General features: G+C 42.1%; 1 protein-coding gene across 1 annotated transcript; it reads left to right on the forward strand.

Annotated features, from left to right (window-relative positions):
- The first annotated feature begins 21261 nt into the window (after nt 1-21261).
- TNFSF11 (TNF superfamily member 11) lies at nt 21262-45277 on the forward strand. The gene is given in 6 exon segments (XM_008492458.2): nt 21262-21486; nt 29319-29486; nt 35946-35991; nt 36073-36171; nt 44857-44934; nt 44937-45277. Coding segments are annotated over 6 exon segments (957 nt in total).
- Nucleotides 45278-72089: the final 26812 nt, after the last annotated feature.

Genomic DNA, 72089 nt, shown 5'->3' on the forward strand with positions numbered 1-72089 from the left:
TATGTATCTTTCACAACCTCTAGATGAAGGGTTCTTATCAAATCTAGTTTTCATATTGGATGGTTTGGTGTAATGCAGTGCAGGAGCTGTCAAAAGTAGCCCAGGCTCCATGCATGACTAGCCTGCCCTCAGCTGTCCCACCTGTCCCAGTGTCCCATGATATGGATGAGCCCATAGAAAGCCTCCCTGCCCTAGATTGTTTTATGATTTGACATCTGACCTATGCTGATGGACTAAGGTTAGTATGGAAGATCATAAAATCTTAGAAGATAGATCATAGAAGAACAGTAAGGTCAGATTATAGAATCACGGAATGGTTTGGGTTGTAAGAGACCTTAAAAATCATCTAGTTCAAACTCCTACATGGGTGGCAACACCTTCCACTAGACCAGGTTGCTGAAAGCGCCATCCAACCTGAGCTTGGAAGTCCATGGTTGTTACCACCTTATCTGAACTGCCATACAGATTGAGGAAGAAAAAGTTCAAATTCTTTGTGTTGTTCTCTGAAGCTGTTTAAGCAGGGGCTTAATTTCAGTCAGTTTGAACAGACACAGAATTTAAGATCATTATTGTACTTCATCTGTGCTTGGCCTGAAATTAGGGATGGATGTGAAGTGACAGACTCCCTAGCTATTCCCTGGTTTGGGGGAGAAAATAAGTCCCTGTTGAAGCATATTTGCTTGCTTGGTGTTGTACTACAACTGTGTCTAAGCCACTGGAGAAGAGGTTTTAGTTTGTCTGTAAACTCCATGGCTTTTGTGGTTTTGTTACAACGACTTCATGCCCTGAATTTAAATAAATTGCGAAATAAGGGTCTGATCCAGAGCCCACCCAAAAGACTGGTGATCTTCCCAGTGTAGTGATCAGGCAGTATGAAGGGAATGCAGAAACCTACATCTGACCAAAACAATATGAAACCAAAGTTTCTGCATGCCCTGTGCCAATCAAACAAATGCTGAGCCTGGCAGTTTTTGCAGCCAATATGCTCCATCCATCATCTGTATGCTCAATACAGATGCAGTAGAGATACAGGTAGATGCAGTTAGTTCAAAGGTTTCCTTTCAGTCCCAAAGCAGAGGATGTTCTACAGTGAAATCATGACATTTGTTTTCTGCTAAGCAAAGTATCATCTGGCTCTGCTTGAGATAAAGCTCTGTCTGCTGGAAGGAAAATCTCAGTCACTCTGTGGCTCTGTCACCCTTGCTCTGGGTGGGAGCTGTTTTGATGGGTAACATCTGTTATTTTCATTGAAATCCGAAAGACCTGTATACATTGTTTTGGTGTTTTTTGGTCTTCCTTGGTATAGGATGTGAGGGAGGGAAAAAAAACCGAAATTGACCTTTCAGCTGACTGAAATGCAGTGTAAAAAGGCTCAAAGCAGTGAATATCCTTACAATTATGCATAGTAAGGCATTCTTACTCAGTTTTTCTCATGTAAAGAAAACCAAGAAAAACAGAGCTATTATGACTTTACCCACCTACAGACAAAGCCTGAGAAGATCCTATTTCTCAGACTTTTGTCAAATTTTCAGTCTATCTAGTGGGAATTTTTTCCCCTCCCTTAAAAAATAAATACGTTAAGTAGTCTCAAAGGGCAACAGCTTTTCATCTGAGAAAACAAATGTCATCACTGTCTCTTGTTCTTCAGTCTTTCTTCCTTTCCCAGCTCCATCTTGTATCCCTACCCCTCTGGCCACAGGGATACATATCCTCCTTTGCTATAAATCCCTCTTTTCCTGGGATTTTACAACATATGTGGACAATATATACCGAGACAAGAATTACACTTTAGGAAAATTGGTGCAACTATAACCTATCTTCCTATTTGATTTTAAATAAAATGTAGTAGGATACAAAAAAAAAGAATGTGAAGCTCACAGGCATTTAAATAAAGAATCAAGCCAATGGTAATGAAAAAAAAATTAAACTTTTCATTGCAGCCTCCCCAGTCTGCCTACGAATTCACATTTGACCCTGAACTGCTCAAGTAAAGGAAAAGGAATTAAAAAATTGAAGTGCATTTCAAAAGTGATGTTGAAAATGATGAAAGTTCATATTACCAAAGCAAATGGAAACTGTACAGCAGGTAGTTAGTATACTCAGCCCCTGGCATGGGAGCTGGATCTGGCTTTGAGACTCTGCTATTAGAACCAGAAACCATCTTAAAGTTCTGTACACATAAGCAATCCCATCTTTTGGATCATTACCTCTTGCTTTTTGATGACACAGGGCAGGGCTGTATCATAAGTCTTGTACTGGGGTTTTAGGCTTGTTGCTGGCTCCTTGTAATCCAAATCCCCACCTGTGGAGAAAAAGCAAGCTGGTAGGGGCTGGTATTGATTGATGCCATCCTCTTTCAAGGGGACATTCCCAGCTATTTACAATTCACATTTTGTTGCTCTTGTGCATATGGAGATGTTGGTGTATGGCAGAAAAAGTCAGACCTGTTGGCTGGTTCACTTGGGTCTCTGGGCACCAGTGGCTCCTCCAGCCATTTGATCAGGTTGCCATTTACACAGGCAGCTGCTGGGGACAAGAGCATCACAGTGTGAAGGTTCCTGCTGTAAGTAGCTGTTGCAAAAATGGGGCAGCGGGTGGCTGCTCCACTGCTGTAGCCACACAAACACTAAATCAGGAATTGCTAATGCTCCCCACCCTCTGCAGAGCCACACAGCAAAATCTTCATCAGGTTGGGAGCCTCAGGAGCTTCACCACAGACCTCAGAGTGATAGATGGAACAGGACCTCTAGGAGTTCGCAGCCACGAGATATTTAGGGATCTCCCATCTCACTATAAAATGAGCTGGGTGCATGGCTGGTTCCCAGAGGACTTGACTGTTCTGGAACTAAAAAAATGTGTTGAGGGACATTCCTGCCCACTTCCATGGGGCCACACAATATATTTACATTGTGGGAGCCAGTCTTAAATTGTTTGAGTCTTTAGAGAGAGAACCTGGCCAGTCCTGCACAACATTCTACCTTTTGATGCCTTCCCCAAAACATTCATATCTCCAAATAAGGCTTGCCAGAAAATAAATAGTAAAAAATACTCTAAAGATGAAAATTCCATGTGATTCTGATATATACATGTTGCATGTTTCCTTATTTCCTTAGCAATCTTTTTTATGCTCTTAGTAGACTTCTTTGTCTCTTTCCTAGGTTTGCAAAAAAGGAAACTGAAAGGATAAGTCCCAGAGCTCAGCAGAATTGTGCAATGTGAATTTGAGGGACTGGAACATTTCGATCCAGGACATGGGCTTCTGCCATTTGAACTAAGGGAGAAACTGAGTTTGTGGGTAGTTTATCATAATTGCAGGGAAAATCCCTTTAAAGCCAAATACTGAAACATCTGTAGTGCAAAAAAAAAATTTTCTTGTTTGCCAGATAATATCTCACTGTGTCCAAAATAAATGCTTTTAACTATTTTTTTAAAGCTACTTTTAGGTTGAAATATCCAATCTTAACAATTTCAACCTGGAGAATGAAAGGTCTACTGACTGTTAAGAAGCTAAAGCAGAATGTTATAACAGTAAGTGCTGAGCAAGACTGGAGGTAGGTAGAACCTCCTTCTAGATAAAAAAGGAACCCAAATACACTTGCAAACTCAGGATCAGGTCACAAGGATGTGTGTCACATTCAGTGAGACTGTTAATTTTATCCTCTTTTGATTTTTCTCCAGTCTGCTCTCTTGAATACTTTATTATTAATTACAATGTGCCTAAAACTGGACTCTAAAGCTGGTGCTGGCAAGGCTGGATCAGATTTAAATCTCTTGGTTTAGCTGCCTTACTTCAGTTTTGCAGTTACAATAGTTTATGATCTAGAATCATGAAATAGTTTAGGGCCCTTAAAGATCATCTGGTTCCAACCCCCACGGATGGGCAGGGACATCTTCCACTAGACCAGGATGCTCAAAGAGCAAGTTGGAGAGAAGGAGATTTGATCCAGGCTGCTTGTTACCTAAGAAAGCCAAACCAGGAATCCAAGTTCAAGAAAGAGAGTGAAGGTGTTACTGATGCACAGGTTCCTACTGCAGTTACCTCACTTGGCATTGACTTCATATTGAGAGCCCAAAAAATTGCAGCTGAGCCTTCTTTGCCTCTGCTTGCAGGGTCTACTGCAGGCTACGCTGATTTCTCCTTGCTGCCTCATAGACCTACAAGCACGAGCTGTGATTCAGAAGAAAAGCTACATATGAGTGTTTCTGGTCATTATCTGTCTTCCTGCTGCCCCTTCTTTGCCCTCTGCCTTGTTCTGGCAAAATGGGAGCTTTCCTCTGCAGAATTCCTCCCTCCTGTCAAACAGACTCCTGCAGCTGTACTGAGACACCCTGGGCTGGAGGCTCATCAGCTCTGTGCAAATGTACCCTGTAAGCAGCTTACCTGTTAGTGTGGGAACAGACTAAGCTGCCTCTGCCACATTGCTTTCACTTTTACTGGGCAAGGTTAAGGATGAGAGTAAGGTTAGGGTAGTAAAAAGTGAGGCAATTGGTTACAGAACAGGAAATGGAGTTACAAAGGCAAACAGTAAAACACGATGCCAATGACTTTATCTTGAGTGGTTCCTCCAGGTTGCAACATTTGGAGTTTAGTTACCACTCAGGGGTTGGGAAAATAATTTTTCCTCATATTTAAGCCATATTTCTTCATATTGAGAGATGGATGTTAGATGCTAGTGGAAAAACTTAGGTTCATGCCTATTATAAATGACATTAGTTTTAACATGTAAAAGTAAAGATTTTTAAAAGCAGCCATTTGGTGTCTAACCCTACATATGCCATTGACTTTGTTGGGTTTGGGCTTTTTTTTTTTTTTTTTTTTTTTCTTTTTCCTTATTTTTTTTTTCTTAATTAGAACTGGAGCTGTCACTGTACCAGTATTATCCTCAAGACTTAAAAAAGGGGTGAGTACAACACTGTAAATTAACTAAATATAGGAGATTACAAATATCAGAAAGCAAATCCTGCAAAAAAGGTATTATCCTTTTTATCTTTTAAACTTGACTGGCTTGAAGAGTTCTAAAATGTCTGCTGGAAACAACCAGTTACCTGCATCCTGGTGATTAAAAACACATCAGAGAATATGAATTACTCATTCTTTTTTTTTGTTAGCATATTAACTGTGCCTTTTAGAGCTACTTTCAGGTTAATTTTAGGCTTAATCCGCCTCCTTCCCAGCTTCCCCCCCCCCCCCCCCCCATTAAAACAACAGTGACAGTCAGCAGACCATATAGTGCAACACTGAAAAATCATGCCAGAACCTTCAATTTTAACAGGGGCTTAGAGTGAACAACATTCAGCCTTTGGGAAACTCTTACCAGCATAGAGAGCTACACTTGTTTTGTGATAACCAACTCCCCAGGTATTGAGGTCTAATACTGAAAATGGTGTATTGCAAGCAAGCAAAAAGAGCAAATGGAAACTGCACAAACCAATTTGCTGCTTTCACTTACGCTTCGGAGCTCTGAATGTCATCTTGGGTGGAAAATGTCTCAGCAGTTTTCTCTAGCCATCTGAAACCATCCTAATATATTGAAAAATGGCAGTGACATTTCCCCAAGATATTTTTATGTGCACTACTTGGTCATTCCTAAGTGAGAAAAGAAAAAAGGGCTCTGATTATAAACAACTGTGTCCTCAATAGAACTGCTCTTTCACCCCCTCCCTCAATATATAGCTGTTTGGGTTTTTTTCCTTGGAGAACCCTAATTTCCATAAAAATGCTGTGATTTTTACTCAGAAATATAAATCTGAAGTAATATAACCTCTCCCCTTATTTCTCTCCTCTCCTCTCCTCTCCTCTCCTCTCTCTCCTCCTCTCCTCTCCTCTCCTCTCCTCTCCTCTCCTCTCCTCTCCTCTCCTCTCCTCTCCTCTCCCTCTCCTCTCCTCTCCTCTCCTCTCCTCTCCTCTCCTCTCCTCTCCTCTCCTCTCCTCTCCTCTCCTCTCCTCTCCTCTCCTCTCCTCTCCTCTCCTCTCCTCTCCTCTCCTCTCCTCTCCTCTCCTCTCCTCTCCTCTCCTCTCCTCTCTCCTCTCCTCTCCTCCTCCTCTCCTCTCCTCTCCTCTCCTCTCCTCTCCTCTCCTCTCCTCTCCTCTCCTCTCCTCTCCTCTCCTCTCCTCTCCTCTCCTCTCCTCTCCTCTCCTCTCCTCTCTCCTCTCCTCTCTCCTCTCCTCTCCTCTCCTCTCCTCTCCTCTCCTCTCCTCTCCTCTCCTCTCCTCTCCTCTCCTCTCCTCTCCTCTCCTCTCCTCTCCTCTCCTCTCCTCTCCTCTCCTCTCCTCTCCTCTCCTCTCCTCTCCTCTCCTCTCCTCTCCTCTCCTCTCCTCTCCTCTCCTCTCCTCTCCTCTCCTCTCCTCTCCTCTCCTCTCCTCTCCTCTCCTCTCCTCTCCTCTCCTCTCCTCTCCTTTTTCTTATAAAATATAGACAAAACAGCAGCTGCAGTTATAATCCATTCAATTGACATTTTCTGGTCAGTCTGAGCAGAGCCTCTAAGTACAAGCTCTTCAATACCAGCAAAGGCATTTGGACTGGCAGGTAAAGAGTCTAATGACTTTTAAATGGCTTTTTCCTCTCTCTCCACATGATGGTAAATGAACTTCAGACAAGCTACTATACTTCAGGTGACTTATAAACTTCAGGTGAATATAAAAGCAGAAATAAATCCAAACCATCCCTGGAGTAGCAATTTCAGCATATGTCAGATTTTATAATATCTTAAGGGTGTTACCCCGCAAAAGTGTGAAGTAGTTTTCAAACTAGGGACAGTCTGACTAAGGAAAGCTCCATTTTAGGTTTTGGCTTCTCCTGGAGCAATGCTGGATATACTGGGAGATGCTGTTCATGCTGTCATAGTTAAACAGGCAACAGGTGGTGGCACAGTATTTTTCAAGCTATAAAGATCCATACATACTCCCTAAAATCGAGGTGGATTTTGAATAAAACATGCCACGGAGAAGCTGGAGGCATATATGTACTTCTAGTAGACATCAGATGCTAACTGGCATCAGGGCAAAATCCTTTTTTTCAGAAGAAAAAAATTATTTAGGATGAGACCTCATCCTGCTCTGTAAGAATTATTGTCATTACTTCTCAGATGGGAAAGGCCAATACATTTTTTTCTGAATTAAACCAGAGCCCTTGTGCCTTTTTCTGCACATATATTCAAAGAAAATAAAGAAAAAAAATTCTACTGTCTAAACCAGTCTTAAATTATTATCTTCCAAGTGATATTTTATTTTGGGCTGGGACCAAGTAGGAGTTGCTACTATTTGTGCATTTCTTAGATAAAATCAGAGATAGGCCTGGACTTTTGGTGAACAAGCCAGAGGATTTATTACATAGTCAAAAAAGCCCGTGGTCTAAAACCAGCATTGCTGCTCATAGAAATACAATTTTTTATGTGTGTTTATGAGTTTCACTCTCTAAAGTGCTGAAAAACAGCTTTAGGAAGAGTGGGATGAGGACAAAGGTGCTGTGTATCATCTTAGCAGGTGAATTAATGTCTTGATTCTCTATTAATATTTGTATAATACCCTTGATGCATTGTGTTGTTTGCTATTTGGGTGTTTTGGGGATTTTTCCTTCAGGGATGTGTATGATGAACAGTGTTTATTAAGATCATCACCTTCAGAAACAAGATTGGGAGCATGAGGTGGATTTCATCCTGCCTAGCATGTTTCAAAGAGAATCACTAAAGTGATTTTAAGCAAACACTGGAAACATAATTCCTGGAAGTAATTCCCAACTGTCATGTTGAATCATAAGGAGACTTAGATCTGCTAAGTTTTCCATGTCTCTGCTTAATCCTCGGTAAAGTGAGTAGAGTAAAACATATCTCAGAAGGATGTAGTGAGTTACCAAAATAATATTGTGAAAGATTTCCTCCTCTTCGGAAGAGGTGAGCTGTCTAGTTCAAGGTATTAGTGTTCTGCTGTGATGAAGCAATTCTCTCTCTGAAATAAAACCAGAAAAAATCCTGTAACTTGGTGCTTCATTATAAAACCAGGCAAAATCCTGTAACTTGGTGCTTCATTACTGATGACTGACAGCTCACTTTGGATTCATAATTGTTGTCAAAACCCACATCCATTTCTTCATGGGAAGTGTTTGCATTTGTGTAGTTATGATGTAAGAAGAAAATGTTTAGACCACATCTTTAATTTCTGTGAAGAGCAATAAGGGAAGAGCCTGCGATAACGCTCCTGTTTCAAATAGAAAAAAATAATATAATCTGCTTTCCTACATATAAACATTTCCCAGGTCGTGTTAGAAATACATCCTCGTTTCATATGTAACCTATTTGTTATTTTCTGGTTTTGCTCCAAGACGTTTTGCCATGATCCTGCCAGGACTGTATGTTGTCTGACCACTTCCCCATTGCAATTAAGGATTGAAACCACTTGCTTACGCACAACGGAGACCATCATACCTAACCCCAAAGGAGCCCAGAAACTCCTAGCACACTGCATTTCCCAGACCAACCAGGAGGCCCAGGGCACAGAAGGACAGTATGCTATTTGCAACAAGGGCTGGCACACTGACAATCCACAGGAGTGGAGCCCTGCAAAATAAAGAATTAAAAAAACCCCCAAAAAACGATGGGAAGGGATGGATGGGACTTAGTGCACCTCACAACAGAGAGCTACTGCCTGATGTATCGTAACAAAATGAGAGAAACTAGCTCAAAATCAGTCACTAAGAACATGCTACCAAAGACTGGAGGAGCAATGTTTAACCAGAAGCTTTTCTTCGAATCATCCAGAATATATTTGGCAGTTACTGTGCAAAATCACAGGCTTGAACTGAACATAAAACTTGCACAAGAAACACAGCCTTTCCCAGGAATTTCACTTTGTCCCTCCTCCCCCTTCCCTGCTTTTCCTCCCTTCTTTCTCCAGTGCCAAAGCCAAAGAGGAGGAGGAGAGATGATGCCTTGGGGTGCTGGAGGTGGGGTGTAAGAGAGAAGGAGGCAGTCTCTGAATTTAAATTACAATATTTCGTTGGCTTTGGTGTGTTTTAATCAGAGCTGTTGTACTCCACAAACTTAAAACTGACCAGCATACAATAAAGTAAGATTCAGAACCACACAAATGGGAAGATTAAAGTGATTGCTGAGTCCAGACTACAATTTTCACATGTATGTTCCTGCCTGGGCATGTGTTTGAGGGCTGGGGATAGTACTAATCAATCATGTTTATCAACCCACTGAATTAATCCTTATTTTCTCATAAGGAAAAATTGTCATACAGAGCTATGGTGATGTTTGTGGGAATCTGGTAATCTGTGCTAGAAATAATCTTGGTAGCCATTTGCTCCATCTCTTCCTCAAGGCTGACATTTAAGGACTTTAAAATGAAAATCAGTCTGAATAGCCAGATAATACTAAAAAACTGAGCAGGATCAAATTGTACTGGGTATCTAAGTCCACGTGGCAACATTTTTTAAATGCTCTTACACAGTTACAGCATGAGGACATGATGTTTTCTTAGGATGAGGAAACACTGGGAGAGAAAGAAGCCTCTCGAATGACAGACTGGCACAGAAATGCACTCGTATGCAAAAGCCCTTAGGTGTGGGGAGTACTCTGTCTAAATGCATATACAGTTTGAAAATTGTTCTATCAGAAAGAGTGGATTCAATAGTTATGAGGAAAGAAATGACTAGGTTACCTTTTTTCCCCTTTAATTTTTCATATTAGTCTGAAGCGAGCTGCAGTTTGAAAATAAGAAGCTGCTCGGATTTATTGTGTTCTGGAGCCATTAATTACAGCGTGTCCCATTTCTGTTTATTTATCTTAGTTCTTCTTGGTGTTGAAAGACTGACCCTCATGGACATAAAAAGATTATCTAGCTTCATCTGTCTCACCATCCTCTGTGGCTCAACTCCTTGTGGTAGGGCATTTCCCCAGACTACATGACACAGCCAGATGTAGCAATTGGATACTGGGCTATGAAACAGAACTAATTTCAGATGTCAGCCTTCACACTTCATAAAACAGGGAGCATATTAGAGTGTACATTACATTCTAGAGCAGATAATACCTAACATCTGTGCAGATGCATCGAAGATTTGAATAATCTGGCAAACTCCATTTGGAAAAGATTCTCTAAATTTCCTCTGTCCCTGCCCTGAGACTGTGGTAAGTAGCACAGAGACCAGCTGTCCAGCCTTGTTTTTCTAAGCCATTGACTAAACAGTGAGTTCGTGTTCAAGATAACTGTGGGGAACCAGTTCATGAACTTGCTGAACTCTGCTGTCCATAAGTGTGGTGATGGGATTGAAAACCTGTCATTTAATTAATGGTGAGTCTTTTACCTAGAAATGAACCTTGGACCAAGTTTTTTTGTTTGGTTTTGTTTTTCACTAAAAGATGTCTGGAAAGCAAAAATGAAGGAAAAGTGCTAAGCTGGCTAAGCTGTTGATTTTTTTGCCAGGGAAAGACACTGCTTTGTAAAAGAGGGTGATAAAAACATCACCTGCACATGCAGTCCATGTTGGCCTCAATGTCAGAGCATTTGCATGGAGCAGAATTCTCTCTGTGCTCCTTTCCAGATTCACTTCCCAATCTGCAGAATGATTAACCTGGAGGTCTTTGCACCAGTTGTGTCTATTTTACTGTAAGAGTCTGAAACATCCCCTTTTCTTTGTGGGATTCAGTTCTGTGCCAATTACTGGCAGAATAGGGGTTGGTCTCTGAGGGAAGAAAGCTGCATAAAGCTTAAAGTTGTAACCTTGTATTGCAATTTCAGCCTCACAACCTCTCTATTCCTGTTGGTAACGATGCCCAGTTGTTGAGCCTTTGACCAATACAAACTCTTTCCTATTATACTTTTTAAAATTGCAGGAAACACAGCCTTATTGTATAGATCCACATACTCTGCTCCTCTAAGATAGGAACCACGTAATTCCACTGTGCTTCAGGCTATGTGCACCTTGCACGAGCACAGCAGCACCTTTCCCTTAGTTCTAGAAAGTCCTTGACATCCAGAGACAGAAGTCAACAAAGAAGAAGGGCTGGAAAAGACCTTCTGAGATACATCCCTGCCATTGTAAGACTGACAAAATACTTTAAAAATACTTAATTACAGAATCCCTTTAACAGATAAAGTCTATCTAACAAGGTTTCTAGAGAAGTTCCCAGCCCCCTCTAATTGATAGATTTTTCTAGAACGTCCTGGGTGGATAAAAGAAGAGCAATGAAACCAGTGAAGGGTCTAGAGTACAAATCTTACAAGGAGTAGCTGAGGGAAATGGGAATGTAAGGAGCCTGATGGTGTTTAATCACTCTCTACAGCTATTTGTATACTGAGAATAATTTCTTCACTCAGAGCATTGGCAAGCAATGGGACAGACCACCCAGGGAAGTGGTGGAGTCACCATCTCTGGAGGTATTTAAAAGATGTGTGGATGTGGTTCTCAAGGACATGGCTTAGTGGTGAACTTGGTAGTATTAATGACTGGATTCCATGATCTCAGGGGTCTTTTCCCACCAAAATGATACTATGATTCTATGAAAGCCACTTTTCTGCTTTCCTGCTTAAATATATTATTTACCAGTACAGCTTAAATAAGCTCTTTTTCATCCAGTATATTTGTGGCTAGCAATTATACCCCTTCAGCCTTGACTTTGAAAGGTCTCCACTCTTCTGATATTCTAGTAGCTTTTCTTTGTTTTGCTTCCAGTTTGAAGTAGTCTTTCTTGAATGTGGGTACCAGACTGGGACAGACTGTGAGATCTCACTGGGGCCTTCATCCTCCCCACCCTGTGGAAACAGAACTGGAACAAGAGCATTGCATTTGGAATCTCACCCAGCTTCCTCAGCTTGGTGATGGTCACCTTTGGGTAAATAAAGCAAATGCAAACATTTCAAACTATAATTAGATGGAACGATGTTTTCAATTAGCAGAGTGTTATTCTCACACTTTGCCTTTGTATCCTTTATATGAGACATCAACTTTGATGATGCTTCATTTTATGGTATGTGACCAGGATTCAGATCTTAAATCTTCAGATCTAAACCTGTGGCAGAATAAACATCAGTGTTCCCTGTTTCATTTCATTCTTTTATTGTGTTTCTGTGTGAAGAAGCAGAATAGTTGTAATCATCTGCAAGTAGTTATTTGTGAGGGAAACTATCCTGTTTCTTGAGGAAAAGATCCTATTTCCCAAGCCAAATAATGCTGAGGGAGTTGGTTTCTTTTTCATTGTACCCAAAGCCACTGCTGATTCTGTGAACTCTTGGTACACTTGTAGAGGTTATACAAGTTTTAGCACCACTGACCTAGCAGTAATTGATTATTACAAATAAAAGACAACAGGCACAAGTGTCTTTCTTTGCTATTGACCATGCTCCAATGTTAGGTGGCCTCATTCTGTCAACCCTGCTTCTGCTTTGTAACACTGCAATGCTGTAACCCTGGGCAGCTTTTACCACAGTCTTAATTCAGACTATGACATAGTTCCAACTATGAAGTGGCACTTGCTGCAGGCTCAAATAAGGTGATAAAGGAGGAAAAAATAGTGGATATATGTTCTGATGGGTTACTACAGCTACTGTGTGTGCTTTGATCATCCACAGTGCATGGTAGCTACCACACTGAGCACTGTGACCTCAAACTTCATGTGAACCAGGCCAAACATTGGCCAACGCTGTCCTGAATCCCAGGTCTGTAGTCACTGTTCTCCACACAGGTACTTGGAATGAAACTCTGAGCAGCTAATTCCCTTGTGTAGTGGGGGAAAAGCAGAAAAAGGGGCTGATAATTAGGGCAGACATCTGCAGAGAGATAGATCTCAGCCCTGCATCCCTGTTTTCAGGATATACATTCAACATCACATCACCATTTACATTAAAACCTTCTCCAAATCACGCTGTCTCTTTTCTGCACTGAGCTGTCTACTAAGTCAGAAAACCTCAATTTTCTTTCTTTCTATTTATCCCAAGCAATGTGGAGTGGCTCTGACAGGTGGGCTTACGCAAACGCCTTCACTCCCACGTCAGAAGAGCAAATGATTGTACCACTTTCCAGGGAAGTGGGACATGCTACTGTGTCTGCCTTCATGGAGACAGAATTGAATCCAGATGCTCTTGTCCCATGCTTTAACCACTGAAATATGTGGAGCAAAGAGGAAGTGAGAGAGGAAGACACATGTTTCAGATAGATATTATCTCCAAGGAAGATAGTGCTTTTTATGGGAACACACCCATACACACACATGCACATAAATATTCTCCTTCTTCCTGTTTCTGTCATCTTCCAAATCTCTAAAACTGCTGTGCAAACTGGGAGAGCCCATCCTTCAGCCAGCTCACAGATATGTGGCTAGGATTTCTTCTTGGGGATCCTGGAATATGTGTGGGCTTGACTGGCACAAGAGGAATGTGAAGGCAAGTCTCCCACATCCTGTTCAGTGCTCTAATCCATGATCTAGTAGACAAAACTCTGCGCCTGTAGAAGAGCCCAGGATCTCCTTCCCAAGGGCTGTGCTGTGCCAACCTCAGGTCAGTGCTCTGAGAGCACCCACAGACATGACTGGTGCCAGTGGGATGAGTGGAAAAAATGTAGTTTGTGAAATTTTATGGATTAGATGAGAGCGCTGTCAAAACTTAAATGGGAAGAGTAGAAGCATATGGCCTCTTCTTTTCCACAAGGAGATCTTTTCCTCCTCCCAAATGCCCTGAGAATGCCATGCCCCCTTCCTAAGATTCATCTACATGAACTGGACAATTGATTTATCTCCATCAACTGCTTTTCAAATACCACTTTGTACTTCCTGGCATACTTAGGTCATACTTAGGAAGCTTACTTTTCAAGAAGCTTCTCTGTTGTGTTGATCTCCAGTGTTCCAGCCTTGCTCTGTTCCCATGGATTTTCATGCACTACTTAATGTTTCCAGGTTTTCCCTGTTCAGTATCTGCTCTAAGGGATCTTTGCTACATCAGCTGGTACTCTGTGTCCCCTCTTGTGAGCCACAAGCACTGCTGGGTACATCTCAGCTTCTGACTCATGTTCTCTGTTCTAATTGCTGATTTGTTGTGTCTTTTTGTGTTACATTCACTTGCCTGTGCCTCATCCAAGACTCAGCTCCCACTGAGGCTCCATCCCATGTACACACACCATCAGAATCCTCAGGCATCTTCAGGCACAGTCTTAAACACAAAAAACACCACCGCTGGCTTAGTACAGCTCTGAGCCACAAGTAAGTTGCTGGAGTGTACTGGGAAGTCTAATTACATGCTTGCCCTGTTCTTTATTTTTTCCTGGGCATGGACTATCAGCCACTGCTCCTTCTGAAATCAGAACATTGTTCTCTTGTCTTCGTTGGGTTTACTCACTATTGATTTTGCGGCTATTGGTTTCTTGGGCAGCAAAAGAGCCTGGATATTGAATGAGGATGAACCTGTTCTACTCCCTGTCAATGTGGACAGTGTTATGTAGGTGCTAGCATATGATCCGGGTTTGTTTGTGCCTGTTTGTTTGTTTGTTTGTTTGTTTGTTTTTCCTGGCACAAACCTCTTTTCCAAACAGTTTGAGAGGCTCAGACCCAGAAATTCCAGTGTGGTGGCTGAAGCTCCCATCTCCACTTGTTTAACAAATCTGTTCCTGTGAAGGACAGATCCCAGGGAACTGCAGTCTGGTTTCCAAAGACCAGGGCTTGGGCTAGCTATACTGCTTTCCACAAATGGACATGGCTACTCTTATTTTGCAGCAGCTGCCACCCACACAGGCCAATGTGAGCTAAATGGATCTCCATCTGACTCAGTCCTGCTCTTCTAAACTGTTGTTTGGCACAAGTGCTATCAACAAATTTGTTTTCAGTTTTATGTATCTTCACTAAGCCTGATTAGTAATAACACCAATAGGTTCTTCCTTGGCATCAGAGCAATTCCAGCATTTCTAGGCAGCACTGAAAGCATCAGATGTATTGCAGCTGCTTGGAAGGCGATCACAAGAAAATAAAATTACACAGCTGCACTGTAAATGGGAATCTTTAATTTTAGGCAGACGGTCTCAATAAAAACTTGGAGCTCCATGTATTTCACTGCAAAGTCGTGGAGAAGGAAAAGCTGCTCAGTGAAACTAGATAGAAAATGTTCAACTAATTTTGACAACACAATTTAATGAAAAATACTGTTTCTGCAACACCTCGGTTCCATACATTTACTGTATTGCATGGTGTTTTGTTTTCTGTTCTTTGGAAAAATACAATTGAAACACTTTGAACTTACTGTTTGACCTGAGTGACTTTATCCAGTCTCAAACTCTACTGCCTGGGCTGCTGGGATGGATCAGAGTCACTGGGATGGGCTCCCATCTGCCTTTTGGCTCCATCTCATGACTACCACAGTAGTCTCTGCATGTCCCCTGTCACTCAGTCTCTTTTCTGGCTGAGGACACCTGAAACTTTGGCACTATAAAAAGATATGTTATGGCAGTCAAGTGATGCTAAAGGAATCTTTTCTGCTCTGGAGCGTCTCAGCCAATCTGGCTTAAAAAAAACATTCAAAAAGTCCCTCTTCTGCATAAGAGACTTTGAGGGGATGTAATCTCAATGTCCAAAGCCTATAAAATGCAGAAAAAAATGTGTGAATTCACATGAGGTAACTTGGAGCCCACTGACTGGAGAAACCTGATCCAAACCCTATTAAAATCCTGAAGAATATATTAACCAGTTTCTTTGATCTTTCTAACACTATCTGAGGACTCTAACTACTGATGAGCAATGTGTGGTTTGGTTTTGGTTTTTTTTTTTTGGTTTTAACAAATGTAGGAAGACATTAACTGTTCCCTTACTTACTGCCCAATATTTTCCCCAATACCCTGTTGCTGAAACCCAGTTCTAAAACAATGTAAGGACATTCCCACAGTTTCATTTTCAGTAATTCTTTCCTGAACCAGGAAAAAAGCTATTTTTGCTACCTTAATTTAAGAGTTTTTCCACAATCATAGAAGCTTCAATATACTAATTATTTCTGTTTATATTTCAATATCAGCTTCATTGTTTTGACCTTTGCCATTTCCACTAGGCTAGAAAGAAGTAGAATGGCAATTCAATGAGAAATTTAATTGGCACTTTAATGCCTTTTTCCACTGTTTTCAAATATAGCAATTATTTTATGGTATATCAATCACTGTTCCCCAGCCTGTTCTAGAATATAATTTTAAATAAAAGTTTTCAGTGAGACATTCTGTGTTCTTGGCTATATTCTGCCGCCTTTCTTTCTACATTCACATATTTGCTAATATTCAACACAGTATAGGATGTGAGGAAGTGAAAAAAAAAATGGTTAAGTCTATTCCATGGCGACTTTGGAGGTTTTAGAATTTCATTTCCTCATAACATGCATGGAAAACACCTCTCTGCATATTTGCATTACTTGCATCAAAATGTTCCTATTAATACTCAGTGGATCATAGTTTCAGTACAGGATTCTCTTTAAAACCTCTGAAGACTCTGTTCTGTTCCTTGGAAACATTACTGTCCAAGACATCTTAAAAACTGATGCATCTCAGTTAAACATTTGTACCAGGTCTGGAACGACCTTTCACTGATGAAATGAATTTGACAAAAATATTCCAACCAATAGTAACAGCTAGGAAGTTAGTTAGGAACATCAGTCCACAGAATAAAATCCCACTGGTGTAAGAATACAACACTTGTTTGACAAGGCTTTAAAAAAAAATAAATTTAGTTGGGTGGCTGCACTTACTGCTCGACTGAAATGAAGTATTTCAGGTGTATAATTGATACACATTCAGCTGTCTCTAACTAATAAATGGTGCCTCTTTTGGCATGTAGGTCAGGAGAAGAACTTTTAGTGATTCTCCCTATTTTGATGGAGATCAAATTAAAATTAAAAAAAAAAAAAAAAGGATCTTTTTTTCCTCATGTGTTACTTTGACCCTGGAGTTTTGCTGCTCTGACATTTTCAGATTTTTCATGACTTTTGACTTCGCAATGAGAACCTACTTTCAACACAGCCTTTTATGTAAACACTGTTTCCTGTTTTGCCTCAAAGCAAAATGATGAAAAAATCCTAGCAGCTTTGCACTCTTATCACAACAGGTAGGATGTGCACGATCATCTCCTGCAGCACAAACATTTTGTAGACAATGGCAAAGAGCTGTATTCTGCTCAGGGGACAAGAATTTGCCTTAGCCAGGACTTTGTTGACAGAAACTGCTACCTGTGTCAGTAGGCCTCACACAGTTCAAAGAAAACCACTTTTTAAAGAAAATCTTTTATTAGAGGTAGTTGGGTAAAGCAGATACTAGATAAAGCAGGTTTGTTTTCAGGTAGATGAACTACTCTTTGGGCCCAAAACATAGAGGCAATTGTCATTAGTTTGCTCAGAACTGCACTTAATTGCTTTAAATTTTCAGACATCTGAGAGGAAAGTTTTTATTTTGGGAGCAGAGGGTGATCCTGACCCTGCTAAGAGTGTAAGAAGTGACAGAAACTAAATGTTAAGAGGAAGTGGTAATTCCCATTGAAGACCTACAAGATGTTGGGTGTGGGGAAATTCAGTGGTCTGTCTCAGATCCATCTACTCTGGTATCTGACAGAATTTTAATGACATTTTAATGGCATTTTAGTACTTTGGCCCACCTATGTGTTGCACTGTCAGGACTGCAAGGTTTGAGATGGAGTAGCTGTTTTGTGAATAGAATTTTTCAAGAGCTACTGGATGTTGTTCTTTCCTCATTAGGTAGCACATCGTGGTTGTTTGGTTTCACCCACAGAGTTCCCTAAATGCAGCGAATGCATCATGTGATGCCTATGAGATTTCAGGATGTGCATGTGTAGGATCTGTGGATTTTGGTTGTTTTGGTGAAGCAGTCATTTATCATGAGGGTTGTGGCAAGATTTGGATCTGATTTTCTTAAGCTATCTGGTGCTACTCAGCTTATGCTTGTCTGAGGGGAAACTGATTTCAGTGATGGAGCTAATGATGATGAGTGTTGTCTGAAGGGGAGGAGGGTTGTTTCTAGGAAAAATAATTTCAAGGTATTATTTGCTTCCAAAATAAGCTGCAACTTGTTAACATTTTCCAGTATAAATTTCTTGCATATTGTGGCACATGATATCCAGTGGGGGATTTTCTTTCCATATTGTAATAAGTTTGTACAAGGTTAGGTGGCTTCTTCAAATATGTGATCCTAGAGGAGTGTCACTGTTGGATGAACATAATCTGTAGCTTTGTGAGGGAGTGCCATGAATATTCTCCTCAGAGCAAATGAGGTGATGTCTGTGGGCTGGTTGTGTATCAGTTTTTCTAGTGTGTTTTGGATAGTTGATGGTTTGTGGAAGGAGGTGTGTTGGTCTGTGGATTTTCTGCATATGGTAGTTTGAAGGTTGCTATTTTTTATGTTGACCTTGGTGTCTAGAAAGTTGATGCTGATGTAAGTTTTCCAGAGATAGTTTGATGGACAATTCTGGTTGCTGAATCTGTGCTAGAAATCAATGAGGGAATCCATTCAGTCCAGACAGCATCTATGTATTCTGGCATATCCTGAGAAATATGCTGGCTTGGTGGGAAGGTTAAAGTCTTTTTCTTGAGGTGGCTTCTGAAGAGCCTGACATCCTAGTGCTTGGTTACAAGTACCTGGGTGCTTGTAGTTGCATCTCTGATTTGGTGGGGATGAAGTTGTTGTGGATGAAGATGAAAAAGACGGGGCTGACATACAGAGGATGACAGAAGGCTGGTATCACTTAGGCGAGTAGATCAGGTGCAATGCTGCCTTGGTGGGGCATACAAAAGATGATGTAGTAAAGTAGTTTATGAAACAGTGATCCAGGAAGAAGCATGTGGTTTTTGTTTGTTTGGGTTTTGTTTGTTTGTTTGTGGGGTGTTTTTTTTTTTTGGTTTTGTTTCATTTTTCTTGAGAAAGCTGCTTCCATAAATAACTGTGTTTAGAGATCCTCATAGCTCTTCAGTGAAAGTCTCCTTACGTTTCCTTCTTAAAGAATCTAGAAGAGCACAACAAAGTCCTAAACTGGCAAAAGAAGAGTTCAGATAAATATTTTCCTTCTTCCTTAGGAAGAGAGTTGAGATCCAAGGTGAAAAGGGTAAAGGTCTTTCTTCAGTTCCTCTCATATGGTGGCATCTAGCATCAGTGATGTTATCCTAACTTCTCCCTTATCAGTTGTTTCTCAGCTAATTGGTGATTAGATTTTTAAAACCCTTAAAAAAAAAAGTTATCTTTTGAAAAATTATTTCACTGTTATTTCCCTCCTGAAAAAATTGTTATCTTACAACACTGTAAAATTCATTCAGGGGTGTCCAGCTCAGTATAATGTGACATTATTTTAATTGCTGTTTTACAGGGGATGGATAGTTTACCTTAATTTTTTTTTTGTTTTTTTCAGGAAAGTTGAGACACACTTAGAGAAATAATTCCTCAAATTCTCTGCAGACCACAATGCCACCAATGTTTCTGAGCACAAATGTAAGCATTTGGAAAGAAAAGACAGGGGTAGCCATTCAAAGTTGGGATATTACTCCATGACATCCTGGTGGGTGATGCTGGGAAGCAGGTGCTCTTACCATCATTTCTCAGATGTGTGTCATTGTTGGTGAAGTAGTTGTTATTGTACTCTTTGGGTCCAGTGTTAAATTATCTCATTTTGATAATAATTTGTTGCATGGTAGTGTATTTCATACAGTTTCCTTTAATTCACTGGAGCATGTAATCATGCTCAGTCAGCCTCTCTGGTGGGGTAGTGTTTCTCAGCTTAGGCAGACCTAAACAGGGTATTCTGTCATGTATTGAGTTGAAAACCAGGCTGTTTTTCTACAATCAAAACGATCTACATGTATCTATGTCATTCTACCACATTCTTCAAAGCCTGAGCTGGACTTGCTCTCATTTGCTTGCACATCTGCATTATTTGCCCACTGAATTTTCCAGGGCTGCAGACCTAATATACTCGATGCTGCCTTTGCAACAAATACTTTGGAGAATACTTTCCATGAAGTGGACCAGTCAGGCACGTAAAATGGATCTATGGAAGAGATACTCACATCTCCAAAAGTGTAGATAAACTGGTGAGTCTATGTCCAGAGAGAGGAAAACTGCATGGAGGCAGGAAGAAGACTGTAAATAGACAAAAGCTAAATAAGCAAGTATATGAAGGGGAAACTTGGGACCCTCAGAGTTCCATGAGAGAGTGCCTACAAACTGTAGGGTTTGTACTTAAAACTTTGGACTTTACCAGGAGGGTTTTTTGGTACTGAATGCAAGATGGGGTGTGCAGAGCATAGGAAGATGTTTCGATGGAATCGATGTTCTGATCAAAGGGTTTGGGAATGCGAATCAGTCGCATGAGGGGAGATGGAGAGGCCCTGAACTGTTTCCAGTGGCAGCCAACTGCGGGCACAGGTTCCCACCATCCCTTTACCCCATCCTTTTGAAAGAACTCTGACCTATCTCACCTGCTTTTGGTCAACTCAGCACCATTTGTGCTCATTTTAGCATGGCCTGAGTGAAGAAGGAGTTAAGACAAGACAGGCCTTCAGTCCCCTGAGGACCTCGGCCCACCACAGGGGCCAGGGAATGGCCGAGACTGCCCACCCAGGGTGTGTGTGGCTTCAAAGTATCCCAGGATTTTGGGAAAAACTGACCCTCCACCCACCATCTCGGCTGCTAGGTGCATCCCAAACCTGAGGGGAGATGGGGGGGGGGAGGGAGGCAAGGGTGAGAAGGGGGCAGGGGGACGGCATCCAGCAGGAGCCGGCTGAGGCACCGTTGCCCGGACTTTGTTAACTCATGGTGGAGGAGAGGAGGAAACTTTCGCTCCCCGAGGAGGAGCAACCTCGACCTCGATCACGGGGCCCCTAGCCCGGGGGTGGGGGCCGGGGCTCAGAGGGCAGGGTCGGGTCCGACCCGACCCGACCCGACCCGACCCGATCCGATCCGATCCGATCCGATCCGATCCGATCCGATCCGATCCGATCCGATCCGATCCGATCCGATCCGATCCGATCCGATCCTCCCCTGCAGCCGCGGGCCGGCGGGGGCCGTTCCTTTTCTCGGGGAAGGGAGGCGAGGAGGGGGCGGTGGTGATGTGTGTGTGTGTGGTGGCGGCGGCGGGGAGGGAGGGAGGGTAGGGGCACCCCGCCCGGGGGCTGATTGGCCGCCCAGTTTATAAGAGGTGCCCGGTGGGGACGGTGGGATTGTTTGCTGAGGCTGGAGAGCTCCGCGGAGCCGCTGGCCGCCTCTGGAGCCGTCCGAGCGGAGCGGAGGGGAGCGGTGGGGAGCTGAGATGCGGCGCGCCAGCCGAGACTACACCAAGTACTTGCGCGGCTCCGAGGAGCTGGGCAGCGGCGCCGCCCACGAGAGCGCCCCGCCGCCCGCACCGCCGGCAGCCCCGCTGCCGGCACACCCGCACCCGCCGCCCGCGTCCCGCTCCCTCCTCGCCGCCCTCGTCCTCCTGGGGCTGGGGCAGGTGGTCTGCAGCGTGGCTCTCTTCCTCTACTTCCGAGCTCAGGTAAGCGGAGCCTCCGCTGGTCCCCAGAGACGGGGTGAAGGGGGAGGTGCAGCCCCTTCCCGCCTTGGCGGTGAGAGTTGGGCGCTGGCGGCAGCCCCATGAGGAGCGGCCGGGCAGGTTGGGAGCGCGCACCTCGCAGCCTTTTCGGAAGAGGCGAAAGGTGCTGGCGTCAGTGGGCTTGAGGAGATAAATTTAAAAAAAAAGGAGAGAACGATTCTATCTGACTCTGGATTTGGCCCAACTGGAAGGTTCTCAGGACCCTGCAGGCCTTTGCCGTGTCCCGGTTATGGAGCTGCTGTTACGGAGCTGAGGTGATCTGTACCTGAAGGGTGCCTAGAGGAAGGCTGGCGAGAGACTTTTTACAAAGGCATGTAGTGATATGAGAAGGAGTAATGGCTTTAAACTGGGAGAGAGTACATTTAGATGAGTGGTGAGACACTGGCATGGGTTGTCCAGGGAAGTTGTGGATGTCACCTCCCTGGAAGTGTTCAAGGCCAGGTTGGATGCGGCTCTGAGCAACATGGTCTGGTGGGAGGTGCCCCTGCCCATGGCAGGTGGCATGGAACCAGGTGATCTTTAAGGTCCCTTCCAACCCCAACCATGATTATGGGTAGTGACTGAGCTCAGTGGTGCATACTAAGGTACAGGGTTTCTCAGCAAGGTTGGATGCCATGGGGCCCTGACTTGGGAAGCAGCTTAATGACCCTTCACACGGAGTCTCTTGGGGCTTTGGTTTTTAATCACCCACTGTCAGTTATTCACTGGAGAGTAGTTTGACCAGGCTGAGGTCTTTTGCCACCAGGAAAAATGTCTTCAAGGGAAAAAAAAAAAAAAAAAGCCAGCACACAACACCTCTTGGGATTGTTTGTCCTTCAGACTTCTCTGGGTCACTGCAGAGTGGGGTCTTTGCCTTTGTGGCATCATCCGGAGGTGCACTCTGTAGCTCAGGAGCTCATTTCTGGGAGAGAGCGGCCCCCTCGCCCTCCAGGCCACAAGTCTGCCAGGGGATGCATCTGAAGAGGCAGCGGTGTGCATGGAAAGGAGCATATAGGGAGGTATTGCTGCGGGGGAGATAAGGTGAGAGGCGGTTAGGATTTCGGAGAGAAGAACAGTCTGCTTCTTGGAAACAGCTCGGCTGGCTGCCTGGATTCAGTCACTGCTGCATCTCCTACCCACTGTGGCTGAGCCCTCTCGGAGGAAGTGGGGGACTGCCGGCTGGTTGCTGCTCAGGGCTGGGTGTCAGCTTTCTGCTCAGCTTCTCCATCAAATACGAATTAATTCTGTTCACACAGGTCTCACTGCCTTCATGGAAGTGGTACTTCTGTTGTGTGTACTTCCCATTTGAAGTCAGAGGGGAGTGGAAACCTGTTTCTTTCGGTTTACTTTCGAGGTAGATGCACTTGATCTTGATGTAGCGGTCTGGATTTCTGAGCAATGTGCACTCCAAAAACAGGTGTTGCACAAACCTGTGCTCACTTAAACGGATGGATGACTATCAAAGATACAGTAACGATGCTGATCATTTATTATGCAGACCAGGTCGTATTTTCTTACTGACAATGGCTTTGTGTTTGCCATTGTAACAAAAAGTAAAACAGAACAGCAATAGAGTACTTAGTTAATCACATCCCGAATGCTTCAGAAGAGTGACATTTAATTTCTGGGGCTCATTGTAAAGTAGCTTAAAGCTCCTTGTTTGCTTGACAGTGAAATAAATTAATGGCTACTTCAGCTTGTGGCCAAGAAATGTTTTTCAGTCCACATCTGCATGAATTTGAAGAAATGACTGTGTCAGAACGTAGCTCATAAAAATGCACAGCTATACATTGATTAGTAGGCAAGAGAGCTGTTGCAATCAAAACAACTAATCCAAGTGTACTTCTTGAAAACCCTGTATTTCCATTCTTCTTACCTTCCACCCCCTTATTAAAGATCCTTACTGATAGGTTTATGTCAGTGCTTCACTCATTACAAACAAAAGGGAAAAAGAGCTTTCTTACCATAATGACTATTTTTCTTCTGCTAGCTTGATTTAAAAAATTACATAGTCTCGGTGTAATTCTGCCTTTGGCAGCTTAAGTCTTGCCAGTTTCATGTTATTGTAGATCTAGAATAATGCTGTTGGATGGAGTTCTTTGTAAACTAACTTCTGAAACATCTAAAAGAGATAAAGTAGCAAGATGTAGATTTAACTGAAGTAATTCCCTGAAAAATTTCTGATGGAGAAAATGTCTCCTTTGTTATCACTGAAAATTAGAATAATAAATATACTTTGGCAGTAAGTAATACACAATAATAAGGTAATCAATATCCGTTCCTCTATTTCGTGTTGTGAAATAAGATAGATGGAAACATATAGTAGGTCCTACAGCAGTTAGGTCTTAGCTGAGTCTCTTATAGATTGTTTTATTTACATGGGACATAATCTGACCTCTTTCTTTTGAAAAGATTGCTGTCAAATTTGGTTTTAATAATCTTATCTAAAATTGTACTTTTAATAACAGAAACGTTGAGTATTTTGTTAAAATAATGGGAAGTTAATAATACGAGCTGTGCATCAAAAGATTTTAGTGACTTGGTTAGTGAATTAACCAAACATGAATTAGAAAGCTAATAAAAAAAGTTACATGTTTTACAAGTTCTTAAAAACCCTACTGAAGAGCCTCAGTAAACTCTGACTCAGTAAACTCTGACTCAGTTTTACCGTACACATTTTATCTGTATTTGCATAAAATCATTTGGGCTGGATCATGACACAGTAGAAGCTGAGACAATAGCTGAGGTTTTGGTTTTTCCTTAGGTTTTGTTTACTTTGTGGCTTGAGAATTTGGAATTTCACAAGACACATAATTAAGACTGACACTAGGTTTTCATGGGTAAACACTTCTGTGGCCAAGAAATAATGCAGCATAATGCAAAGGAGACAATGAGCTAATACATCTAAAAAGAAAGAAAAACCTAAGAAATTAATTTTACCAGCGTCCCAGTAGCAGTGTTCTGAAATGTAAAAAACATTTAAGATGTTCTGGCTTTTCTTCTTGGACTATGCAACATACTGAATCCAAGAAATTAAACACTAACAAAATGTATTGGTTTTGAGTGTCTGTACTTCATGAGGAATATTAGCTCATGGTGAATGAAAATGCCATGAAAGTTTAGTTAGATACTTGGGGCAGCTGGAGATCATGATGTAATAGAGACTCATGCACAGCACTTTCATGAGTAAATGCTAAAGTATTGCTTCCCAGAGTGTTTAAACTCTTCTTTCCGGCCCATTTCCTTAATGTACTGAGATCATAAAAGGGTGGGAATTTGGGTCTAAAACTGACTGAACTGAAGGGCAGTGGAACAAGCTGGAAACGCTCAACCAGATGTGGGGGCTGGATGTCTTAACTCCCATAGTTTAGCCTTGATGTCCCAAGATTTTCCATTTTTCCTATTGAAAAAAAAGTCTGGGCGATGCCAATGTTAAGTATTCTACCATACTAAAAAATTCACACAAATAGGGAAGTCATATTTTTATTGTCATTTCATGCATCTGCAGAATTTTGACTTTCCTTATGGTGTGTTTTGAAACAATCATCTTTTAGACTTCATCTGAAGTTTTGGGAATGTTCTAGAGCAGTGGCCAACAGAAAACAGCTTGCTGGGAGACAATACCACTTTTTTGGACTCCTGGAAGGGCCCCTCTGGTGGTTAAGAAAGATCATGGAGTACCAAGTTTATTAGTTTAATTTTGAATTGTTTAATTTTTGAAATTAGTTTAAGTTTGAAAATAAGTGTAAGTATAAATGTTTTTTGTAAGCAGTAAATTTAGTGTAAGGAGTAAATACAGAATGAGATACTGTAGCATTGCATAACTGAGGCAACATTTAATAGATAAAGATGGCTGGAACACATTTTATCTTTTAAAATCAATGTTTTTAACATTGGAAAGTTTGTTTCTAATTATTTAAATTCATTTGGTTGTATTCTCAGTGCTGGAGCTCATTTGGCTGCCCCAAGTTAAATGAAAACAGTCTGAAGGTGCAACTAGAATGATGAAAATTAAGGGGCACCAAATATTATCTGATTCCTAGGTCATACACAATGGATGGATTCTCAATAATAAAAAAATAAATTAAACACTCCTTTTATTACATAGGTTGCTATCTATAAGGAATTTAGCTTACTCAATCTGTTATAAGTCTTTTTCCAATGTTTTTTTGTTTTTTGGACTGTTTTGTTGGGGTGGTTTTTTTTTTTGATCTTGATGTTTCTTCCAGGTAATATTAACCTTAAGGACTTCATGCTGAAGGTCTCTGTGTGTTGCAGGTTAGCAGGTTGCTTCCTGTAGACCATTCTGGCGTTTCATCTGGCTCTTTAGAAGTTCTGCTCAGAACTTCTCAGAAGAACTTTTCTCCTTGAAAGTTTTTCTTTGCATCACTTCTTGCCCACAGTCAGTGCTTGGTAATGTGTCTTTACAACCGTGGTGGTTCAATATATGTTCTTTATAAAGTTATAAGACACAGGTTTTCTGAGAATGCCTTTTCAGACAAGCAAGCTAAGGTCCCTGGTTAAATGTGGTGAAGACTACTATTCTTTGAAAAAGGTAAGGGCAATCAGGTGGGTGAGATAGTCTGAAGATCTGAGCTTTACCTTATCAAGCACTGGATCTCTATAGAGACTTGCATGTCTCAGGATGTGATGCTGCACAGCTTTAAGTTGCTGAAGTGTTTCCATTAAGGCTTAAATCTTTTAACTGAAGGCACAGAGATTTTGGCTGTCTTAAGGCTTCAGGAGGTAAACTTTGATTTCAGTAAGTGCTTCTGTACAATCTGCTGCTACAGTTCTAGCACAGAGTGATTGCTGATGGGTGAGAGCTGTCTTTGCTACTTATGATTTGCCATGGTGGATACTCAGGCCTTGACAAATTTCGTGATCTTTGTGTTGTAAAATCTTGTTTTCTTGTCTACTTCTCAGAAGAGAAGTTTAAATAAATCCAAAACTGGGATGATAGTTTCTTGCTAGCAGAATTGCTGATAAAAATAAGTATCTATTGGCAGTTATGTGCTGTGGCTATCTCTCTTCTCTCTTGTGGTGCATTTGGAGGGAGTTAAGGGACATCTGCTGAAGACCCTAATCCCTTCAGGTCTCAAACAGTCCCAAAGTAAAAGGCTGAGTCTGGAACAATGGGCTCTGTTTTGGGTCCCTCAGTACCAGAGGTGTATCAGCAAACTGGGGAGAGTCCAGCAGAAGTCCACTTTGATTGGTAGGGACTGCAGTGTACCAGAAATGGACAGCTGGATTTTTTGAACCTCAAGAAGAACAGACTAAGATGAGGGAAGTTAATCACCATTTTTAGCTACCTGAACATGGAGCCAGGCTCTTCAGAAGTGATCAGCAAAAACAAAAGACACAGACAAATTGCAGCAAGGAGTACTGTAACTGGACATCAAAACCAGTGCTTTTACACAATAAAAGTGATTAATTTGTAGCACAGTTTGCTAAGGGAGATTGAAAGTAGCCTCCATTGATGCACATTCCACCAAGGTTCTCTAGGCAAGGCTTTGACAAACCTGACCTAAGTTACAACTTGACCCTGCTTCAAGCAGGGATATGGACTAGGAACTACCAGAGGTACCTTCCAACATAGGTCATTCTGTGTTAACTGCCTTTTAGCAGCTATTGGTAAACACTTTGTGCTTATTTATTTTTTTCTTTCAGTTTCTGTTTGATTTTCTGTGTTCTGGATACTAGTGAGAGTTTCAGGGGAAGATGTTTTATGAGTTCAGTTTTACAGTAGTTAAAGCTAGTACTGCCTTCCTGCTGTTTCACAGAATGGTAGAATGGTTTGGACTGGAAGGGACCTCAGTTTCATTCCTATGCTTGTCCTGGCTCTGGTGCTTGTCTGATACCTGGAGTGAGTTGGTTTCAGGGTGCTAATCTTATCTAATCTAATCTTTCAGGGAATTACAGCAACCAAAATTCATCCCAGGTTAATGATGTATAGAAGTGGAGACTGAGAACCAGGAATTAAGTTTTGCGGTGAAGATGAAACCACAAAGGTGCTAGTTTTAATTGCTTCAGCTGTTACTGGGGCTGCACTGTGCTAGCTGACTTTAGAAGTCATTAGTGTAGTTTTTTTAATCCTTAATTCATGGAGCTGTAGTGGCTACACTTGGATTTTCTTTTGTGTTAGGCTGTTGTCAGGCCACCCAAGGAAGGTGTTGCAGCCTCCAAGATGTAACTCATCTCCACCCTTCAGCATAAAGCTGTGGTACCTTCTGATCTTCAGGTGAACCTTTTTTGACCTGTCTTATTCCAAATCTGCGGGGATAACCGAGGCAGCTAAACCTAGTCACGGGGGCTGACACTGATCTGAGAGAATCAGGCAAATAGCTCTCATCTGGGAAGTTCAGCAGAAAGATGGTGGTGGAGGAGGCAGCATCTGTGCAACAAATGTTTCTCTGCAGGATGTTCCTGTTGGGTGGCTGCCTGGGCGGTGTGGGCTTAAGTTCACTTCTGTCATCCTAATCTTATGCTTTTAAATCTTTTGGGGGGTCAAGAAGTCCATTTTATATTTGTGTGAACAAATAATACAATGTGTATGATTCACTCTGTCTGTTTTATGTTCTGCAAAACTTCTTTTGAGATTCAGTTTTGTTCAGTGTCATGTTGAAGGAAACTGGATGCTGGTCAGGCACTATCCATAATATCTTGGCATTCCTTCATTGTGATTGCAAATAGTGTATTGTCTTTTGTAACTCTTAGATAAATTTGTTCCTTCCACCTTATGCAGGAAGATAGAAGTAAATGTTCTTTGTTAGACAGCTGACAGAAAACTTAGACAAGGTTTTGAGTGCACAAACCCTTTAAGCCTAAAGTAAAAGTGCAGTAAGTACAAGATGAGAAAACAATTGCTGAGAGTCTTAAGCTATCTCTCAAAGATGGTGTGGTCAATATCTCTTGAGTGTAAAGTATATGGAGTGTGGGGAGGGAGGATGAAATGGCTTAAATAATGTTTGCTCAGTTAAACTCAGCCGTGGCACAGATTGTAATCCATGAAATAACCTTCCAATTTATCCACCTGGCAGGAGTATTCTTCAGGAGTATTCTAAACTGTATTTGTATTCTAAAGTGTATTTGATTCAATCACAAAGACTGATCACTAAAAATATCTCCCAGATTATAGATTTAACAGTCTTTGTCCCTTGATGCAGAGGTGTCCTGTGGTACAGTTTTATCATCTTTTGGTCTTTCTGAATTTGTGCTGTCTTACCTGGTGACTGTTTTGTAGAATAATGCAGCAAAATAGTTTCACTGGGAATTGGCTTCTGCTCTTTTTCTCCATTTGAAAATGATGTCCTAGATATTCATACTTTCCTCTTGTTCATCTACTTGGCATTTGCATGCTGGCTGGCAAACTTTAGTTTTTACAGGTAGGATGACTGTGTATGTTGCCTGCTAAAATAATTGTGATACTGCAATGAGTGGTCAAAAAACTAGAATTCAGGATTTACTGTAAGAGTGTCTTTAATTTGTAATTGGTGTTTTTACTTTGTAAATTTGTGTAATTTGTCTTCATTTTTTGAAAGCCAGTTATCCAATCTAAGCTAATGAACTAGCCAGCTCCAGAAGATAATTCATTCTCCTCTCTCACCTGCTTGTTAGATAAAATAGAGGTTCATGGGGGAAATTTTTCTGCCTTCACTGTTTACAGTGAAAATTTAAATAATAAACTTAGCTAGATGTCAGACTTTTAGATGGCTGAAAATTATGGCTGACTTAAGCGATCTTAATGTGTCTTGGACAGACACTTAAAACTGTGGTTGTTTATCTTTTTATTTCAGATGGACCCTACTAGGATTTCTAAAGAACATGCACACTGTGTCAGAACACTTTTTGGACATCAAGAAAACACAGATTTGCATGATACATCCTTTGAAAATCAAGAAGTGAAATTAATGCCAGAATCATGTAGAAGCATGAAACAGGCTCTCCAAAGAGCTGTGCAGAAGGTAAGTGACAGACAGACTATGTTACTTTATTTAGTGCTCCTGTTGCACTTAGAGCAATTTTTCCAATATCTCTATTCAGAGGTAAGTTCTAGAAAGTATTTTCTGATAGTTGAGGAATACCTGACTTTGCATTCAGGATGATACTGTGTTTGCTCACGAAGCTAGTAGTGATTAACAAATTCGGTATTCAAACACATTTTATTTTTTATTTTCTTTAAGTAAGGAAGACTTTAGCATACACCAAGGAAACTATGATTGCAGTTAGTTTTTTTGTTTTTCTGACATTTGGATAGGCCCGGATGGTAGTGATTTATCCAAGTATTTGTATAGCTTTGCCCACAGTTTGAATGTTCATAAAAAGGAGATTTCCACTTTTTTCTTTTTTTTTTCAAAGAAGTCTTCCTGTCTCTGTTTCTGACAAGATTTTTTTCCATGTCAAGATGATCAGCAAGCAAAATACTGCCTGAAAGACAGAGATTACATTTGCCCTTACTTCCTCTTGCTTCTTACTCTCTGCAACCCAGAGTAGGGATAGTAACTCCTTTTTCTTTTTTTTTTTCTTCTCCCCACTTTGCTTGTTCTCTCTTGTTTGCAAACCATTCCTACGCTGGCAGAAGAGCTGCTTTGCCATAGCATGTAGCAGCTGCTTTGGCCAGCAGCTGAGAATGACACCTTGATCACAGACACAAATAACAGTAGCTAAACAAGTCAGCCCCTGTGAAGAAGCCTGGGCAAGCTGGATTTATATCACAACCACCTGTTACTGCAGTTACTGCCTTTAATATCTTTGTGTGTTCATGACAGTGTTTAGTGCTAATTGCAAGCTATTTAAAAGCTGAATGTCTGCTGTGGCAATTGGTTTTCCTGGCTTGCCCAGGTCCATTACTGCTGCTTCACATCTGTCTAAGACTCAGTTTTTCATAAAGAATGCTACACTAGATTGACCTGGGCTCATGTACACTTTACAGAATAAATTGTACTTGAGTTAATTATATGGTAATTATATGCATTAGCATTAATTCTGCTAATGCTTGCTTTTAATGGAGGACCCCAAGTGACTGATCTTTTTGTCAACAAAATTTAAACCTACAAGTTCATGTCCTGGCCTGCTTGCAAGCCATCTTCTTGAAAATCTTCAGGGGTAAAAAAAAATAATTTAACTCTAGGATATGTTCTAGCATTTTATAAGCTGTCTCACACTACACTTAATTCCTCTTGTGTTCTGGTAGTAGACTGTTTGTCTCTGCAGCTCTCAGGACAGAGTGAGGAGCTTGTTACAGTAAGTGAATGGGAAGCCCTATATTCTGGTCCTTTGCTGCTGGTTACTCAACATAGGCATTTGCTTTACTTGAGGCTTCATATCCAGCCATGCTGGATGGAGGTTAAATGCTGCAATGTCTGTGGCCAAGATAAATAGTGAGTAGGGATAACTTTTTTATCTGATGACCATTAGTTTGAGAACAATAAAATTCCCCTTGCCAAAATAATCAGACTCTGAATTTCCTTTGAACGCAGCAGAATCTATAAAGCAGCTGGGTCAGAGTTCTGGATGCTTTGTCATCATGAATTGATGACAATGAAAAACAGGAAAATATTTGCATCTTTTTGGTATGTCAGAGAAGTGAAAGAAATGGTGTTAAGGCAAAATTATACCTTATGTTCTGGAAGCTCTGCCTTTCATTGGCTCAGAAGGGCAGAGATGCAGTTGAATCTTACTTCCAGTTGTGCTTGTCCTTTATGTAGTGCACCCAGTGGGACTTGAAAGAGATTTTCTACCCTCTGTGCTTTCTTCACTTTCCTGAAGGAGACTCTAACCTGTGTGTGTTTTAAGTACAAGTATCCTTGTTTGAATTGGCAGCATGCTAAATGACTGAAATGAAACACTTGAAAATACTGTTTAAGTTTTGTGATTTTTTTTTTTTTTTTAATATTTTGTATTTTGCAATCCAAGCTGCTCAGGAAATGAAAATAGACAACTTGCTTTTGCTCAGGCTTATGGTCTGGTTACTGCCTATAGCTTACAGCTTACTGCACTGGTTCTCATCTGTTTTGTTTGCACACCTGTAGACCTAGTACTTAAATCTGAAGCAGGGATTGATGTTGAAAATGAAAGTGCTTTGATGAAAACCAGTGTAGTAGGGCTGCAAGGCTGGATCTAGAAACATTTGTCTTCTGAAAAAATAGTGATAAAATATTTTAATAAAAAACTAATGGTAAATTCCTTAGCACATTTCAGGATGAAATTACTGCTCAGGGAGCAGCTTACTCAGTAGAAGTTAAATTTTCAGTATTGTGTACAGAATTTCAAGCAGACAAATAATACACTTATCCACCCTGTCTGCTTCATTGCTTGCATGTAATGCTAAAACTTTTTGAGAGTCCAGGTACACTAACCACCCTTCTTATGAAGTCTGTTACCAGCCTGAAAGAACTGCAAACATGTCCTGGGACAATTCATAAGTAACTTTTCTTGGCAATACTCCTGGCTTCTAGCAGCTTGGGGAATTCAGGAATAAACTACTCTCACATGGCAACAGAGTACTTCCAGTGCAGCACTTACACAGATCTATATACTTAAGAAAATTTAAAAGATGTGTAGTGATGGAAAAAATCAAGTTTTCATGGGTGATTGCTTCAGGTTGTTAAAATTTCAGTTTCTATTCTGCCACCTTACATGGCTTTTTTTTTTTTTTTTTTTTTTTTCTGCAAGCAGTAGACTGGAGATGTGCAGATGTGCTGCTTAGGGACATGGTTTACTGCTGGACTTGGCAGTACTGGGTTAACAGTTGGACTTGATATTTTTAAAGGTCTTTTTCAACCTAAATTATTTTATGATTCTATGACTACTCCTTTGGATAGAGGTTGTAGTGCTGATATTTAAATTCTTCTCTGATGAATATTGGTTCATGTACTCTCTGTTTCACTTCCTCCTTGACTGTCATACTTCAAATTGCTGCATTTTCTGCAAGATAACCAGGTTCTTCTTCCTCATATTAGCTGGACTTAAAACACTCAGACAGCAGAGGAAACAACTGCATATAGGAACTTTAGGATCACAGCTGAAGCAATACATGTATGTCCAAAAGGATTCTCTTCTGGGGCATCTCAAAGGTAGATACAGAAATACTGTAAAAGCCAAAGAAGAGGAAAAAATGTTCACAAATATCATGTGTTCAAATGTAGCCTTGTCTCTGCATCCTTAGCGTTGGAAATAACCTGAGGATCAGGAGCTGTTTGGGCTTTTTTTGAAGAAGAAGAAGCTGAGATGTTAGGTGTTAAAACCTGCAGCCTGCAGTGTGTGAGGAAAGAGCAGTTTCCAACTTTCCAGAGGCTTGGAGCATGATTTTAGGTTTTAAAATGTGGAAGTTTTGTAGCTTCCCAATGGCCTCTTAAATGTTTTGGATGAAGGAAGAAAAGTTTTTTGTGACTGGATGCTTGTTTGCTGTTTAGACAGTGACTGCATGAAGTAGGCTGGAATGTGGGAAGCAGGCCAGCAGAGTAGACTTGGTGGGCAGTGATCAAGTGACACAAAAGTGTAGAGGTAGAACTTTTATTTAAAACTAACAAAGTGGTGTGATTTTTGTGTAGAGATTTTTCAACAGCTTGGTAGTACGCATGGTTCTGTGGGTGAAGGTTTTAAGAAAATATTTTCTTGGTAATATTTCTGGTAATCTTTTGTCTGCAGTTTTCTTGCTGTTGTAACTGTCTTAATGACAGGTTTTGTTGAGCTGTTTCTTCTTTCTTAATGGTAGTATGCCTTCTCATTAGGTATGAGATGCTTAAAGGCATTTGGGTGCTAAAGAGTGCAGCTGATACTTTAAAGATTTGGAAAATCCAAGCTCTTAATGCCTCACAGTAAAGATGATGCCAGGGGATTTTCATAAACCCACCAAGAAGCCATGTTTAGACATCTGGATATCTTCAGACATTCACTGAAAAGTGACCCCATCAGGATCAGAAGCAAGTACATGCTAAAATGCTGTTCTGACATAGGTTGTGAGTTGGCACCTTGGAACTGTAGAAACATGAAGTGAAAAATCAAGAGACATGTTGAACTAATACTTCAGGAGGGAACACACAGCTCCATTTCTACTGTCTAGGGTCTAGTGTGTATATTTCAGCTTCCTTTGGGAAGTCTGGGCAGCAGAATAGAAAGGGATATCCAGGTTTTGTGGGACTGGTCAAATCAACTGAAGAACTAGTTCAGAGTTCTCATGTGAGAACTGTTCAGAGAACTCAGGTGATGGAGGATTTCTGCTTTCTGACCACAGGGCAGTCACTTCTAATCCAATAAGAAGCACACAGAAGAAGCAACAAATTGAGTGTGTTAGTGTTGGGCTTATGCTTATAATCTCCCTTTCATTGTAATGACACTTGTGTTCCTATTTGCATATTAATTGCATAGCTTCAGAAAGACCAAAAGAGAGTGTTTCTGTCAGAGAGATGCTCCTAGGAAACAGGAAAGTAGGCTCAAGACCAGGAGGACAAGGCAAGTGGTGGACCCAACTTCTTGGGCTGCTGTTCTCCTTATCAAGTGGTGATGTTGCAGAGGAACAGCACCACCACCAGTTAGAAAGAAAAGTAGCTTGGACTACATTTCATGAGGTCTGCAGCCTTTCTGCAGGGAAGATGATCTCTGTAAGGCTGTACCCAGCTGCTCAAGCTAGAGCATCTTTGGAAATGAGCAGAAGCAGAATTCTGTACCCCTAAGAAAAATGCAGGTTGAGAGGAGGATAGCAGTTGGCCAGTTCAGGGATTTCAAGGTCTGTGCACTTAACAACTGCATCATTTTAGTACCAGTTTAGATAATGGGATTAAAATGATGCAGTTAAAAAGCTCAAGTATGGCTAGAGGCAGATGCTGGTGTGCAGCTCCTAGAATTGAGTTTCATTTTCATGCTTCTAGAACTGACATTGAAGTAGGAAGATCAGAGAGGGCAGGTGAATGTGAATGGGGGAGGTGGACATGAGTTTTGCTTCTTTTGATGTTGTAATTATTCTGCTTCTCATCTTTGCAGCAGAAAGCATTGTAATGATTCTTATCTACAAAATCAGCGTCTCTCTGCTGAAGTATTGTGCTTTGATAGTCATGCTACAACTTCCACACTGCTGTGGCTTTTCATTTTGGTTTAACATTTAAACACATACTGAGAGGAGAAAGTGAGAGTAGTAAATGCAGCAGCAAAGGTATTACAGATTTCACCGTGGCTGCAAAATAATATAAAAGCAGCACTTCAGGTGTTTTCAAAGCAGGATTTCAAATTCTACAGCACCACAGTGATTGAGGGCACAGTGGAACATTGCTGATTCAGCCAAATAGGAGATGTATTGCATATATGTGGTATTGAGTCTTATGAACAGCAATATGTGAGGCATAAAGACAAATCAAAGGACCACTCTTAGGTTTCAAAGATGAGATATGATTTGCTATCTTCAGCAGAATGTTTCCTTTTACTAAACATCTTCTTGCCTCCATTGTATGAGGTGTTCTGAATAGCAAGTAGAATATTACCTCTGTTGATTTGTGGGTTTTTTTGTAAAAATAGAGATGAAGAGAATAACAGGGGAGCAGGGGACAGAACTGATGTCTGAACTATTATAACCAAGACTCAGTCCAGGTTTACAACAAGAACAGGCTGGTTAGATTTTTGAAAACTGATGTTTGGATGTTTCCTCAAGAAGAAAACAGATGTGGATCATTAAAAGCAAGGCTTTTGTGGTGCCTGATATCTGTTATTTTTGCTGCTCTTGAGTTTGGGTAAAACGGGTTTCATTCATGCTAAAGTTCATCTGCATATTTCTAAACTCTGGCACCCAGTTCATTTGACCTGGTACTGATGTGGAAGATGCTTAATCCTTCTGCATATCTCGTTGGAAGTGAGCATTGATTTTAAAGCCTTTTAATCTTGCAACCTTCCCTGTTAGTGATCAAGTGTAAGGGGTGGAGGTTTTTATTTACCTCATCATTTGCCCTGTGACAAATGAAATTCAGAACTCAGCTTTCCTTAGTTCTCAGTATGTATACACACTAGTCCCTATGTAGGACTTGCCTCTTGTCACCTTTTGACCCCAAGTAATTAAATCACTTCATAAACTCCATTGTTTTATGGGATCCATTCTTAGGGGCCATTGTTCCATTATACCGAGAGAAATATTCCAAGTGCAAAAAGTAGAAAAAGTTGTAAATGTCCTGTCACCACTACCTCAGTAGATTATTCTGTGATCAGACACACCCTCATTCCTGTCCACCTTTATCAGATGTACTGCAGAGAGAAAGTAATTTGATTGTGGCAGCTAAACTGTGTGTTCACATGATACATTGTGTAAATATGCAGCTGTGCATCCCATATATACAGATCCCACATATACATACACACAGTTGTAATAGTGCAAACTTGCTGCACTACACAGTGTTATGAAGCAAAGGCAACGTCAAAGCAATGACTCTTTCTCATTTTAGGAAGTCCAGCGTGTCATGGGAAGAGCACCACCAAGACCAGAAAAAGGTAAGTGCTGATTTATGAGCAAGAAATATTTTAGTTCTACTGAACTTGTATTTCTGATGTAATGCAATCTTTTATCTCTAGCTGCAATGGAGGCATTAGGAATGGATCTGTACAAGAGAAGCAAACCTGAGAAGCAGCCTTTTGCCCATCTCATTATTGATGATAAGAATATTCCATCTGGTAAGTTCAGCTTTAAGTGAACACTTCCAATGCTACTATAAATGTGTTAAACAGTGAAGTATACAAAAATAGTTCAGAGATATCAGCAACAGATTGGGATTTCAGAACTGGCTTGAGATATTAAGAATAAATTAGATGCTTTAAGGGATTTCAGAAGCAGCAGGGGGATAGCTCCCATTTGCCTCAGGTATCTTACAGCAGTGTGCTGTGTGCCTGTTTCAAATGACCACTTTTCATAATCAGGCTGCTTCATTGTGCTGTCTTCAGGTAGGAAATGAAAATATGGATTGAATGCTGTCCTCTGAAGTTCCCTGTTTTCTTTTGCTGACTGGGCCAAACTCACACTAGACTTCAGCTATAGGTGGCATACATACACACAGATATACCCATAGTTACAAGGATATGCAAGCACAAAGATTTGCCAGAATCCAGATTTTGCAGTTTTGAAGATCTTTCTCTTCCCTTGAGTCTAAGTTTTTTTTCTTTTGGTGGTGTTTTCTGTTGTAAATTTCAAGAATGTTGAATTATGGCCAACAAAACTAATTTTGTGTGCTGAAGTGGGTATGTACTGGGTAACATAGCATTTGTCTTCAGGATGGATGTGGAAGCTGAGAATCTTGCATGAATACATAACACAACACTCCAGCTGCCCATCAGTGTAAGAACTTGCCATAAAGGAAGCACATCTTTCATTTTGAGGTGTTGAAAGCCTAGATCTGCAGTCCCAATGTCATAACTTGCCTGCTAGTATCCTGCCCTCTGTGGGTACATTGCACTCTCATAGCATAGGACTGATTTTATAGCAAGTGTTTCCTTCTGCTAATGGGATGTCGAAAAGGTTTTGTCATATTCCATTCACTATTATGTTGCAGGGCTGGTACAGACTTTTTTCCCTGATGTTCAGACATGCCAGAGCTTCTCAAGGGTCTGTCTGCATCCACCTAGTCCAGCAGCAGGATGTTAAAAAATCATAACATTGTACTCTGAGCAACAGGGTACAATGTCACTGTTCCTGTGGGGTTTTATCTGTAAGAGGATGGATGGCATTCTTTTATCTTGCCAAAGCTCTTTTTCTCTGCTTACGGGTATCTTTGGATGGCTTTGGGAATATTCTTGTTAGGACAATATGGGGGAACAAGACATGAGTCTGCCTTGGAACATTCTCTGGAGGAAAAGATTCATTCCTACAATTTTAAGGTATCTTAGTGCTGTTTCCTCTTTTTCCCTGGGGCACTGTCAGTTGAGATTTTTCTCTCTGTTTTTGCAATACAACAATCATAGTTGGTGTGGTAGAAGTAAACTGGAGTTTATTCTGAAGCTATCAGAGAGATGATCTCAAGATAAGGTGGGGCATTGATCACCACTGACATCTTCCTCTGAAGATGCATACATCTTCATGGTACATATACATTCTGCAGTGCTTTTGTTCTATTTAAAGACAACCTATCTATACCTTGCTTTTGTTCTATTTAAAGACAAAATGCTTCTGTACACAAGAGGCTTGCTTCTTGCCTGGAGAGACAGGATTCTTTCTCCCTTCAGGTGCATCAGCACTGCCAAGATCCAGAGCTTTTTAGCAGAGGTTAAACAGCTTGTCAGATGGCAGTCAGAACTTCTACAAGCTTTCTGATTAGCTCAGGTGCCTCCTGACAAGTGAGATTCTGGCTATGTAGTATCATTGCATCTTGTCTTAGTATTTTGTCTTTGGAAGGACTTAATTAATTTGCTAATTGTAAAGACAGATCACTTATATCTACAGAAGCAGAGTCTTGTGAGTGTCACACTTTGTGAAATCCACCTTTTCCTGTGGTGAATTCATTTGCTGTCTACCTGGATGTTGCTGCAAACTATTTTTATCAGGGCTACCAGCTGATAATTTTTGTTGTTATTCATCACTGCATTAACCTTCTTGGGAGTGATGTAGCACATCTGTGGCATTGCTCTTGCTTTCTCTCCACTTTTTATTTCTAATGCCACAGGCTGCAGAAGCTCTCAGAAATACAGTGCCTGTGACCACAAGCTGCTTTCACACAATGACAGGAAGTTAGGGGCTGGAAGGGGTCTTGAAAGATCAAGTCCAACCCCTCTGTCAGAGCAGGGGGTTGTGTAGGAACTCATCCAGGTGGGGTTTGAATGTCTCTAGGGAAGGAGACTCCACAACCTCCCTGGGCAGCCTGTTCCAGTGCTCTGTCACTCTCTTAGTAAAAAAAAATTCTCCTTGTGTTTATATGGGACCTCCTATGCTCAAGCTTATATCTGTTGCCTCTTGTCCTATCATTGGGCATAACTGAGAAGATCCTGGCACCATTCTTCTGGCTCTCTCCCTTTATGTATTTGTAAACATTAATGAAGTCACCCCTCATTTTCCTCTTTTCTAAGCTGAAGAGACCCAGCTCCCTCAGCTTTCGCTCTTAAGGGAGATGTTCCACTCCTTTACTTATATTGGTAACTCTTCTCTGGACTCTTTCAAGCAGTTCCTGATCCTTCTGGAACTGAGAGGCCCAGAACTGGACACAATATTCCAGATGTGGCCTCACCAGGACAGAGTAGAGGAGGAGGAGAATCTCTCTTGATCTGCTAACCACCCCCTCTTAATGCACCCCAGGTCCCTTTCCCTTTCATTGCTCTCCAGAGTACCCCAGCCTGTACTGGTTCTTGGAGTTGTTCCTACACAGGTGCAAGACTCTACACTTGCTCTGGTTGTAGTTCATTAAATTTCCCCCTGCCCAACTCTCCAGCCTGTCTAGGTCCCTCTGATTGGCAGCACAGCCTTCTGGGGTGTCAGTCAGCCCTCCCAGCTTTGTGTCATCAGCAAACCTGCTGAGAAGATGCTCTGTCCCATCATAAATGACATTGATAAAGATGTTGAACAGGAATGGACCCAGCACTGATCCTTGGGGTACTCTGCTGGTCACAGGGCTTCAGCTGGACTCTGAACAATGTGATCACCACTCTTTGAGCTGCTGCTTTGTAGCAGTAGTCAAAACTGCTTTGTTTCTCCTTGGAGCAGATCAAGCCCTTACCAACATGATGAACTGAACATACTCCCTCCTGATGTGGCAAATATGGCTTCTGCCTCTCTTGGAAGGTCATGGCCAGGTGTCAGTCATGAGCTTCATTCATTGTGGGAATTGTAGCAGTGGAGGGGCTGCATCCCTATGGATAGTTGGAACTCTGAACTTAGTGGTTGTGAAGCACTTTAGTATCCTGCTCACTGGTTTGAGTCGGTAACCACTTGGCTGGGTGGCCTGGAGGTTAATGATGGGAATAAAAGATGAAGAATTTGCCTGAAGGTGACCAGGAGGTTTTCTTTCCCATCTTGTTTTCTTTGAATACAAATGAAAATTTCTGTTTTCTTCCCCTGATTCCTTACCCTACATGTCTGAAATCCTTCTAAATTGTTCTCTGCCATCTGTGAGTCTGGACAGATCTGCTCTTAGTATTTTAAGGTTCTCTACTGTCATCACCCTGAGCCAAAGTAAACAATGTCTGGAAAAAGAAATAAATTAGTTAATCAAACAGGATTTTATTTTTGGTAGGTTGCCACTAGATAGCCTTCATGAGGGGGCACTGAGCAGTGTTTGTGAGAGGACATTTTCCTTTTACCTGGTCTACAGGAGTATCAAGCCCCAAACTGACTTCTGCAGCTGGAGAGAGTGCGAGGGAGGGGGAAAATAACTCTTCCCAGATCTTGGTATCCCCACCCATCCCCAGAAGTGGTTTGGCTTGCTGTGTGTATTTTTTAGGTTTGCTGCTTTAGGTTAAAACTGGATGCTTGCTGGTTGCTTTTTACCAGAGCTCATTATAAATTCTGCCTAAGTTTCAAATGAAAACATTGAATTTTGGTTTACAAATTGATTATAGAAATTAGTCACAGTCTAAAACAGAAAATAAGGAACAGAAATAAATGTAAATGTTAAATGTATCAGTTGGTAAGTGAGTTGATACCTTTAGTTGTTTATGGAAGTACTGTATTATTTCCAGCTATTTCCAGCTACAGGTTTGGCTTAGCTGCCCTTTGCCTCCACAACAGTTTTTCAGACAAACAGTGCTTTGGTCTTTCCCTCAGGCTTTATTTAAGTCTGAAAGCTACCAGGATGCAAACAGATTACCCATACAGGGCTACTTTCTTCTCTGTTTTGCTCCCATCATCTTCTCACTAATTAATTTTATTGAAACTCATTTTTATTAGTCTTTGTTCATGCTCACAAATATCCAAGATGTTGTTTTGATTTGTCTTCATTTACCAGAAAACCTGTGTTGTGTTGTCTTGTGGTGTTTTTTTTAAATGCTTTTTGCCAAGGAAACTTATCTTGCTCATTATCTATCTGACCTCTTCTTTATCAATGTGACTTACCTTGAACTGTTTTATTCATGTCTCCTTAGTAAATTTTATCAGAGAACACACCACATTACCTTTCTGACTGTCCCATGGCTTGGGTTTTGCTTCAGAGTTTCTGATACATGGACAGCTAATTTGGCACTTCTAGCACTCCAGTTCTTTCTTCTGCCTGTATTTTGGGATACTGATTGGTGATGTCTCCAAGTTTGAGTGCATTGCTATCAGAAGTGCTGAGATCCTGCTTGCTCCTTCCATTGAGGGTTGCATGGCGTAATTCCTACCAGTGCATCTCTGCATTGCCTGGGGATCACCTCTTCTGAAGCTCTGAACTGTTCCAAAATGCACATCTGCCTCAGTTAATAGAATAATAGCATTCTGATAGAGTCTGGAAATTCCAGAAGTTACCTAGGTTAATTCCCTGCTCCATAACAGATGGGTTGATCTGATCTTCAATCTGTTCTTGGCCCGTCCTGCCACCTGACCAGGGTGAATGATGCATATTCCAAAAAACCAAAACAGTGAACAAACTGCACCAAAAGCTTCTCGCAGCATCTCAATTACAAGTGACCGTGGAATCTGTTTTCTTTCACTCCCACCAAGAATTCAGGTTGATGATTCATAGATATGATTCGATGATTTCTTCAGAATTGCTACTTGGTTAAGACTCATAACTAAAAACCTTATTTGCCAAGTGAATAAAATTTATCTAGCAACTACCCAGTCTGCCAGCAGTCAGTCCCAGCACATCAGCATGCTTTCCTTTTCCATCACCTGTTCTGTCTCTCTGATCTGCCCTTCCACTGATCCAAGCAGGGACTGCTTGCCCATCCTCCTCATCTTGAAGGTAGCCCAGGCTCCCTGGGACAGTGTTTCTGGCAGGCTTAACACTGTGCACAGTAAGTTCAACAGCTGTCCCCAGTGTTTCATGGGTGTATTCTGGTACCCCTAGCTCAGTGTCTCTTGCAGGTGAGTAATTCCAGACTTAAGATCTTGCTTTTGATTCCAAGTAATTGTAGGGTTTTTTTGCACAGAAGATGATTTCTCTGTATGTTTTTTCTCGTATAATTTCTACCTGGTTGCACTGGGACCATAGGGGAGCAACTATTTATGACCTCCCTTTGACAGCCTGAGCTTTGCTCAAGACTTTGTGGAAGAATGCCAGGAGCTTTTTATTCTGGACTACTATTAAAGTATTCCTCTCACATGCAGAAGTTACTTGCCCTTGGCAGTTAAGGAAGACTCATAGTTCTCAAATTCCCCTGTCCCTACTTCCCCTAATATTTTTTTGCACAAAAAAAATTCAGGAAGCATCTTTTAAACTGATCAAATATACCTGGGGCTTTCCCCTAGCACACTTGTGAGCACTGATGGTTCTGGAACATGCTTCAGCTTGGAGAGGAGGGCACTGGACTCTGCCATATGTCCTGGAAATTTTGGTGGGAATAGATTGACTTGATTTGATCTTGGGAGAATATGGTACTGGATATTCCAAGTGGGCATTTAAATGCACTGGGAGCCTGAGGTGTGAGGTCTTCTGGTGGACCCAGTGCTGGGGGTGCCTCAGAGGGAGCAAATGGAGTCTTGTGTGCTGAAAACTGCTATTGGTAGGAGGACAAGTTTGCCAGATCTCATCTCTTGTGTTATGCACTGAATAAATAAATGGCAGTGGCTTGTGCCTATCAGGAAGGGTCAGGGACTCTGTGGCTGTCTCAGGACAGTGCTGTTTCCTCTGTGGCCATGCCCGTGGCCCTTGGCTGGACCTTCTCCTCCTACTCTGCTCAGTGCTGGTCAAACCACACCTGGAGTACTGTGTTTGGTTTTGTTCCCTGCTGTACAAAAAGATGCAGACAGGCTGGAAAGGGTCCAGAGAAGGGCCACAAGGATGATCAGAGGTCTGGAGGACCTGCCATATGTGGAAAGGCTGAGAGAACTGGTTCTGTTCATCCCTGAGAAGAGACAGCTTAGGGGAGACCTTATTGTCATGTACCAGTACAGAAGGAGTGGCTACTAAGAAGGCAGAGACTCCCTCTTTGTAAGTAGTCAGATGGAGAAGACAAGGGGTAGTGGGCACGTGTTACTTCTGGGCAGATTCTGATTTGACTCCAGAAGAAAATTTTTTACCAGGAGGACAATGAACAATCAGAGATTGGAATAATCTCCCAAGGGAAGTGGTGGATTACCCCACATTGGACAGTTTTAAGACTCAGCTTGACAGGGTGCTGAGTCACCTCATTTAAACTATATTTTTGCCTCGAAAACTAGATGATCCTTCCAACCTGGAATTCTATGATTCTGTGTGATTCACTGTTACCTATTCCTCTATTTTTGCAGGCAGAGGCTGTGAGATAAGGAGGGTGCTGTAATGGGATGGTGGTGAAGCTGAAGAGGTGGAAAGGACTGTGGGATGTGTGCTTCAGGGCATGCTCCTCAACAGAAAATAGCATGATAAACCTCTACAAAATACATGTGCTGCAGTAGCAATGCTGTCTGGGCTGGTGTTGCAGGCTGCTTCTTAACACTGTCACCAACACCAAACTGGAATGTCAAATATGGTCAGGTTTGGAAGAAAGAAAGACTCAACTTCTCTCCCTCAGTGCCTATCTGACCTCCTGCCAGGCCATCTCTTAGGACAGTCTCAATAGCAGAATTGTAGAATACTTTGAGTTGGAAAGGAGCCAGAGGAATCATCAAGGTCAACTCCCTGCTCCTTGCAAGACTATCTCAAACTAAACCATATGACAAAGGCTGTTGTCCAGGTGCCCCTTGATTTCTGACAGTGCCATGACCACTTCCCTAGGGAGCCTCTTCCAGTGAGCAGCCACCCTCTCAATGATGAACCTTTCCCTAGTGTCTGAAGAACCTTTTCCTACTGTCTAGCATCTACATTAAATGACATCTTAGATTTTACTGAACCTTCCAAGAGGTGATAGAGTGTGGATACTTGATGATAGCACCCAGGAGGTTCCTTTTGGGCCAGAGTTGCTGGGGGGACATTTGTACTCATCTGCATGAAGTTAACTTTCAGTGCAGTGCTGAGCTGAGAAACTAATCAAAGCATTTCCAGCCTCTTTTGGTGTCTTCACAGAGCATTCAGTCACCTTATCAGATAAGGGACAGCTTCCTGTTTACTACACCACCACCATCATGCAGATAGACCTGAAGGGCTTACCTGTGCCTGTTAGAAATAATTCAATAATCCCTGTTTCCATAGGTTAATTCTACTAAACTCCATTTTTTTGTTGTCAGATTTAGTAACTGTTATGTGTATATTTTGATTCCCACATACATAATGCTCTATGGAGAGACAGGGAGAATATTATAATTTCTTCCCTAATTTGTGGATCTGCAGCTTAAGACAACTTGAAGGGGATTGTTATCCTCCAAACACGGAATATGAGCTCATTGTTTCTAGTTTTAAATTTATGTTACATTAAAATAAATAAATAAGAAAATAAAAATAATAAGAAATATAGCAGTGCATCCAGAATCACACCTGTCTTCATAAAGCTCTTTTTTCAAGACCTTCCATTTGATTTTAGACAAAGAATCTGAGTTCACCTGAATACCTTTAATTGCCTAGCTATAAGTATTTGTACAGTTATCAAAGAATTAGGGTTGTGCTCTGGGTCTCTATCCTAGATATCTAGGGTATTATTAAACCAGATTGAGGAGTTTTATTTTGGTATAAACATTGTTTCTCTACAAAAAGGTTTGTTGTGTCATAAATACTTTGAAGTGCTATTTAAAGCCCAGACAACTTAACTGTGTAGTTTTAAGATGCACAACTGTACTGATTTTTTTGCCACATTTTTATTGTTCTCAAATGAAAATGTGTTTACCTTCTTACCACTCCAGTCACAAGAACATGAAATATGGGAAGGATTCATAAACTCTCTCCTTGGGAAATTATCAGTTCAACTTGTTTTCAGATTTTGTTTTGTTATTCCTTGCAAACACTTTCAGGTTAAAGACTGACAGCAAGATTTGCTGATTTTTCATTAGAAACTTTTCTTTTCAAGTCTCTCTCAAGTATTTGTTACTTGAATAGAGTTTTAGGTGGAATGCAGTTCCTATAATGAGCTTGTTCCATTATTGCTGAGCTTAATCAAACTATTGGCCAAGGAAATACTTTGTATTGTGATCTAGCAGCTGTTCTGGTGGGAGGGTGAGCAGTTGTAAATAGCAGGCTAAATATTGCACTATGTTATGAAAAAGGAAATGTCTTACGAATTTTTATACACTCTAGCCTATAAAACTGTTTATTCCTAAAGCACAGGGATTGCTTTTTGAATACAGAGTTTTATTAAATGTTTATAATGAATTATTTTTTCCTCTCTCTCCAGGAACTCGCAAAGTGAACCTCACGTCTTGGCATCATGACAAAGGCCAGGCAAACTTATCAAACATGACATTCAGTGATGGAAGCTAATTGTTAATCAAGATGGATTTTACTACCTGTATGCCAACATTTGTTTTAGACATCATGAAACTTCAGGAAGCCTGACTAAAAGAGGTCTTCAGCTGATGGTGTATATGACTAAGACAAACCTTAAAATAAGGCGCTCTGATGTGTTGATGAAGGGAGGAAGCACCAAATACTGGTCAGGGAATTCAGAATTTCATTTTTATTCTGTCAATGTAGGAGGGTTTTTTAAATTAAAATCTGGTGAAATGATAAGTATCCAGGTTTCAAACCCATTACTACTGGATTCATCACAGGAAGCAACTTATTTTGGGGCATTTAAAGTGAGGGATTTAGACTGAATATTTCTTTAGCGTGCAGAAAATTGTTTGGGTTTTTAGTGGTCCAGAAACAACTTGAAAACAGAACTGAAAATCTTTTGCAACCCAATTGCATCTGTGTAAGCAGTGTGTTTCTAAAGACATGTTTTTTACTCTATGCTGACTCCAACGAGAGTCCTGCAAATACACAAAAGAGCAAATTACAAAGTTCTCCTGATTCAGTCTTACAGCAGTTTTACTTCATAAATCTCCACTGGCTTTGGTAGAGTAATTAGGACCTTTGCATTGCAGTAGTCAAAAATCAGAACAGATATTATTGGACTTCCATTTCCAAGCTCTGCCCTGGCTTTTTAACCTGTGCTCCTCTTACTAGGTTTGGTGCAAACATAAGGCAGGACAGAACTTGGCCCCAGACTTGGATTTAGGGCTCTATTTTGCTTGGGATTGAGCACCCGGACCCTGAGACAGCAAAGGTGGTGAAAGTATGACTAATCCCATTGCATTTGATGGGGTTTTTCACATACTTGGTTAAGCCTCTTCTTGCTTTGCTGGATTAGGGTTGGTGAGCTCAGGCTGTGGCAGAAGTGAGTTGCAGAACACCCTAAACCCTTCATCTTAAATTTGTACCCTGATTAAAAGGGCTATTCCAGGTCATCTGGCCTTGCAGTTCTAAAGCATAATTACAGGTCATTTTTATTATTGTTGCACAGTTAATTACAAATGTAGACTGCCAAAATACAGTGTGCCTTTGAAGTATTACATTGTGCCAGAACCTGCAAAGACATTTTTTAGACAAAAAGTATGTATTTTTATATTCTGTAATATCTAAAGTTATATTTCAGGTGTAATGTTTTCTGTAAAAGAAAGTGTAAATTATATTGTCCTATAGTATTTGATACAAAATATTTAAAATCTCTTGCTGTTTGTATATTTAATGTTTTAAACTGTTTTTAATGTACAGACATGTTAAACTGGTGCACTTTTTAATCCCAATGGGAAAAATTGCAGCTAAAAGAGGTTGTTTGCAATTAGCAAATGTAATATATATATCTTTGTTCTTTTTAACTTAATAGATTTCTGTTAAACTTGTCAGTATTACTGAGAGGGGAGGGGGAGGTCACACCAATGTCATGAATAATCACACCAGAATGCTGGTCACTGGGTGCCTTTCCAAACTGGAGGCTAATTGACATTACAAATCTGGCATTGCCTAAAAATACCAACTAACTTATCATAAGCCACAGAAATGCCTTAGGGATATTTATACTTAATGAACAGGCATGTTTTCCTGCAACAAAATCTCCAAGTTGGAAATTCTGCAGTTGGGTAATGACTTTTTTTTGTTTGTTTGTTTAGCTGCCTGAAAAAGTGAGGCTTATGTCACTGCATTGCCTGTCCTTGCCTCCCCTTCTAGCTTTTAAACCTCTGCAGGTTAAGAGAGATTCTTACACGTTTTATGAAATCAGAGAGCTGGGAAGAACTCAGCCCTCATACATTATTTGTCAGTGGCTGGCCACTGTGCATCTTAGCCAAGAAATTAACCTGGGGAGGCTCCTAGCCAGCTGCAACATGTGCTGTCCCTTGTATAGTTGCTTAGCTGAAAGAGATGGGAGGGTGGGATCTGAGGGTAGGGATGGAGAATGTAGGAGACAGCTGCAGATACTACAGGTGATGTTTAGAGCACATCTGGGCTGGGAACAGCAGTTTGTTGAGGAAGGGGTGAGGGGAGTTTTAGCAGCATTTGTGCTCAAAGGATGGGGTAGGGAAGCCTGCTCTTTAGTGTGGTAGGAATCACAGAAGGCAAGAAAATAAATCTGTAGGAATTGAGGCTTCATACAACTCCTCAGGCTATTTTTTTTTAATAAGAACTGAGTTGAATTCAAGCAATTATTTTATACTGTATAATAAACATTTCTTTTTAATGTTAATATTGTTTTCTTACAAAATACATTTCTAAGAAAAAAATCAACTTTGTGGTTTCTCTGTTATCCTGTGTCCCTACATTTCTTGTGTAGCTTTGATAATTTTTTTTTTTCAGGCTTCAGATCACACAGGCTGAGTATGGTATAACTCAATGAAGAAAACCAAGTCACACATAGACTACTTCAAGACAATTACAATGAATTTTATGAAGTCCTTGTTTGGCTCCAAACATGCATCTTCCATTTTCAAGTAGGGTTATATCATCAGGGACTGGAAATTTAGTTGGAAACAAGGGCTTCCATTTTAGGTTCTACACCAAACAGTTGTCAGTTCAAAACCAGCAATGACTGAAGCATCTGGGTCATTTCTCTCAACACTTCAAGACCTGTGTATCACACTCAAAAGAATCATATTTTTTCCACCATAGAGATGCCCATTGGCAGGCTGGGAGAAAAACGTCTGCTGCCTGTTCTTGGAGGGTTAAATCACCCTCCGGGGAGGGGGATTTGAATGATTTGAAAGTTGGGCCAGACTTAGTGCATAGTATTTGACCTTAGCAAATGTTCTGCCCACGTATGGCAATGCCCAGAGGGGAACCACCAGCATTAAATGTCACCTGAGTGACAGTGTCTGTGAGCTGTCAGTGTCTGCTGGAGAAGCTCACAGCACCTGAAGCACATGTTGAAGCCCCTCTGAAGAGACTTGTTGGTTGCCTCTGCATCCTTAAGCTAGAAGAGGGCATCTGAGAGTTGGCTCAGCAGCACATCTGTGCTCGTGGGGAGCTTTGCAGATGTTTGAAGTTCACAAAGCAATGTGGGGCTTTAAATTTCCAGTGTGTGAGAACCTGGGGGCCTAAATAATATTATTGTGGCTTTTTTGTGTGTCTTTGTGGCCTCTGTTTGCAAGCTGTCTAGCTGTCATCAGAACGAGGTGGCAAGGATGTGATAAAATAGGTGGCCCAGGGATTAGAAGTAGGAGCCACGCTCTGGCTGTTCTTACAAAATAGAAAGCAAATAGGAGGTCCTGTTCTGCCTGTCTTGCCCTGGCTCTTGTTCCTTCTTCCCCTTACACACGTTCAAAAGGAAGCTCCAGGTAGGGCTGTTTGTACAGTTTGATTTTGCTCATTAGATCAGAAGAGCCCCAGATCAAAAAGGTTCAGTGTTGTCATTTGAGGCAGCCTGGGCACTTATGCCAAGATGGCAAAAATAAAACCACCTGCAGTAGCACTGACCTTCCTAAAACCAAGTCAAATCCCACAAATGTCCTTTCCTGTCTGCTTTTGTTTATTTGATTGCTTCATGAGGACACCATTAATGAAGAAGAGCGGAGTATTCTATTAATGAAGAGAGTTGCCTTGAGAAGAAGGTAATGCTTTCTTGGCAAAGAAAGGTACACGTGACTCCTTATTTTATAATCAAAACATAATTTTGGTCTGTGGACAGAGGACGATTATTTGCTGAAATTTGAAGTTAAAAAAAATCTCCCTTGTAAATCGTTTACTTGGGAGTCAGTGTATTTGTGTGCGTGTAAACATCCCCATGTTCTTGCTGTGTTCTTGCTAAAAAAGTAGATTTTCATACATGGGGTTACAGTTGCATATTTTGGCACCTGGGTGCTCTTACCCCCTCCCCCCCTCTCCCGCCCCCCTCCTTCCCAAGCTCTTTCCAGCCAGTGCGTGTTTCTTTTTCTGTCTCTCCCACTTCCTTTTCTCTGGCTCCTTCCAGCTGCCAGTGTCTCCTGCTCACCCCACTCTCCCTGATTTACAGCTCTTTTTGCCTGGTGGTAGCAACATTCTTGGGTAAGATCTAGGTATATTTCTCCTCATTTGGCCCCAATTCAGGTGGCTTTACAGTGTCTGGGTGGAAAACAAGAACTATTTTCGTGAGAACAATTTTTGAAGCATTGATGCAAGGGCTGAGCTGGAGAAGGCTCAAGTAGCTGGGGTGTGAGGAACCAGGAGTTAGATGCAGGAAGCAGTCAATAGTGCCCTTTGGCTTGATGTGCCAGCTTTGGAGGGCTCCAAACAGCTACCAAACGCTTTTGCTTCTGCTGTTACAAAATTAAGTCTCCAGCAAAACTTCACAGACGTGACTGCCTGTAGCGTTTGGCTGCAGTCAGCTGAGAAAACTCACATCTAAACCAGAAAGAGTTCCTACATGTATGTGCAGGCAATTTTTGGTTCTTTGTCTGTATTGGTTTCTTGTCCAGTGTTTCCTTGCTGTATTGGGGATCACAACCTGTGGACTCTGCCAGCTGTTGGGTTTTTCTTTAAAACTGACTGGGGTCTGACCCTGTTGATCCTATACCTTTGGCAAAAAAAAAAAAAAAAAAGCAAAAGCAAAGCTTTGTTATGAAAAGCTGAGAAATTTGTGTCAGCTCTTTGTTTAAATCAGATTTCACAAATTTCTGGGCAACTTTGGATGTTTTTCCAAACATTTCTTTCCTTTTCCTTTTCTTTTTCTTTTTTTTCTTTTCTTTTCTTTTCTTTTCTTTTCTTTTCTTTTCTTTTCTTTTCTTTTCTTTTCTTTTTCTTTCTTTTCTTTTCTTTTCTTTTCTTTTTTTCTTTTCTTTTCTTTTCTTTTCTTTTTCTTTTTCTCTTCTCTTCTTCCCTTCCCTTCCCTTCCGCTTCCCTTCCCTTCCCTTCCCTTCCCTTTCCCTTCCCTTCCCTTCCCTTCCCTTCCTCCCTTCCCTTCCTTCCCTTCCTTCCCCTTCCCTTCCTCCCTTCCCCCTTCCCTTCCCTTCCCTCCTTCCTTCCCTTCCCTTCCCTTCCCTTCCCTTCCCTTCCCTTCCCTTCCCTTCCCTTCCCTTCCCTTCCCTTCCCTTCCCTTCCCTTCCCTTCCCTTCCCTTCCCTTCCCTTCCCTTCCCTTCCCTTCCCTTCCCTTCCCTTCCCTTCCCTTCCCTTCCCTTCCCTTCCCTTCCCTGCCCTTCCCTTCCCTGCCCTTCCCTGCCCTTCCCTTCCCTTCCCTTCCCTTCCCTTCCCTTCCCTTCCCTTCCCTTCCCTTCCTTTCCCTTCCTTTCCTTTCCTTTCCTTTCCTTTCCTTTCCTTTCCTTTCCTTTCCTTTCCTTTCCTTTCCGTTCCTTTCCTTTCCTTTCCTTTCCTTCCTTTTCCTTTCCTTTCCTTTTCCTTTCCTTTTCCTTTTCCTTTCCTTTCCTTTCCTTTCCTTTCCTTTCCTTTCCTTTTCCTTTTCCTTTCCTTTCTTTCCTTTCCTTTCCTTTCCTTTCCTTTTCCTTTCCTTTTCCTTTCCTTTCCTTTCCTTTCCTTTCCTTTTCCTTTCCTTTCCTTTCCTTTCCTTTCCTTTCCTTTCCTTTCCTTTCCTTTCCTTTTCCTTTCCTTTCCTTTCCTTTCCTTTCCTTTCCTTTCCTTTCCTTTCCTTTCCTTTCCTTTCCTTCCTTTCCTTTCCTTTCCTTCCTTTCCTTTCCTTTCCTTTCCTTTCCTTTCCTTCCTTTCCTTTCCTCCTTTCCTTTCCTTCCTTTTCCTTTCCTTTTCCTTTTTCCTTTTCCTCTTTTCCTTTTCCTTTTTCCTTTTCCTTTTCCTTTTCCTTTTCCCTTTCCTTTCCTTTCCTTTCCTTTTCCTTTCCTTTCCTTTTCCTTTCTTTTCCTTTCTTTTCTTTCCCTTTCTTTTCTTTTCCTTTCTTTTCCTTTCTTTTCCTTTCTTTTCTTTATAGATTTAATCTTGAGTGTGGTGGTATTTTTAGCTGTGTTTCCACGGAACTATTTCTTCCAGGGTGGAGGTAAGGGGCTTGATATCTTTGATTTACTACTATCTGTTCTAAATCCATTTTATGAAGTTCAGGGAGAACATATCTTCCTGCCATTCATCCAGCATTTGGGCCATGTGCTCTCTACTGCCTGCCCTCTGGCAGGAGACACATTGCTACTCACCAGACTGCACATCACCAGACTCCAATCCATTTTGGTTTGCCCATGACAGAAGAGAAGCAGTAACTCCAATTGCTTTCAGCTCCTTACATGCTGCAAGTCACAAAGTGATGGATTCATTTTCCCAGCCTTCTGGTTCTTGATTCACTGCTGAGGATGCCAGAATCCTTCTTTGACTGCTGAGCTCAGCATTTCAGGTGCTGCTATGTCTTCATGACATGATGGAGCTGCTGCCTCAACCTGTAGATCCCAAATGCCCTCAGGGCTTGAGTCTGTACTAGGAGGTGTGAGGAAGGCTGCATGATGGGATGTTTTGGGGACTGCCACTCCAAAACTGGAGAACTGAGAGAGATTTCCTCCCTCTTTGCAGCAGGCCAGGGATTTGAAACGTGACCCCGTGGAAGGGAACTGTTTGGGAAGTTCAAACCCTCTCTTGTACACGATGCTTTTACCTCATGTTTCATCAGTTTAAAGAATTTTAAGCTACTCCTCACTCTTAGTTTGACTGAGTGAAATGCTGGGAATGATCTTCTACCTTACTGTGTCACAGAAAACCACCAGATGATGGAATCTCACCTTTCCACGAACACAGATAAAGTGAGTTCACCACAGAAGCTGGCTATGAATGCATAGAGTCGAGCAGATCTTCATTGCTTGACCATGTTTAATTGGTGTCCTGGTAGAGGTTCATGTGCCTGCTTTGACCCCAGCATGGTTTTTTCATCCTGCTGTCATCCCAGGGCAAATGGCACAACCTGCATGTAGTTATTTTGCCCACTGGGAACTGAGAAATGATGATACTGCTTTAATAAGCAACCATTTGCAGATTGTCCTCTCTCTATGGCACTCAGTGCCATAGTCTAGCAACCGCAACGGTGGTTCAAGGGTTGGACTTGATGATCTCTGAAGTCCCTTCCAACCCAGCCAATTCTGTGATGCTATTATTTTTCTTTATAAGCCTCTCCCAGATATAGTGCTTCCAGTGTCACACAGAATTTTGCCCAGCTTTCTGGTTACCTGCAGCATTTTGCCACGTTAGTCTCACTAAATCTCTTTCCTGAGGTACAATATCCCATGCAGCAACACAGCTGAAACAAAACAAGGTCCATCTGGTTTAATGCTTTATCACTCATCATGGCTCCAAATCTTTGCTCTGGAAAAACAACTGCAGTTCTGGAAATGGATAGTTAGGTTATTTCTGTCCTGCTAACTGGAAGAGGGCTGGAGTTCCCGAGGCACTGGGTGGCATTCAGCCTTAGTCGCAGCTAAAGACAGCCTCCTTCTTCAGCTGAAGATACTACCAAGTTGCAGCCCACTAAGTTGTGTTTTTATTGTATGAAATGGAGCCCATGTACTGCCCCAGCTCAACTGGGAGGGCTCCTCCAAGCAGTTCAAAACAGAGCCAGCAAGAGAGCTAAAATAAACCCATGTGGGCGACAATGGTCCAGGCTTGAACTTGTGTCTTTTTCTTCTTTGATATATGATTTATGGCTTTAAAGCGATAAATCAGAGAATATCTGGCAGCACAAAATGTTTTTAATTTGTTTACTGTTTCCTGATAGCAAGAAATATCATATTTTACCATCTGTCATCACCTGTAAATGTATATTTGAATTACTGCTTATGTGAATCTGCATTTGATCTCAGATTGAACAGTCCTATCATACCAAGATGAATAAGAACAGATAATTTTATTTAAACCTCATTAGCCTTAATAGATATAAAAAGCAATATTACAAATTCTTATCAAGTGTCTTGGACTGCAGTCCATACATTGCCTGTGGATTAGTAGCACTTTATTCCATTTTTGCTTTGCTGCCTGGCTACTTTTCTTTTTTCACTTTGGCTGCAAATTACTTTTAAAAACTTTTTTTTTTTTTTTTCCCCAGAAGTATGAGCCAAAGAGAAATGCTCCCCTGATTTATTTGAAAACATCTAAAAAAATTTCCTGAAGTTTTCTCTTTTTCTCTGGTATTTGCCATCTGTACACTTGCAGAATTTTGCTGATGTGTGAGATTGTGAAACAAAGCAGCTCACATAAAAAAGATAATTGAGAACTCTACTGGCCCAGCTGTGCTGTGAGACTTGCTGAATGTGAAAAATTCTCCCCAAATACATAAATTGCTTGTTACAATTCATTCATTTTTATTAATCTTGGTTAATGTTATGCTGGCAAAAAAGGGCTTAGCTTCTCACTTAGAAATCAGTGGATTTTATTCCTGCTGACATCAATAAGATCAGTGTTATGAATAGTTTTACACGAGACAGTTTCTTAAACCTTTTTTGGGAGGTAGCTATTTTTAATGTGTACTGGTAGTTGTTACTCTGCAGTATAAACTGCTTTAAAACCTAGTGACAATACAAGTAATGTTTCTTCTGCAAAAGATCCATATGTTGTCTCTATCTCAAATATTATATATATAGCCTAATTGCAACTGGGAATAATATTTGCTCATTGATGACATATTTTACCTTTGTACCTCTTGTGAGATCTTCCATGGAGGAAGATTTTAACTTGTTTTGGTGTTTCTGTGCCTATATTAAAAGGATGAGTGACTTTGGTGTCATCAATGACATATGAATAGGTGATGGAAATGCTGTCTTTGCTCACCAAATGTCCAGCAAGACCCACTTCTTGTCCACATACCAGCCAGCAGCAGGCCAGGCACAGGAACAAGAGTTGCTCCATCCTAAATCTTGGAGCCCTAATCTGGAGCAGGAGAAGAGATAGGACACACCTGCCAGAGGCATTCACATTGCCTTATCAAATGTGCTTGTGCAGTGAGTTTAAAATATGAGCTGAGGAGAAATTCTGTCTTAGTGGCAGGGGGGCTTCTTTTTGGTTTTGTTTTTGTTGGGTATGCCCAGGTATTGATAACACTCATGAAGGCAAAAAAGCAGAGAGCAGAGGAGGTTCTAGTCAGCATCTGCTGTCCTCTGCCTGGGAGCCAAATGCCTGGCAGCCCAGATGTCCTTTATGACCATCATGGGCTGGAGACACATTCGATGAAAAGTAATTTAAGTTCTTACAGAAAAAAAAAAAAAAAAAAAAAAAAAAAAAGAAAAGAAAGAAAGAAGAAAAAAGAAAAAAAGTGTATGAATGTGGGTTTGCTCCCAACACGAGACAGTCTGAATCAACAATGGGAATGGGCCCGTTACCAAAGAGTCTGCTGGAGCAAGTTCCTGCTGCCAGGGCAGGATCTCCTCTCCCTCTTGGCCATTAGAGGGAGGAAAAAATAACAGACTATAAGAGCCACTAAAATAAGGACCAACACCAAGAATGTACCATGGGTTTAATACCAGCTCCTCCTCTCCAAGTAATTATAGCTGATGTTGCCCAATGGTTACCGATGAACTGTCTTTCATCGTGGTCTTTCTTTGGAGTCAGTAGTTTGGGTTGAACATCAGGACCAGAACACTCCAGTCAGCTTCTCACGGAGAGTAAAATAAGACTGGAGGTGACAGTGAATGTTGGGCTCCTTCAGCCATGTAAGCAGGCAGCTGAGTTTGGGCTTGACCAAAGCCCCTCCTACATGTTTGTTTCACATGATATAATCTTTACCCAAAAGTTGCCTGCAGCACTAATTTTGAAGTAAGAAAAGACAAGGCTAAAGGAAATTCTGGTATTTCCCATATTATCAACTCCTGCGTACTCTGAAATGTGGTATTTACTAAAAACGTATCAGTAAACTCAGAAGTTTTCTTTGAATTTCTTGATGTGACCTAGATTTACGTGGTGCAAATAACCCCTAGAATACCATGTTCATCTAACCCATTCCTATTTATGTGCAAAGGAGGTGACATAACCACCACCTTGACTTCCCCTCATGTCCTACAAACATAGTCATGTTTGTAGGGCAATTATTTTTTAAGAGGAAAATTAACTCAGAATACACTTCTGAAAGCTCATGTTCTGCATCACTCCTAAATTTCACTGCTGCACATTTGGATGTTTCTTTTACTCTGGAAGTGAGCTATTCATCAGATGCCTGCCTTGTTGCTCCAACACCACTGATGGGGTGGATGTGATCATGTATAGCTTTCCATATTGAGGAATCTCCATTTTATGGAGCTTCCCTGGTTATTCAGTACAAATTTTTCTCTCTATTATTACTCCTCTTCTTGTTCATCAGTTTGGATGTGACAATGTACAAGGCTGCCAGTTTTTTCCCAGTGTTTGAGGAAGAACCTTATGTAATGCAGTGAAAAGTTTGGAAAAGCAGTAGGAGACCACATGGAGATCTCTGTGAATGGTGATTACAAGTCAGGACATGGTCATGAAGGTTTTGATGCTGGTGCTAGAGCTGTGATGTGCTCTGCTAGAATTAAAGCATATAAGAAGAAAACTGCTCCCAGAAAACCTGCCAGACCATTTCTGAGACCTACCATCACTATCTGTCTTTGCTTTTAAGGAAGCAAATTTTTCTGATTATACCCAAAGTCAGAATTGTCCCTATCTAAGCAACTTATGCCTAATCCAGGTAAAGATGTAGAGCGAACTCATGTTGGTACTCTCTGCCCCAGAGAAAGTAAGTCCACTGCACTAAGATAACATGAAAGCTGTGAATAAGTCCAGGCTCGTTACAGAACATTGCATTTGTTAAGTGTTTAGAAGTGTTTGAACACTTCAGCCATGATATCGAGAGACCAGACAAGCAAGGAGTGATTTCCTCTGTAATTACATATTCTTACCCTGTCTGAAAAGAAAAAAGCGAGCAGCTGTGCTCTCCCTGTGTCCCTCTGTGTTTCTCTTTCTCCCAGGCTGATCCCTTGTCAGCAGTGCCAGCCATTCATTTTGCCTGAGCTCCTCAACCACTGGACAACCCAGCCATGTCTTTGTCTGGGTTTAGTGTCTTAAACTGTGTCCTTCAGATGAGCACCCCTGGCATGCATTTACAGAAGAGCCCTCAGGCCTTTTTTTGATTATTGGGGCTGGGCAGCAGCACATTTCTGAAGACCTGAAACTAGAAGATGAAGCACCTCTAAAATTTTTTAGTCCTGAGCTTTCTAAATTAGGCAATACTCTTAACTTTTCATGGGCTGGATAAGAAGGAGCAATAATTCAAGGTGAGAGTCCAGCTCACTTTTCATGAAGAGAAGATTTCCAAATTTTACAGTGCTGAGCTGAGCACAGTGGGTGCAGGCTACCTGTAAAACTAGGCCACATCTTCAAGCTGTAGCTTAAAGTAGGTCATACTTGCTAACTAGTGAAGAGGGGGAGTATGAGTTTCAAAAGCTTGTAAATGATCATTTCCTGGAAAAGACCCAACATGATTAAGTGCTATCCAGAATTCAACCAAGCTAGCTTGACACATGAGAGGAAGTTCATAAAACATCACTTTATTTTCCTCTGCTTCATGAAAATGGAAATGTATTTCCCTTTCAAAATAACTGGTGGTGCAAACACTGATGCTGCTTGTGGTTTAAGCTGCTAGTGAGTCATTTAAAGTTTTGTAAGCAGGAACATTCAATGCAGACTTTTCTGGGTCCATTCCTATAAACTGCATAAGTAAGGGGGAGATTTGCTCTGCCAAGCTTGGGTGGGCAGGGGTCAGAGAGGAAAGTTAGGAATTCACTTTGGAAGATCATCAACAAATCATTTTAACATTAATAATCCTCTCAATACCATACAAATCAGTAGCTCTTGGAAATTACACATCAAAACTAGAAAACTCTGTAGGTTTTTTAAACTCACTAATGGGAAATGCAGCCTCAGATGCCCACCATGTCCGTGGAATTAATTGACCAAAACTAACTCTTCTGACAATTTGACATCTCTGTGCTGATGTCTGTCCAAGGAAGCATCAATACCTGCATGTTCTTCTTAACATTCTACTTGTGTCCTAAGTCAGTGTCACAGCCAACAATAACTGGGACATTTTTAAGAATCAGAAATAATATGCCTTTCCAAACATATCTGAATACAGAATAACAACAGCAATGAATAACTTGGCTGCGATTTTTGAAGCTGAACTCAAGGGTTTAGCTACTAATTTTGGCTGGGAGCTGAGCACTGAAATTCCTTCACTGGCTCAGAAAAACCTAGGCTAAGCTTTTCTCCTCTGAATCCCCCTGTCTGCTGTGTAGAAAGAGAAGTTTCCTTACTACTACAGTCTGTAAAGGGGGGATCAGCAGTACTAGGATGACTACTAGGGAGAGATAAAACAGGGAAATATTTTCCCCAAACAGTACCCTCCCTCCTGCCCCAGGCTGGGGTGGGGGAGACCCCTCTTGAATCAAAATCCTGTCTGACTTACATGGTAATTTACATCTTGACTCTGCTGAGGGTTCTGGGGAAACCCTGCAACAGGCAGACTTGAGAGTAGCACCCCAGGGGCTTTGGCCACCTCCAGTTTCTCTCCCTGCACTGACAGTTCTCTGGCTCATGTCCTGCCCTCTGTGGCGTCTCTATCTGCCCCCAAAAACATCCATTTTGGGTACAGAATTTAAGGATTGAGAATAATTGCTTGTGTCTGTGCAGCCCCTAGTGTGGCAGGGTCCTTTGTTATTTCTTAGGCATTGCCATAATAATTTTGATTAAAGCCAAAACATATTTTACATAGAACTGAAGGGGATCAGCAGATCAGACAAGTGATGGTTTGTTTGTCTGCTGTATCCATACCCTGGAAAGCTTTTCTTCTTTGCAACACAGACAGGACAGCACATATCCCTCCAAGGGAGGTGGAGGTTACTCATCTTCTCCTCAGCCTTACTGGGCTGGATTAGATGAATAAGAAAAAATATATGTCCTCCCATATTCCCTCCATCTCCTGTTGTTAGGGAGGTCTTAGCACCACTGCTCCAGTGACTGTCCCTGGGAAAACCCCAACTTCTTCTCTTGTTTTGTGCTCAAAATTTAAATACCTCCAGGATCCAAGCAGACTCCTGTTTCCTATTGATCTCCTCACCCCAAAATGTACAAAGTTCTCCAAGTGATGTGCCATAAAGAGCCCTGATTTATCACACAATCATATTAGGTTGGAAGGGACCTTAGACATCACCTAACCTTGCTGACAAGACAAGGTTGCTCAAAGCCTTTAGTGACCTTCTTCTGGATGGTGCATGCTGGCAGCTTCTTCTTAGCAAGGAAAGGGTTAGATATTAAGATACTTACAGTATCTGATTTGGCCTCTGTTGCAGAACCAAAGGAAGTATCTGCATGAACCAGGATCGATGCTGCTTATCACACTCTGAGCCAGCATCTAAAGCTGCACCAGAAACCAGCCATGGGCAGCCTGGGGTCACAGAACACAGCAAGAGAGCTGCACTACATAGAATTTCCTCTTTGTTTGAAACAGATAATAAAAATCTGAAGCAGGAAATGGGTTATCTGGTAAAATTTCAAATAATGCTGGTATCTGGTATAACCTCAGCCCATGATAGAATTCATCACCTGCCTTTTAGACTTTGAAATCAGCTAAGTTGTGATGAGCTGTTACTTACTTAAGTTCTCACAGTAAAGTTGTAGACTATCGTTTTTTTACTATCTGTGAGTTAGTTTCTCCAAAATACACTTCAAGCTTTTATCTAGGAGCTAAAATTCACAGGTGTTAATGTAAATTAGGCACATACAGGTATCCATGCATGTCCTTCCACGTTTTCTAGATTTACACTCACAACTGAAAATTTTCACTTCTGAACTACCTGTTTGTTTTGTTTCCCTGGGACCACAGCAGCATGAGTGGGTACAGGAAAATTCCTTTTGCTGTCTGGTAAGACACATCCCATAATGTAGGTTTAAACATTATAAATGTTACAGAAACACTACTTTTACCTGATTAGATAAAATGGACTGCCATAAGTAGGGCTCAGTGGTCTTTGGCCAGTCATAAGAGGATTAGGTTTCTAAAACATTTTATAAATCCCATGTAAAGAGGCAAACAAGACCAGGAGATGTAAAAAGGGAGAGGCTGAAGAGATAAGAAAGCCTTAGGCTGTCTCTCTGAAAGGAGGTGGATTTTAACAGAAAACAAAATAAAGAACATTATATGATGCCAACTTAGTAATGAAGCCATTTCAGTGTCAGCCATCTGAATAGGGCTGACAGGCTCTCCAGTCACTGGACACCCTAGATGGGGACAAAATCTGCTGTGAAAGAGAAGACAGGAAAGTGGGAGCATGCTCCTCGTGGCAATGTCTTTCTCACTGGCTCACAGAGGCTCCATGCTTCGTTAGGTATTAACAGTTTAACTAAATTTTTAGACACTTCCAGGAGACTTCACTACCCTGTCAGAACTATCCAGGTGGATGAGTGGTCCTGGTGAGTACATCACCAGATTTCTGGGCCACCCCACAGAAGCCTTCCAGCACAGCCAGATGCTTCCCTGAGCAGGGCACAAGTGCTGAGGATAGGGGAAGAAGAGCTTCCAATGAGGTCCCCAGAAAGACAGAGCCCAGAGGCACAGATCACCTCTGCAAGTGGCAAAAGAAGCAGGGAGAGCCCAGAAGATGCTCTAAGATCTCCCTGGTCAGGCAATAGGACATATCTTAGAGCGGTCTGCATCAAAATGTATGGCTATGCTGCTAAAAAAAAGGAAGAGCAAGTTTGAGCTTCCTTAGTGCTGCACACCTGTGGCTCTGTTCTGTGCTGCTGCAGGAGCCATGTCCCACCATCCATCCATCCATCCATCCATCCATCCATCCATCCCTACAGGGCTTAGCTCTCTGCAGGATACTGGGGAGCCCATCTGCAGTCTTGGCCTCAGGATTTTCCATGGGCCTCTTTCATGTAGCAGTGTAGATATGGCCTAAAGAACTCAGCAGAAGCAACTTGTAGTCATTTTGGCCTGGAGACTGGTGGTTCCTAAGAAGAAAAGAGCTTGCATTTAAAAAAAAACAAAAAACAAAAAACATTCTAAGCAGAGGTGAACATTTCAGAAAGGATGTCAAGAACCAAAGTAACCTCAGCAGGAAGGTTTCTGGCTGCTTACCTGAAGGTTCTTGGTAGTGGCTGCCAGGTGAAATCTTCTGGTGGTTTCCACAGGGCTTGGATGCAGGAGAAGCCAGGACTTGGTCCTCATAGCTCCAGCACCTGCAGCTGGGGTTGCCCAACCTCCCCTTCTGCCCTTCTAGTTGGAGATGTGCTAGGCAGGAGCCAGGAAGGCAGAGGGGCTGAGGAATTCACCCTTCCCTACTGGACAGCTGTAAACATGGGAGAGGAGCAGACTGAAAACTGATGAGGATGAACATGGCCTTTATCTTCCCTCTTGGCAGGCTTTGGCAGATTTGACTTTTTGCCACTGTGATACACAGCGAAAAGAGTTTTCCAAGTTAGCAGCTGGCCTGCTGTCTGCTCAATTTGCTCGACAGAAAATCAAAACATTTTTTGAGCAAAATTGAAAATTTTCTCATGGAAAATTGCCTTTTTTTGTGATGATAGCTTTATTTTCCCCACTAAAATAATTCCAGCGATCTCTGTGTTCTTTCTGCAAGGCTGACATAATAAATTGTGAAGCAACATCTCTGTGTGAGGTGAATCTCTCAAGGATATAGAAGTTCAGAGATTCATGAGGCATCCAAGCTGTTTTTCTCCTTTTTGCCTTTTACTTCCCTCGCCAGTTTCAAGTGTACTTCTCTCCAGCATCCTCTGGTAATGTCTTCATACTCTTTCCTGACACCCTGTTTCTGCTCCCCCTTCCATGTATACCCTTTTAGCACTTGAGTTTGCTTAGGATTTCCCTATTCAACCAGGCTGTCCCTTCTGCTATATCTGTCTCACCTTTTGGGGTGGACTGTTCTTCTGCCATGGGGCAGTTGCTCAGCTAACTTCCCTGGGTTTTTGGAACAACCTCCCATGGGATCCTACATACGACTGCCCTGGAAAAAACAAATTCTAAATAATTTTTTGCACCAGTTGCCTTCCTCACTTCCATCAGGATTTTAAGCACTACACTCTGATGGTCCCCCAGCCAAGGCTGCTATCAGCTATCACATCCTTGGTTAGCCTTTCGTCACCCATGAGCAGCTGAACTGGCCAAGCAACCCCCTGGTTGTCCTGTTCTGTGAAAAAAATTACCCTCATAGAATCATAGAACTGGCTGGGTTGGAAGGGACCTCAGAGATCATCAAGTCCAAACCTTGATCCACTACCGCTGCACTTACCAGCCCATGGCACTGAGTGCCACATCCAGTCTCTTTTGAAATATCTCCAGGGATGGAGAATCCACTACTTTCCTGGGCAGCCCATTCCAATGCTTGATCACCCTCTCTGTAAAGAAATTCTTTCTAATATCCAACCTAAACCTCCCCCAGCACAACTTGAGACCATGCCCTCTTGTCTTGCTGAGAGTTGCCTGGGAGAAGAGACCAACCCCCCCCTGGCTATCCCCTCCTTTCAGGGAGATGTAGAGAGTGATGAGGTCTCCTCTGAGCCTCCTCTTCTCCAGGCTGAACACCCCCAGCTCCCTCAGCCCTTCCTCATAGGATCTGTGCTCGAGTCCCTTCACCAGCCTGGTTGCCCTCCTTTGGACCAGCTCCAGGACCTCGATATCCTTCCTGAACTGAGGGGCGCAGAACTGGACACAGGACTCGAGGTGTGGCCTCACCAGGGCTGAGTACAGGGGCAGAATCACTTCCCTGGACCTGCTGGCCACGCTGTTCCTGATCCAGGCCAGGATGCCATTGGCCTTCTTGGCCACCTGGGCACACTGCTGGCTCATGTTCATCTTCCTGTCAATCCAGACTCCCAGGTCCCTCTCTTTCTGGCTGCTCTCAGCCACTCTGTGCCTAGCCTGTAGCGCTGCATGGGGTTGTTGTGGCCAAAGTGCAGGACCCGGCACTTGGCCGTGTTGAACCTCATCCCATTGGAATCAGCCCAACTCTCCAGTCTGTCCAGGTCCCTCTGCAGAGCCCTCCTGCCTTCCAGCTGATCGACACTTCCCCCCAGCTTACTGTCATCTGCAAATTTGCTGATGATGGACACAATACACTCCAGAAATCTCTAGGATTGCTTGAGCCCCACATGCTGCCCTTCCAGGATATGCTGAAGTGGATAAACCCCCACCTTGAGAAACAGGGTCTGAGATCAGGACATTTCATCCATTTGTTTAAAGAAGGCATCACCCACTCCTGCTTCTTGACTGGGCAATCTGTAGCAGATGTCTGTAGTGGCTTCCCTCTTGCTGATTTGTCACCTTCAACATAACAATAATATAGATGAGAACATGAAAATGTATCCAAGCCCTACAGTGTCAAACAATGTCTTCTTGTCACCAGAAAATAACTGGGTACATTTCTTATGGAGGATGAATTTGAATAAAACACTCTGCACACAGAAACATTGCATGTAAGCCAGTGAAGAGTTTGCAGATGAAAAGAAAGATGATTTATTTGGTAGTGTACACTTCTGTTCTAATGAGAGTTTAATTCCACTGCCTGTGACCTCAGGCCAGGTTGGCAAACACACAAAAACTAAATTTAATCAAGCCTTGCACTGTTTGCAAAGCAGCAAACTATGTGCTTGGTAAGCAGAGGAGACAGATCTGTCTGCTGATCTCTGTCTCTGCCATGCACAACTGGGCTGCTGCCACTTGCTGCCAAAATCCTCTGAGAACATCCAGCTAGAGAAACTGGTGCTGGGTCACCTCATTTAAATTATATTTTAACCTAGAAAAGTTGGACTCGATGATCCTTGAGGTCCCTTCCAACATGGCAGTCTATGATCCTATGAAATACAGAGAGCACATCAGACTTCAAGCTTCTCTATATTCTTGGGAAAATATCAACAAATTGAGCATCCAGGGATAGTAAGAAAAAAAAAAAAGCAGAGCAGAACTGTGGCAAGTGGAGAAAGCTAATCTCAAGAGAGAAGCATCATCCTGATAACACAGCTCAGGTAAAGAATTGCAATGGCAGTCTGGAGATGTCAAAATTGAATGGGTTTGTTTTGGATCCCTGTCCAAGTCATGGTGCTTTATAGCCTAATTCTCCTTCTCCCATTATATCACCTTCTATGTAGGCCTTCCTGAGAGAGATGTTAAGGAATTCCCTCTTTATCTAGAAACATAATGGAGTACAACTGCCTTTCCACCATGGAGCTGACCAGGAGAAAGAAAGGAGGGAGAGCACAGAAACAGGAGATGAACAGGAATATGTCTGTCAATGAAATCTGTGTGTTTCAAAGCCAAACCTCAGAGGCAGCCAACCCCCACTGATTTATCAAGATTTAGGAGCCTAAACACCTTAAAAAACTTGTTTCACAGAAAAAGAGAATTTGTTTTCCCCTGCACCTTGAGCTGAAGCTTTGTCTGCCTGCATGTATTTCTGCAATTCCTAACATTTATACTTCCAAGGATCAAGGCTACTTCTGCTCTGAGTATTCTTCCTCACTGTCCACACTTAACCTGGTGGAGCTGAGAGCAGAACAGGACTCCAATGCATGCCAGTTCCTGTGGGGTTTAGTGCCATGTCTCCAGGGAGTCAGGTCAGGGAAGGGGCTTTACCTTCTGTACTTCTTACTGTACTCCATTCAGACTGAATCACTGAATATCAAGTGTCTGAGAGCTTCTGCTATTCTAGACTAAATACAACCTTGATCAAAGATAAACCCAAGTCAGGTACAAATTATTATTTGCATTTGTATGTATCTGTATGCATCTCCTTTATAAAGTCCTTTCTTGGCCAGAGTGCTCTTGGATACTTGAAGAACTGCTTGCTATGGTCCAGGGATTTGATTGCCTGCTTATCACCAGCCATGATGTGATGCTGTCTATCACAACAGTGGTGGCATCTAAGTTGCACTGGTAAGTGCAACACTTTCCTAACATCCTGTGATGAGCCCTTGATCTTGTATAAACCCTTTCAATAGGTAGCCCTTCAGTAGAATGTGGATGAACATTCGCTCCTTTCAAGGCAGGATCAGATTCTCAGATGATTTTTGAGTACCCAGCTCCTATTAAGATGAATGTTGGACATATAAACACACCTGAAAACCTGTGCTTGCCTTTGGAGTTATTTGTACAGGCTTTTCCTATTAACATCTTTACTGGTGATGTGGATGAGGGGATAGAGTGCACCTTTAGTAAATTTGCAGATACCACTTAGCTGTGTGGAAGTGTCAACCTGCCTGAGGATAGGAAGGCTTTGCAGAGGGATCTGGACAGGCTTGATTGATGGACCAAGGCCAATAAGATGAGTTTCAACAAGGCCAAATATTGAGTCCTGCAGAAACCCCACCAGTGCTACAGGCTTGGGGACGAGTGGCTGGGGAGTTTCCCAGTGGAGAGGGACTGGGGATGCTGTTTGACTGCCCAGGTGAGCAAGAAGGCAAATGGTATCCTGGCCTGTATCAGGAACAGAGCCAGGGAAGTGGGGAGATGATCTTAGCCCTGTATTCATCCATGGTGAGGCTGCAGCTCAAGTAGTGTGTGCAGTTTTGGATGCTGTGGTATAGGAAGGACATCAAGGTGCTGGAGAGGGTACAGAGTAGGGCAACAAGACTGAATAGGGGTCTGGAGAACAGGTCTGATGGGGGGAGGTTGAAGGAGCTGGAGCCTGGAGAAGAGGAGGTTGAGAAGGTACAAACCTTATTGCTCTGTACAGCCACCTGAAAGGAGGGTGTATCCAAGGTGGGTGCTGGCCTCTTCTCCCTAGGGACTCATGATAGGAGAAGAAGGAATGGGCCCAAGTTGCACAAGGGGAGGTTCAGATTGGATATTAGGAAAAATTTCTTCACTGAAAGAGAGGTGAAACATTGGAAGAGGTTGCCCAGGGAAGTGGTGGAGTCGCCATCCATGGAGGTATTAAAGAAACGGGTGATGTGGTGCCTCAGGAGATGGTTTTTAGTGGTTAAGGTGGTGTAGGACTTACAGCTGGAAGCAATGGTCTTGAAGGTCCTTTATAACCATGATGATTCTATGATTCCTAACTCACTGGATTTATTGTGGCATTCATAAAGGGTCAAGGCAGAGCCTGGGACACAGACATAGTGGGTTTTATGATTTGGGACACTCATTTTGATGGGGCTGGAGTTTGTTTAAGGCCAAACTTCTGCTCATGATTGCAATGTTCTGTAATGGTGAAGCTTGGCAGTGGTGGAAGTGTGGGTCAGGGTGGGAGAGCCTGTAGCAGAGCATTTCCACCTTACTTTCATATTCCCTGTGTTTCAATAAAACAAAAATTCTCAAGAGATACTCAGTTATCCATCTGCTTCTTGACAAGGCTCAGATGCAGCAAGGAGGTCCATCCATGGGCAGGCTGAGGAAGAGGCATCTCTCTGCCCCCCATCCTGCAGTAGTCTGGGATGCCACAGCAGCACAGTGGTCAGCTGCAGAGACCTGGAGAGAGACTTTCAGGCTTTGAGTTCCTACCACTACATCTCAAAAGACAACACCTTAAAATCACCTATTACACAGATCTATGTCTATGGGATTTCCTGCACTCATGCATGGCATGTCTGGAATTTAATAAATGTGGAGTTTAAGCGGTGCCCAAAAGATGGCACTGTTTATTTGTGCTTTTTCTGTTTTTAATTGTATACCCTCTTCAAGGCTGGTGTTACCATCTGACAAAATCAAGGCAGGACTTACATATTCTATAGAGAAAAGCAGTACAAATCAAACTATAGCTGCAGCATGGCCTTTCCTGTAACCTTTAACGTGCAATATTTTAATGGAAATGGGCATATTGATGCTGCTTAATATTATAACTACAGAGTAGTTGCCCTTTTATTTCCATCAAGTATTTTCACGGTAGATGTTTCCATCTCATACCTTTCATTTAATGCCTGGTGATAGAAGAATGTGCTTCAGTTATTTGAAAGGAGAAAGAATCATTGACAAGAGGAGGATGAGACCTTTCAGGGTCCCTGGAAGTTAGCATAAACATCTCTGCCTGTGCAGTGACAATTATCCATATGCACTGAAAAAAAAAAACCTGACAAATACCAAATAGCATGACAGCCAAATTGCAACGAATCAGTTGCCCATTTCTCTTTGAGCAGACAAATCCCAAGCCCTACCCTAACAGCTTGCTGCAGCCATAGAACAGGAGCAAATGTGGAAATACTGTTTACCTTGCAGCAGTGAATTTAATGACAGGTTTGCTGGTAACCATAGCAAATGTCAACTTAAATCCTCTTATCAGCTGTCAGGTTTCTCCAGGCCTTTAAAACTGGAAGGTGTCCCAAACAAGTGATAACAACACCACCAACAATAACAATAACAACAATGCCTTCTTTGATTAAAAAAAAAGCTCTTTGTGACCTGAACATAGGGATTGTTTCATCTAGCAATTTCTGAGGTAACAAACTTCAGGGAGCAGAGTACCCAACAGATGGCTGTGATGGCTTCTGATGCCACATTTCCCCCATCCAGCTCTACATGATGTTACTTGTTGCTGCTACATGAACACAGAGAGTGCCAACCAGTGAGGGCTTGATGGGAAGGTGAACTCCATTGCTGCTATCCCTTGCCAGAGCCTCCATCAAGCCTGGCACCTCCTGCACTGGATGCATCTGATCAACGAAGGGAAAGACAGAGAGCATGTGTGGTGCTTTTGTGCTCCAGGATCCACAGCAGCTGAACACAACACACCTCAAACAGAAAGCTTTAGGCTTGACAAGTGTTAAGTGGGTAACAGCTACAATTGCACAAATATCTTTCTGGTCCCTTAGACTTCTGTGGAGGTTCATTCTCAGTGAATGCTGAGCTCATAGTTCAGTAAATCCTGAAACACCAAACTCTGGGGCCAAGATGGCACATCAAGAACCAGGACATACAAGTTAGCTGCTGCAGGCTTTAGTTTCTGTAGTCCTTGTGTTGTACACATTTCGTTTTGAAAATCTGTTTTTATATTATTGTTTGTTTTCTTGCTTGTTTTAACCAGGTCTTTTTTAACCAGATATTTGCTAGGTTGTCCCACGTTGCTAATACCCATTGTTGGGATGCCTCTTTTTTTCAAAGAACTGTTGTGGTTGTTTTTACTTCAAATTCATAGAATCACAGAATGGTTTGTGTTGGAAGGGACCTGAAATATCATACAATTCCAACACCTTCCACTAGACCAGATTGCTCAAAGCCCCATCCAACCTGGACTTGAACACTTCAAAGGAGAAAGACTTAATTAATTAAATAGAGAAAGGATGCCTAAGGAGATGAAGTATGGGTTATGTCAGGATGTTCAGTTATTAACTGTCTACAATCATGGGTGCCAAAAGCTGTGCTTACAATAGAGGTTTTTTTGAGAATTTAGTTCCACACGAAGTTAAAGGAAAAAATGACTTTTTGGATCTTCCTTATCAAATTTATTGTTGTGTTTAGATGCTCCTGTATTGTTCATGAAAAATAGGTTCCTTTTTTAGGGGTGGTAGAGGTGGGTATTTTTTGTTTCAATGACAGTTTTAAGAATCAGATAGGTATCTGGAAAGGAAAGGTTTTTTTCTTTTGGCTCTGCACATCTTCATTGCAATGATAAGGCATCAGAAATCAAAATTTAGCTGGCAATTTTTTTGACACTGCAAGAAACAGACATAGCTTGTTGTTCAGCCATATTGGCTTTGCAGCATCAAAAGCAGTAAACATTTGATTGTGTCAGTAAACCGAGCTGATAGATCTTGGAAGATATGTATGGGCAAATTTTCAAAGTAATACACAAAGCTGGAGCCACAAGATTCAGCACCAACGGGGAGCGAATGGCAGTACTGAAAATTCCAGCCACAGAGAGCAGATCTGCACAGCAGCACTGTGGCATTGTAAAATCACCCAAATCCCTGCTATTTAAGGAGGCGTTTTTCTTGACATTACTATTTTCTAAAGGTTAAGGTGGCTATGTTGCTGTGTACAGTGCAGGATGTGCAAAGGTGCCGGGAGCTCTGGCACTGCTCCCATCCACATGCCTGCAAGGGGAAAGGCTCCCTTCCTGCTGGCAGCTCCCCCAGGACTCCACCAGACTTGGGAGCTCAACATGGAGAAAACCTCTGGAGGTGGCTGAGTTTGGAGCTACATACATGCATGGGCAGACCTTCTCACTGGTGGAGGGTAGCAAGCAGAGGAGCACCTGTGCAGTGCTACAGGATGGGCACAGAGTGACTGGAGAGCATCCAGGCAGAGAGGGACCTGGGAGTCTGGATTGACAGGAAGCTGAACATGAGCCAGCAGTGTGCCCAGGTGGCCAAGAAGGCCAATGGCATCCTGGCCTGTATCAGGAACAGCGTGGCCAGCAGGTCCAGGGAAGTGATTCTGCCCCTGTACTCAGCGCTGGTGAGGCCACACCTGGAGTCCTGTGTCCAGTTCTGGGCCCCTCAGTTCAGGAAGGAGATTGAGGTGCTGGAGCAGGTTCAGAGAAGAACAAGGAGGCTGTGAAGGGATCCAGCACAAGTCCTTTGAGGAAGGGCTGAGGGAGCTGAGGCTGTTCGGCCTGGAGAAGAGGAGGCTCAGGGGAGATCTCATCACTCTCCTGAAAGGAGGGGGTAGCCAGTGGGGTGTCGGTCTCTTCTCCCAGGCAGCTGCCAGTAAGACAAGAGGGCATGGACTTAAGCTCTGCCAGGGGAGGTTTAGGTTGGATATTAGGAAAAAAATCTTTATAGAGAGGGTGATCAGGCATTGGAATGGGCTGCCCAGGGAAGTAGTGGATTCTCTGTCCCTGGAGGTTTTTAAGAAGAGACTGGATGTGGCACTCAGTGCCATGGTCTGGTAACTGCAGCGGTAGTGGATCAAGGGTTGGACTTGATCTCAGAGGTCCTTTCCAACCTGGCTGATTCTGTGATTCTGTGAAAAATAAGATGGGATGTTGGCATCAGAAAATGCAAGCCCAAGAGTTGGCATCTGCCTGCTCCTACCCTTGCAGCTGTGTCTCCTCAGGTCTCCCATATGCTGCCTTCTCCCTCTCTGAGACTCCTCTCTTGTCACCCCAAGGCCTGAAACTGGAAGCAGAGCTCAAACAGACACCAGGGAGGGGGTGACTTTGGCCTCATTTGTTTAAACACCCCCAGCTGAAGAACACTCTTGCTTGACAGGCAATGAAATACAGATTTAGCTGGTCTCTTTTCCTCACTCAACTGACAAAAGCACAGAGTGCCAATAGCCCAAGATATACTTGCTGAACCTAAGTAAAATCTTGTCAAAGGCCTTGCCAAGCCCAAGAGAAACATTGGCTCCCTCTCAGATAGGTTTGGTACAGAGGCTGGACACCAGAGCATGGCCAGCAAGGATGAATTTGAGGCAGGGCTGGTGTGTGGTTTGCCACACGTAGTCAATTTTTACTGGGCACTGCCTTGTTTTAGAGTATGTGCTTCAGTGACTCACCTTGTAAATCAGCTGTGGTTATAAACTGCTTTCTGATGAAGTCCATCATTTCTTGGGCTATCACACCACAAGGGAGTACAAGTTACCCTCTGTTAAATCCATGCTTCACTTGCAGACAAGCCTGCCTCTCTTTCTTTCTTTTAGGACCATCTTTCTCTGCTGATAGCAGATGCTGAAGTGATTATTTCACACCACATCCACCCTCTCCAAGTAAACAGCCCAACCATTCCTCCTTCAACCATTTCCTCTCAGTGAAGGGAAAAACAAGGTGTAAAACCTGCATCAAGACCTCCACCAGTATCCTCCTGGCTGTCTGGCAGTAAGAAGTTACAAAACTCCCTCACCTGACCCCATTTCTGTTGAGGAAATTAATCTCATGAAAATGCATCCAATTTTCACACGCCGGGGCATCAGACATCCGAAAATTGCTGCTAAATCTGGATTACAAAGAGAAAATTAGGCTGTGTTCTCTCTCTCTCTCTCACTTTGCTTTTTAATATTATTTAACACTTTAAGCCTCCAGAGGCATTTCTTTTTCTTTTTACTATAATCCTTTAATATAGTCTGCACTCTTTATAATCATGCTCCTTTCTCAGAGTTTTAGGTTCTTTTTAAAGATACTTTCTTTACCTTAATTACTTGGCTAACTGTAATCTATTAGAAATCATAGGTGCATCAGAGGGCAAGCCCTTATGATATCTTCTTGCCAAAGAAAAGCTGCTTACTGCAGTCTATTTTCTGAAGTTTTATTCAGCAGATGAGGCTTAAATGCCTAAAGTCAGAAATCTTCTACCATTTCCTTTGAGATATTAGGCCACAATAGGATAGAAGCCAGTGCTGGGAAAATTTTCTGTGAAAACCTGCAAGATTAGTGTTTTTTTAATTTCACTGCATTTACTACCAGCAGACAGACCCAGTTGCTGGCCCATATGTCTGAGTTACTCAACCTAAACACACTCCCCATCTCCAATGAGACCTCGTGTGCCTGCTACATCATCTCTTGGATGAAGAGTTGAGGTGACAAATTACTCCAGGAAGCAACAGACCATTTTCCTGGAAGCATGGAGAAAGAGAAGAAAACTGACAGTAGCCAGAAGAATGGTGGTGATGCTGCCAAGTGGATCTGCTCACCCAGCTGATAATAACTGGGGCTCCTCTTAGAGGATGCAGCCTCTGCTTTGTGAGAGCTTTGGGGAATATTCACTCCAGTGGGGTAAGAAGTGAGAACCCCACTGTGTGCCAGCATGAGACACGATCTTCAGCATCTGCTGGGTGAGCTGTAATTTGTTGTTTTGTTTCCTGGCTTCCTTTAAATGATTCTTTGGATAGTCTTCATGAGATGCAGCTGTGCCTATCATTCCCAAGTCCTGGGCAGGAGTAGGCAATGCATTTCTCTGTAGAAACAGAACAGAAATGAGATGAATAACCACAAAATACCTCCTGCAGCAAATAGCTCACAGAAGTTTCCATTCCAGAATAATATTTTGAAGTAACTGGAGATCATTTCCTCTAATGTTTGTCACCTTTTCTGGGGCTCAAAATGACTCAGAACCAGCTGCAAGCTTTCTGTAGTCCTGGAAACACTTGAAAATGTGTGCTTTGCACCAGCAGCCACTACAAAGTCACAAAATGACTCTCAGCATCTCTTTCTGTGACCCAGCCTTCATGGTTCAGGAGATATTTGTTCCTAAGGTCTCAATGTTTGACAGTCCAGCATGTGTAGGGCTCCTGTTTACCTGCTTTTAATGTCATCTCTAACACATGCCCAGATCCAAAAAGACACTTTACTAAAGATATATATTTAGATGTATGTAGGAAGAACAGAGGAATGAGTGATGTGCCTAACCCTCCAGTAGAAATGAATACTCCAGTGCTTGCATTTTTGCCTGGCCTTGAAAGTCCTAGCATCCATTTCCAGAGCTATCTTCTCAGGTGAGTGTGGGGTTGTTCCGAAGTTCCTGTGGGATACAAAAAGCTTGCCTAATGCCTACAGCCCCAAGCAGTCAGGTTTACTAGGTTTGTTCTTAGCACACCAAGTTCACACTGGGGGTCTGGTCCCAATTTGAAGCAGAGAAACAACAGCTACATTTTCATTTATTGAGTTCCCAGGATGGTGAACCATCAAAGCTGGGTTTGCTCAGGAGACAGAGAAGGAGGCATCCACCTTAAATAAAATAGGTGGTGGCTGAAATAGTAGCTGAGGCAGTAAAACCAAGTTTCTGGTGCCCTCAGGTGAAAAGCTGTATTTTCTTCTCCCACAATCCAGGGTAGTATGGGAGGTTTCTGGATGGGAGGAAAACAGGAGAAAGGTGAAAACCAGATCATTTTTATAACTGATACAGAAAGATTTGTGAGAATGGAGGGAGCCCTTGTACAATCATCTTTTGATAAGGCACTGGCAAGTGTTTCTTCACCTCTTCTCACAATAGTTTATATATTTTTTTTGGTAAGAGTTTGTAGCATAAAACTAATGCCCAGGAACCAGACTGTTCCCTTTGCAAGTGCAAAGGGAACTTCAGCATAAGCTTAAGAACCATAAGCATTAAGCTTTAGGGTGTTTTCCATTCCATGAGTCTCCCACTCTTTCCTGGATGGTGGTCTGGTCTCAAAAGAGGCAAGAGCAATGCTGTCAGCATGGTGGCTCTGGGCTGCTACTCCAGCTGGTGAGAGCTCCTGTTAGATGCAATTCCTTGCTCTGGAATCCTCTCAGAAGACTCCGGGATGCTTCAGCCACATCTTTCCTGTCCCATAAGGTGCATCCCAGAGGCACTGAGGTGGGGATCTACTTGGG

Source organism: Calypte anna, chromosome 1 (genome assembly GCF_003957555.1).
Source record: "Calypte anna isolate BGI_N300 chromosome 1, bCalAnn1_v1.p, whole genome shotgun sequence".
In the NCBI taxonomy this organism is placed as follows: Eukaryota; Metazoa; Chordata; class Aves; order Apodiformes; family Trochilidae; genus Calypte; species Calypte anna.